This window comes from Xenopus laevis, chromosome 7L, assembly GCF_017654675.1.
Source record: "Xenopus laevis strain J_2021 chromosome 7L, Xenopus_laevis_v10.1, whole genome shotgun sequence".
In the NCBI taxonomy this organism is placed as follows: Eukaryota; Metazoa; Chordata; class Amphibia; order Anura; family Pipidae; genus Xenopus; species Xenopus laevis.
This window is the reverse complement of record NC_054383.1, coordinates 7,014,861-7,086,949: the sequence shown is the minus strand read 5'-3', so window position 1 is coordinate 7,086,949 and position 72,089 is coordinate 7,014,861. Positions and strand designations below refer to the sequence as shown.

The 72,089-nt window shown below is 40.5% G+C and overlaps 3 protein-coding genes and 1 long non-coding RNA gene across 4 annotated transcripts; 3 read left to right on the top strand and 1 right to left on the bottom strand.

The window, feature by feature from the left end:
* Nucleotides 1-26,753: 26,753 nt before the first annotated feature.
* On the top strand, nt 26,754-31,216 carry LOC108695718 (olfactory receptor 1F1). Its single transcript, XM_018224690.1, has 2 exons — nt 26,754-27,684; nt 31,179-31,216. Exons 1-2 carry the CDS (start codon nt 26,754-26,756, stop codon nt 31,214-31,216), a joined length of 969 nt encoding a protein of 322 aa, XP_018080179.1.
* A 5,411-nt stretch (nt 31,217-36,627) lies between these two features.
* Nucleotides 36,628-37,575, top strand: LOC108695717 (olfactory receptor 6F1; the record flags this gene model as incomplete). Its single annotated transcript, XM_018224689.1, has 1 exon — nt 36,628-37,575. A coding segment is annotated over one exon (948 nt), but the record flags the coding sequence as incomplete, so codon positions are not given.
* A 14,776-nt stretch (nt 37,576-52,351) lies between these two features.
* ch25h.L (cholesterol 25-hydroxylase L homeolog) lies at nt 52,352-54,454 on the top strand. Its single transcript, XM_018225040.2, has one exon. The coding sequence runs from the start codon at nt 52,379-52,381 to the stop codon at nt 53,198-53,200; it is 822 nt and encodes a 273-aa protein (XP_018080529.1). The 5' UTR covers nt 52,352-52,378; the 3' UTR covers nt 53,201-54,454.
* Nucleotides 54,455-65,151: 10,697 nt separating this feature from the next.
* On the bottom strand, nt 65,152-70,888 carry LOC121395714. The gene is made up of 3 exons (XR_005962637.1): nt 70,191-70,888; nt 67,920-68,089; nt 65,152-65,691 (listed from the first exon to the last, which is right to left on the bottom strand). It is a non-coding gene; the product is annotated as an uncharacterized LOC121395714 (long non-coding RNA).
* Between the last annotated feature and the right edge of the window lie 1,201 nt (nt 70,889-72,089).

Genomic DNA, 72,089 nt, shown 5'->3' with positions numbered 1-72,089 from the left:
CTAAGTTACCCTTTTAGAAAATTTTCATGGATCTTTACCATCCAACATTAATTTGTATAAAACAAAATAAAACACTTATTCCTCATTACTACATGATAGATCAAACATGCATAATATATAAATCATGTATACATAAAATAATAGAAGGTTTATATTATATAAAATAGAAACAATTATATGTTATTATTGAACCTAAATATTCTTATGATTAATTATTCATTTATTTGAAAATCCGACTATATATTTATATATAAATATATATATATATATATATAGACAAATACAAGATTCATCTGCACTTAACCCATTATCAATATATTTAAGACAGCGACATTTTGTGCATACTGCTACTAAAAAATGCCTTACCCTTTAAACAAAACAGGGATTGTTTGTCCATATATTGCAATATATTTAAGCTAAATATATTGCAATATATGGACAAACAATCCCTGTTTTGTTTAAAGGGTAAGGCATTTTTTAGTAGCAGTATGCACAAAATGTCGCTGTCTTAAATATATTGATAATGGGTTGAGTGCAGAGGACTCTTGTATTTGACTATATGTATTTTGTGGTCACAGCCTCATTGCACCCCCGCCTAATGGTTTTAAAAAATAGTGGTGAGCACAACTTTCCCTTGTTTGTTATATATATATTTGTGTGTGTGTGTAGGTATATCTGTGTATATATTTATGTATGCATATATATTAGATATGGGTATATATGTATATGGAATCTGGATATTATTGTGAATGTATATATGGATATGGATTCAGCAAGGATTCCAATACTGCCACATCTTGAGTCTTGGGCAGATAACTTATTACTCCTTGTGAGCGGTAAAGGCTCTGTATGTTCTGATGATAAACCAAGGTCTATTCACATAACTGGTATGATATTCATCAGGATCTCCTACTTTGGCTATGGGGGTTAAACTCATTATCTGACCTCAGTCCAGAAGACAGTGGGCACAGCAGTCAGTGCAAAGTGAGTTACTTTGTATGCACTGGGTTCACTACGGTCTGTGTTTTAGAGCCTTGCTAGGCGATATACCATAGCACAGACCTATCCATCTTGGCCCAGGCATAATAGGGGACCAATCAGCTCACTGAGGGTATACTCATGGGCCATATTATATTAATGGTTGCCATATAGAGCTGGCTGTAAAATTTGGTACACACCATCAATGTGGCTGTAAAAAAGAAAAAAAAAACAAACACCTCGGTTTTCATCCAGGTTCTTATTCACGGGTCATTATAACAAATTATTCTTTTGGTCATGATAACCCTTATTGATGACAGGAGGCATGCAATCATGGCATGTAGGATTTTTTCTTTTTAAGAGTCTATGCTACTTTGTGACTTGCCTTTCAGACTGCCATAGACTGGCCTGGCTAGTTAGGGTTGGTATCCTATAGGTTACCATCAGGACAGGATGTTTACAAAAGTTGTCCTATTGAAATTATACTTTCTGGACCAAGTCTACAGAGTTTGCCTCTAGGAATGGCCCTGGTTATGGCATGTCTAATTATAGTCTTGGACATTCTAGTATAGGTAGTAGGGGTGTTCCATTCCAGAATAATAGGTGGATAATTCTATCCCCACATACATATCCCCATACCTAGATTAATTCTGATCTTGGATACTTAAGAATAGTCTCATTAGTAATAAATCGTTAGCAGTATTGGTTAGTTATACTTCCTGGAATCAGTCAATTCCTTCCTATTTAGTAGACTCATTGGAGCATGCCAAACAGATTTTGGTTCTAGGCCAAATTTATGGGATATTATAACTTCAATTATGTCCAGGTCACATCCTTGAAGGCTCAAGAGGACTGTATCCTGGCAAAGTTATGCATACCTGCATGTATTTCTGTTACAATGTCTACTCCATAGGGCATGCAAATCTTTACTATGCAGACTTGTTTGGCAGAGGATCATGAGCTAATGATAATAACAATTTCAACCAGCACAGGAAGATTCCCTAGGCTGCTGTATGCTCCTAGATACCTCACATGACAGGTAAGGTATGCCCGCAGTGGCGGCAGTCCGTCTCCAAGAGTCACTCTATGGACCTTTCATTGATAGGGTGCATGGGTTATGGTCCAGGACAAATACAGGTTCCTTATGTGCCCTGTAGACTTAATATCGAAGAGACGGGGAGCTACACTAGTCGATGCTATTTATCTGTAGTGTTCAACATATCTGAGACATGTAGAATACTAGTGATGGAATGTTTCTTTCCCCTACTAAGTCATCTTTTGCAGGTACCATGCTTTTGAGCTGTTTGAGCTTCTGAGCACTCTTGTGTTTGGTACACGGTTGGCCCAGCTGCGCTGGTAAGTAGTGGGAGTGTGACCCTAGAGAAGTGTTATTCTGGGTATCTATCCACTTCTTTTTCAACTTCTCTTTCAGTGGAGGTAGTTGTCTCCTTTCAGGTGGAAGTGTCATGCTGGCTTCACACTCCATACCATTACTTTGGTGTGGGTTCTGCCTCTAAAGAGTCCTGTTTCTTCTTTTTCTCTGGCAGTCCATTTCCTCTGAAGAAAGAGTTTACAGGTTTTCTACAAGGTGTTTCTCTGTTCATCTGTAGAGGTTTCGTTCTTCTGAGTTTTATCTGGAACAGATTACACTTGGCCAGGTTTCTTTTGTGGAACAATTACCCTCCCATTGGGGATATTCGCTTGCTACGTCCCATTACGTATGACATGGAGTTGTCCAGTGAAAAGGGAAAATTGTATCATACTTACCATAATTTTCCTTTCATGGACAACTCCATGTCATAGTTCCCATCCCTTTTTCGGTAGTTTCTAGAAGCTTATTATGAGACACCGGATTGGGGGGTGGGGTTGGGCTTTTAAAGCTTTGGGGAGGGTCCTTTTGACGGGAGCATTGGGGAGGGTGTTATCCCATTACGTATGACATGGAGTTGTCCATGAAAGGAAAATTACGATAAGTATGATACAATTTTCCCTTATCCAAGTGAATGGGGAGATGAAAGACAGAGGTAATAGATTGAAAGGTAGAAGAGAGGATAAGATCTATGGCATATTAGTGAAGAGGGACAAATTTGTGACTATTGGACGATGCATATGTAATGGTCAGTCTGTTTAAATGAAAGACTTTGGTGCCAAACTACTTAAGTAGTGTCATTTCTTCAAATCAATGTAATTTGTCAATATTTGTATACCAGTCCTGTAGAGTTGGAACTGATTCCATCTTTGTGGGAATCAATAGTTTGGGTGCAACTCAGGCTCAACCATGCTTAAGAATAGAGTGATCATGGAACAACAAGATATAGGAGATCATAGCCAAGTACTAGTTGGGCTTTTCTCCTGGCCGCCATGGCCTATGATCGATATGTTGCCATATGTGATCCCCTGCATTATATTGACCGTATGAGCCTAACACGGCGTGCTTTGCTTATAACTGCAACTTGGATGGTTGGTTTCTTGACCCCTGTTTTACATTTTGTCTTTGTATCTAAACTTTCATTCTGTTCCTCCAAAGTTATTAACCATTTTTACTGTGATGCCACTCCATTGCTACAACTATCCTGCAGTGCCACCTTCAATGTGGAGCTTTCAACTTATGTTGAAGGAATATTACTGACCTTCAACTCATTGCTGCTTATTTTGACCTCTTATTTATATTATCTCTGCCATTCTCAAAGTGCCATCTTCAGAGGGGCGTCAAAAAGCATTTTCCACCTGTGCTTCCCAAATTAATAATTTTAGAATATAAATATAGTAAAACAACCTAACACATATCAGCCAAAGAAATGATAAAATTCCTTGCCTGGGACACTTACAGTCTACCTTCAGCTCTTCATGCTCTTCCATTATTTAGCATTCAACTGACTCATCTGATGCTCCTACACTATAGTAAATCCACTTGTTTAAAGGACATGTAAAGGCAGAAAATAAAATCCCATTTTTACTTTCTTTAATGAAAAAGAAACCTATCTCCAATATACTTTAATTAAAAAATGTGTACCGTTTTTATAAGAAACCTGACTGTAGTAAAAAAAATTGCAAGAAAAATGTAAAAAATTTAAAAAGTAAAAAAATATAAAGGAAAATTCCAAAAATTGAAAAAAAGAAAAAAATGTGAAATTAGATCGCTTTTTTCTAATTTTTTTTCTTTTTTTAAATTTTTGTAATTTTCATTTTTTTTTTTTTTTTTTGCAATTCACTTACTAAAATCACTATATGTTTATTGGATACTATTTTTTCACTTATGGAGGATATTTTTTAGCTGATTAAGCACAAATTAAATATATAAGAAGCACCAAGGGTGTCACAATTTTTTTTTTTATAAAATATTACACTATATTATTTGAATTTTCTGTTTTTTCCCCTCAATAATCTGTGATTTTTTAAGTTAATTAGCCCCCCAAACAACACAAAATGAAAATATATTGCCCCTGGCAGAAATGGGTCACTCTGCTCCTCACCCAACCAGAGTAGGACTGGGCTAACACTGGGGAAAAGCCTGGTGTGCAAGGTACATGTCTAGTAATATTTGGGGGGGATCTATTTCCCACAATTTGAACCTCTGAGAAATAGGCTACAAGTATCTCGTCTATGGTAATTGACAGTTTCTATATGTGACTGCAGCAAGGATGAGCAGCGCAGAATGCCAAAATGAATGAAAACGAATGCACATCAAGTAAATGCAAGTAAAGCCCTATAATTAGTAAACAAAAGTAGGAAAGAGTCTCAAGGGTGGATGATACAAGCTCAAAGAAGTGGTATGAAAAAGAAAAAGTGGTTAAAATACAAAATCATTTATTGGCACATGGGGAAAAAATGGCCTAATGTGATATGTGCTGAATGGGGCACTGACTCATAGGCTCATGGTTTCTATATGAGCGCAAGGAGGAGACATAGAGAGAAAAACAGAGACCGTATGTAAAGAGATGAAGCAGAATATAGAGTGGATCTGTGGTCTAAGGTTTCCTTGTAGGATCCGTTATCTGGAAACCCATTATCCAGAAAGCTTTGAATTATGGAAAGGCCGTTTCCCATACTCCATTTTTATCCAAATAAAAAATGATTTCCTTTTTCTGTGTAATAATAAAACAGTAGCTTGTACTTGATCCCAACTAAGATACAATTAATCCTTATTGGAGCCAAAACCAGCCTATTGAGTTTATTTAATGTTTATATGATTTTCTAGTAGACTTAAGGTATGAAGATCCAAATTACAGAAAGTTCAGTTATCCAGAAAACCCCAGGTACCGAGCGTTCTGGATAACAGGTCTCATACCTGTATAAGGAGTAAATACGGCAAAATGTAAACTTTCATTGATTATTTATGATTGATTTGCTCCCCAATACATTTGTATTGCCCCTCTCTGTAGTGCTAATGGGAGTAACATTATATGTACATACTATATGCACCAAGTACATTCCACTTGCCGGGAAAGAGAAAGTGGAAAATGCCTTATAGTTGAAAAAGTAAGTTGAAAAGGTAGTTGGATAAAAGGCAAATCTCTGCTGAAACCTTGGGGGTTGTTCACTTTTGCATTAACTTTTTGTATGATGTAGAGAGTGATATTATGAGACAATTTGCTATTGGCATTCATTTTTTTATAATTTGTGGTTTTTGAGTTATTTGGCTTTTTATTCAGCAGCTCTCCAGTTTGCAGTTTCAGCAGTCTGGTTGCTAGGATCCAAATTCCCCTAGCAACCATGCATTGATTTGAATAAGAGACTGGATTATGAATAGGAGAGGCCTGAATAGAAAGATGAGTAATAAAAAGTAGAAATAACAATATATTTGTAGCCTTACAGAGCATTTATTTTTAAATGGGGTCAGTGACCCCTATTTGAAAGCTGGAAAGAGGCAGAAAAAGAGCAAATCATTCAAAAACTATAAAAAAGAAAATATAAAGGCCAATTGAAAAATTCCTTAGAATGAGCCATTCTATAACCTATTGTAGGGACCCATAAGTATAATGGCCCTTATGGCTTCATTCCCTGCCACTGCCTCATTTCCCTGTTGCTGGGTTATTTCATTTCATTGGTCCATAGGACTGAAACAAAGTGCTATGCATGGGGAGGTCCTTCCTCTTTGGCTGCAGCAGTTGATCTGGGTGGAAGTTCCATTGAGCCTGGAGTCAACAAGGCCCCAGAAGTGTTAGGCCCTAAAGAGACAACCCCTTTAGAGAAGTCGGGGTACAGGGACCCCGTGAACGAGGTGAAGCTAGTGTGCAGAATAGCTACTGTAATAGCACTCTCTAGAGAGAATGAGTTAGTTAGCTTTAGTTAGTAAGAGCAGCTTTGAGCTCCACCAAGGAGAATAGAAGGGAGTATCTCTCCCCAGGTCCTGCTGCCTGTAGTGAAGGGACCACAGTACTGTATGGTTGCCACATTCTCGCCCGGTGGAGACTGGGCAGGGGGTAGGTCCATGACACCGTGGGGGTGGGCAGTGACATCGGGGGCAGGGCTATGGTGTGACGATCGGTGATCGCCATGTCAGTCAAGGGGAATCCTGTCCGGTTTTCCTAATTTGGAAAACCGGGCAGGAAGTTTTGACCCGGGCAGCCCTTCAAAATACCGGCTGTCCGGGTCAAAACCTGAAAGGTGGTAACCCTACAGTACTGACAAAGGAATCCGGTTACTGCTCTATCCTTCAGTGGTGCCTTTCTACGCTGCGTCTGCTACATCTTTGATTGTACCTGGCATATAGGGATGGGCAGGGCCTTGTCATTAAAATATTGAATTTGTCTCCATTCATTCCCTTTCTACACAAGTTAACATTGGCATCTCCAGTAGGGTTGCCACCTGTCTGGTTTTGACCCGGACAGCCCGGTATTTTGAGGGGCTGCCCGGGTCTATACTTCCCGGGATTCCCTTGATTGACACGGCGATCGGCCAATCGCTGATCGCCGCATCATTGCCCCGTCCACTGATGTCACGGGTCCGCCCACTTACGTCATAACCCCACCCACTGACGTCACGGGTCCGCCCACTGACGTCACAGCCAGACATAAAGGTGGCAACCCTAATCTCCAGTCTCATGTATGTACTGACGAGTATTCATTGGGTTTTACTGAGTGGGAGTTGATAAATGGAGAAAGCGATAAGGCGACTGCTTTATAGCCTGTAATTATAGAGCATGCCCTGAAACCTATGCAGTGTCGGACTGGTACACCAGGAGCCCACCAAAAAACCTTAGACCAGGGGCCCACCAAAAGTTTTTAGACCAGGGCCCACCCTCAGTACTATTTTCTTCCTCTCCTCACTCAACCTCTATTCTCCTAGTCTCTTTTATTTACATTCCATCTATTTCACCTCTGTGTTCTCATAGAAATAGGGAATGGCCATGAAATATGCCAAAAGTTTAGCAGCATGAGGGGCCACTGACACCTGGGCCCATCGGGACTTTTCCTGGTTTCCCTGTGGGCCAGTCCGACACTGAACCTATGAGTGTAATAATCTGTATTTGTGCAACATTTCTTCATATAAATATATTATGTAACATATGTTCTCATCACACATTTCAATGATGTAAACCTGGGAAGCCTCCCTGTTATCAGGAAATGCTAGATTATATAGTTGATTTTGTTTCTCAGTTTCTATCACTTTGTCGCTCACAGTTTATACATATTTTGAGTAGTGATGGGCGAATAAATTTGGCAGGAGCAAATTTGCGGCAAATCTCGGTGTTTCGCCATCGGCGAATAAATTTGTGAAACTGCCGCAAAAAATCGACACGCGTATAGAAATTGTCGCTGGTGTCAAAATTGATGTGCGTCAAAATAATTTTGACGCCATTGACTTTAATGCGTTTTTCGCCGTTTTGCAAATTCCGCAGTAAATTCACAAATTTTTCGGCGAAGCAATATGGGACAAATTCGCGCATCACTAATTTTGAGTGAATATGGCGTACAGCCATCTTGCACAAGTAAGGTATATCCAAAAAGGGAACACTGAAGGAAAATTGTACCAGGAGATGGTGTGGACCCCTAAATAACATACATAGCCATCATGCAAGGAGACTTGCCAGATGTACAAGCCAGGATAGGCTATGGAATAAGGCATATCATTTCTGATGTATGCTAGAAAAAGCTAAGCAAGGGGTTTCTGGTGCCCACCAGAGAACCTCACACCAGGGGTCCAAACACATAAGTGCATCCATCAAATATGGGGCCTGAGGTGAAAGTAAAGCCTGGGACCTCAAAAAATGCACCATGCATAGCATGGTGCTAAAAATTGTAGTCCATTTTCTTTTGGCAAAACTTCCCAGATATTAGTATGATCACTACAGAAAATGGACAATGAACACTCCTTGAACCCCAGGCATGCAGTAAAATTACTAAAATAATGAGCATGTTAACCCCAGACATGTCAGTAAGATCAACTGCAGAAAACAGACTATGAGCACATTAACCCCAGACCTGCTAGCGAAATCACTGCAGAAAATGGATACGTAGAATGAAAGCATTACCTCAGCCACACTTGCACTAGAAGAATATTACTGGTGCCAGTTGCTGTTTGACTTACTCAGAATCCCTCTGCTTAAAAAAAAAAAATTAAAGATGGTTGTGTATTTCAAGCATTGGGCAGCAGGGCCCACCAGAATTTTTCCCGGTGTCCTGGTAGGCCAATCCAACCATTCATAAGTGTTGTTACTATTATTAAAATGTATTTATAAAACATCAACATATTTCACAGCATTGTACTTGCACAATAAATGGGTTTATACATTAAATCTACAAGGAAACATACAAACAGCCAATAACCAATACAAGAGATGAAGAGTGCCATAAATGTGGTTATTTAACCATCATTTGTCAGTGGAAATAGTAACTACCTCCCCGTGGACTTGGTAAACAGTGGGGGGAAAAAATAGAGATTTTTTTCAAACCCACAAGAGCTTCTCCTAAGTGAAAACACAACCATCTTACCACATGTTGGAAGCCAGGAAGGATAAGCCTATAAAAGCCTTTCAGATAAACATCTGGAAGAAATTCCGGCTGCATGAATTCTTTGGTCCATCCTTTCCAACTGTAACTACTCTTTCCCCTCTGCTTCCAGATTTTCCTGTTTTCATATCCATATGTTCTGATACACTTCAGTCACTCTTTACTGCTAAGCTGCACTGATATCACACCCCTCCCTTTCCCCCTAGCAACTTAACAATAGAAAAATTGGAAGGTAACTGATAACAGCTCTCTGACACCTACATTGTTAGGTGTAGATATAAGAATTGCACGCAATAGAAGCCCAAGTCCCACTGTGACTCCTCCACTTACATTGAGTAGGAGAAACAGTAGCTTATCTGAAAGCAGTTCCATTGTGAAGTGTTGGCTCTTTCTGAAAGCACATGACAAGATGGCTGCCTACACACCAATATTACAGCTAAAAAAAACTCTTATTGGTTCAGGAATAATTATGTGGTAGAGTAAATTATTTGTAATTTAAACAGTGTAATTTAGACATAAAGACTACATCATAAAAATCAAGACAGAATCCCTTTAATGATTTTTCAAGGTACACTGTACTCTCCCTGCTGCGTAGTTATGATGAAGTTCTAGAGGAGCTTGAAGAGTCCTCATGTCAGCAATACATTTAGCAAAATGCCACATTCCTTCTCCTCTCTGTCATGGCCTTGAACCGATATGTGGCATTTTGTCACTTCATTACACTTTACCGATGAGCCTAAAACACTGTGTAAAGCTGATATTGTAGTATGGGCAGCTGGCTTTTTAGATACTGAGTCTTTTGCTCTATTAACCCTTTAAGTGCCAGCAGAATTTCACATTTTGGTTACGCGAAATGCCAGCCGTTTTTAAGCATTTTGTACTTGTTCAGATTAACACGGTTTTATTGTAGGAAAACCTCGACGAAACTAGGAAAATTATATATTGTTTTTTTCGTTACAAATTGGGCTTCGACATGCAAGTGGAATTTTGTGACTTTTCAGGAGATTTAATGTATATTTTGGGTGAAATATGTAAAAAAAAAAAAAAATTGTTAAAAAATTGTGTATATCTTGAGTTTTTTTTCCACAGAAAAGTTAATTTTACATGAATTTTTTTCCTGTTTCTAAAAGCCCAGATCCTGCCAAGTCCAACGATACCAAATATGTATCAGTAACCCACTTTCTTTGTCCAGGAGTAACCCCCAAACTAAAACAGCAGTTTGTATAATTTTACACCAGAACAAACTAGATAAACACACGTGACAGTTGATGCTGCATAACTTATATGTAAATCTAACTTATCCCTTCATGTTTGGTATTTATAAAAACTAAAGACCTTCAGGTTTCTAGGGGTGCTGTAGTTTTCACTCAAAATTCAAACACGTTTTACCAGTGCATCATGATATTTAGAGCTTTTTTGTTGCATTTTTAGTTTTTTTCTAAAATGCAAACTAAGACGCAGGCACAAATGTAAATTTGACAAAATAACACCGTTCTAAATGCTATAACTACAGACCATTTGAAAGACAAACTTCTCTTGAATAAAACGATACCCCATATGTATGGATACACATAGAGACGCAGCCCCCAAACACCCCAAAACAGGAGCAATGCATAAGGGCAATTGCAGTTGAAAATCTGGGGGCTGCTTTCTATGTGTACTACTTGCAGTTCTTCAGTCTAAACACCCCCAAACTGTGAAATAACCCCCACAAACCATATATTTCCGAAAAGTGCACTTCTTCAGCTATTCAAAGATGCTATTCTTGCTTTTCTACATGGAAAACTGTGGGCGCAGTCATTCATAGAAGTCAGCGATTTGGTCTGAAATAAATGAAAAAAGAGTTACAAAGTTCAATTTCTCCCTAAGTTTCCATGGCAACTAAAAAAAACCTGCTCAATGACAATCTGCAAGTTCTCCTGAATAGAACAATACCCCATATGTATGGATAAACATAGAGACGCAGCCCCCAAACACCCCAAAACAGGAGCAACGCATAAGGGCAAATGCAGTTGAAAATCTGGGGGCTGCGCTCTGTGTACTACTTGTAGTTTTTCAGTCTAAACACCCCCCAAACTGTAAAATAACCCCCACAAACCATATATGTCCGAAAAGTACACTTCTTCACCTATTCAAAGATGCCATTCTTGCTTTTCTACATGGAGGATTGTGTCCGCAGTCGTTCGTAGAAGTCAGCGATTTGGTCTGAAATAAAGGAAAAAAGAGTTACAAAGTTCAATCTCCCTAAGTTTCCATGGCAACTAAAAAAAACCTGCTCAATGACAATCTGCAAGTTCTCCTGAATAGAACAATACCCCATATGTATGGATAAACATAGAGACGCAGCCCCCAAACACCCCAAAACAGGAGCAACGCATAAGGGCAAATGCAGTTGAAAATCTGGGGGCTGCGCTCTATGTGTACTACTTGTAGTTTTTCAGTCTAAACACCCCCCAAACTGTAAAATAACCCCCACAAACCATATATGTCCGAAAAGTACACTTCTTCACCTATTCAAAGATGCCATTCTTGCTTTTCTACATGGAGGATTGTGTTCGCAGTCGTTCGTAGAAGTCAGCGATTTGGTCTGAAATAAAGGAAAAAAGAGTTACAAAGTTCAATTTCTCCCTAAGTTTCCATGGCAACTAAAAAAACCTGCTCAATGACAATCTGCAAGTTCTCCTGAATAGAACAATACCCCATATGTATGGATAAACATAGAGACGCAGCCCCCAAACACCCCAAAACAGGAGCAACGCATAAGGGCAAATGCAGTTGAAAATCTGGGGGCTGCGCTCTATGTGTACTACTTGTAGTTTTTCAGTCTAAACACCCCCCAAACTGTAAAATAACCCCCACAAACCATATATGTCCGAAAAGTACACTTCTTCACCTATTCAAAGATGCCATTCTTGCTTTTCTACATGGAGGATTGTGTCCGAAGTCGTTCGTAGAAGTCAGCGATTTGGTCTGAAATAAAGGAAAAAAGAGTTACAAAGTTCGATTTCTCCCTAAGTTTCCATGGCAACTAAAAAAAACCTGCTCAATGACAATCTGCAGGTTCCCCTGAATAGAACGATACTCCATATGTATGGATACACATAGAGACGCAGCCACCGAACACCTCAAAACAGTCACAATGCATAATATTGGGGCTGCGAATTTATGTGCAGTTCTCAACTCTTTTCATTCTAAACTGCCCCTTACCTGTGAAATAACCCCCACAAGCCATCTATTTCCTAAAAGTACACTTCTTCAGCTTTTCAAAGATGCCATTCTTTCTTTTCTACACAGAGAATTGTGGCCGCAGTTCTTTGTAGAAGACAGCGATTTGGTCTGAAATAAAGGAAAAAAGAGTTACAAAGTTCGATTTCTCCCTAAGTTTCCATGGCAACTAAAAAAAACCTGCTCAATGACAAGCTGCAGGTTCCCCTGAATAGAACGATACTCCATATGTATGGATAAACATAGAGACACAGCCACCCAACACCCCAACACAGGCACAATGCATAATATTGGGGCTGTGAAGTTATGTGCATGCATCCATATTTTATCCTAAACTGTCCCTTACCAATAAAATAACCCCCACAAACTATAGATTTCTTGAAAATAAACACCTTCAACTATTCAGAGATGCCATTCCTGCTTTACTACGCGGATAATTGTGGCCACAATCCTTTGTAGAACTCAGTGCTTTGGTCTGAAATAAAGGAAAAGACAATTTACAAAGTTAGATTTATACCCAATAATTTTGGGACCAGGCCCGGACTGGCAATCTGTGGGTTCTGGCAAATGCCAGAGGGGCTGCTGTATGGTTCCATAGAAAGTTACCATATAGTGGGCTGGTAGGAGGCTGTGTGGGCTGGTAGGGGGCTGTTTGGGCCTCTGTGTACTTGGAATGGCAGGGCCTATTTTGACTCCCAGTCCAGGCCTGTTTGGGACTACTCTTATGGATCTGCATCTGGGCCCCACTACCCCAAAAATATATTTCACTCACCCTTTTCGATTTAGTGGAGCGTCCGAGTTTCATCTGTCCTGTTGTGCAACGATACCAATTTATTTGCTTCTTCCTACACTTTCACCAATGACAAAATCTGTACCACATTTGCAAATATATTTACCAACAGAATCCATAGTACATTTGACCCATAAATTATGCAAGTGTCCTAAGAAGTGCACACCAGAAGTTTGTAAAAAAGCTGGTGCCCTACTGGTGGCAGACATGGCACGTGATAAAAGTACTATTCCTATTCAGAGAGCCACTGCAACTTGTCTAACCTAAATACTTCATAAATAGTCAATGTGCGCTACAAGTACAAAAAACATGAATTGTTCCAACCACAACTTTCCGGGAAAAAAATTCTGAATGCCTACACTATAAACAATTCTAAATGGAAGACCATAGTGTTCCGCCACCCTTTGCTCAAAAACCTTTACTATACAAGAAAACTGAAGACATTCTACCCACAAATCCAGAGATGCCTAAATCTACAAAAACAAATGCAAATGTTGCCCAGAAATAGAAATAGACAAAACTATAGATAAATGCGCTGATAGAGGAGCTTTTGAGGTGCCAGTAAAAAAAAAAGACTTGTGGCATCAGCATTAGAGATGCACATCATCCCATGTATTCATCACGCACCACAAGTTCTATCGTGCGCCCTCTCGACCAACCAGCACCTCAGTTTGCTATAGCACCAGCGCAATACAAATGCTATCCATAAAACTACAACTGGCCTAAAGCACCGTAGCTCAACACAAAAGCGGAATGCATAGACTAAGAACAAACCTACATACAATTATCTATAACCTAGTTATAAGCCAAGTAGGTACTTGCCAAAATGTTAAATCTCAATGGGGGGCTTGAATCTGAAAAACCACTGCACAAAACAAAAGAAAGGCACATCATTTTGCCAGCACATATAACCAGTTATTGCTAGCTCATGCATAAAAACCTAGAGTGTGAAATGTTAGATCTCAATGGGGGGCTTGAATCCAAAAAAACACTGCACAAAACACAAAAAAGCGCATCATTCTGCCAGCACACCTAACCAGTTATCGCTAGCGTGTGCATAAAAACCTAGAGCGTAAAATGTTAGATCTCAATAAGGGGCTTGAACCTGAAAATAAAGAACAAAGAAGGACCGCTACTGCTCACCGCTCTTGCCTATATCCAGGTGCTCAGTCAAACAGTGTCCCCATTGTGGACGCTACAAAACTCGACAGACAGACGGCACTTCTGGAATAGGTTTATTGGGGTTGGCTGTAAAAACCTAACGCGTTTCGGGAGTAGATCCCTTAGTCATAGGACCTATGACTAAGGGATCTACTCCCGAAACACGTTAGGTTTTTACAGCAGCAACCCCAATAAACCTATTCCAGAAGTGCCGTCTGTCTGCCGAGTCTTGAACCTGAAAAACCACTGCACAAAATACAAAAGAAAAAGCACATTGTTTTGCCAGCACACCTAACCAGTTATTGCTAGCGTGTGAATAGACACCTAGTGTGTGAAATGTTATCTCAAAAGGGGCTTGAACCTGAAAAACCACTGAAAAACCACTGCACAATCACAACTTCAAAAAAAAAACACGAAATAAAAAGCATCACTTTGCCAGCATGTGCATAAAAACAGAGCATGCCAAGTTTACTACATCCTTTTACCACCAACAAACCCAGAGAGCCCTAACCTACCAACACAACTCAAGTCCTCTCGTAGTGTACCACAGTGTGGTACACCTCAAAACAGGGTTGGAAACACAAAGCAGGCTTGCTAGGACACTTGGGACAAAAATATCGCACATCTTTTCGAACACCCCTGGAACGGCAAACCTTACAAGTTCTCTGGGCATATCTTTTATTAGGAGTTGGTGGAATTTGTGCAATGAAATGCTTACCCACCATTCGGGCAACATTGTCATTGCCAGGCACATCTGGAACCTCCTGTACATCTCCAAACAAAAGGGCAGGGAGCAGTTGCAGCAGATAATTGTATAAAGACAATTTTGGGCCTGGTACTGCCGCCTTGTAAACGACATAGGAATTATAAAGGGCCATTTGAATCATGTAAATTGCTGCTTTTTTGTACCAGGCCCTGGTTTTTCTGGTGGCGTCATAGTAAGTTTGAATTTGGTCTGTTTTATCAACGCCACCCATATGCTTACTATATTCTTTACAACAGAGTGGCTTTGATTTGGCGGGCCTGCCACGTCTGTGTTGGACAACTACACTCTCATTGTGGATAGTAGTAAGCATACAAACATTTTTTGTGTCTGCAAATTTTAGTGCCAGGAGCTCATCACTTCTAAGAGCATATACTTCTCCACGTTTTAATTTCTTTTGCACCAGTTCCTTAGGCAGTCCTTTGCGGTTTTGCCTAACGGTGCCACAGGCTGGGGTGTCCAACCAGTAAAGCGTTCTAAATAAGGGGATGCTAGTGTAGAAGTTATCCACGTATAAGTGGTAACCTCGGCCCAACAGTGGAGATATGAGCTCCCAGACAATTTTACCACTGGCAGTCAAATCAAGGGGACAACCGGGGGGGTCCAAATTAGTGTCCTTTCCCTCATAGAACATGAAAGAATTAGTATAGCCCGTGCTGCTTTCACAGAGTTTGTAAAATTTCATCCCATAGCGAGAACGCTTACTAGGGATGTATTGGCGGAATCTTAGGCGCCCTTTGAAGAGCAAAAGGGACTCGTCCACACATATATTTTGGGAGGGGGTGTAGACCTCTGTGAAGCGCTGAGACAGGCTATCTATAAGGGGCCTCAATTTGTAAAGCCTGTCGTGACCGGGCTCATTAGGGGGAACAGCCGCTGCGTTGTTGCTAAAGTGAAGAAACTGCAGTAAAATTTGGTAGCGGTTTCTTGGCATAACGGCTGAAAAAAGAGGGATGGAAAGGACTGTAGTGGTATCCCAGTATGAAGCTAAGGTATTGCGTTCTACGAGTCCCATTGCCAATGTGAGCGCCAGGAATCTTTTGATTTCATTTACAGTAGTGGGATACCACGCCTGGGCTCTTGAATACCCTGGTATAGGGTGGCTGGCAAGATACTGCTCAGCGTATAAATTTGTGTACTGGACCATGTCCTGTAGGATGGCCTCTGTGATAAAAAGATTGAAGAAATCTATAATTTCAAAGTTAGTGGTGTCCACCTTGACGCCCGCGACTGCAGTGAATGGGGGAATTTCGGGGGCATAATTACAGGGAGGCCCCCACATAGGCGCTCCAACTGCTGCATCATCACTACCCTCACCCTCTTCTACCTCCATGGGTGCATCTGGCACACTGCCACCAGCCTCTGCCTCTGCCTCTTCCTCTGCTTCTTCAGCAGTAAGCGTGCCGCCACTACTAGCCTCTGCGCTAATAGTGCTGCTATCACCAATCTCTGATTCCTCACTAGAGTCATCAGATGGGACATACTCAGAATCGGAATTGCTAAATTCCTCTGAGCTGGAGTCCTCGCAATACCTAGCCGCTTCCTCAGCGGTATAAAACCGTTTGGCCATTGTGCCAGAAATTTACAGACAACTACAAAGCTAAGAATCAATAGGCAAGTCAAAAAAATAAAAAAAAAAGCTAATACAATCAACCACAAGAAAAAAAAAAAAAGCAAGCCAGCAAAGATGACTGAGACCCCTGCTAATATAAACAACCAGAATAAAAAAAAAAGCAAGGCAGCAAGATATGACCAACAGTTAACCTCTGCTAACAGAAACAACCAGAAGAAGAAAAAAAAGCAAGGCAGCAAGATATGACCAACAGAAAAAACCTTGAGCTTGAACAAATGAACCCTTATGGAATGCTATGGAATAAAGATATGGCACAGTTTACAATCCACTGACTTTCTGGAACAATCACCTAAAATCAGAATAAGACCACTAAATGGTGTCACAGCAAAGGGAACTTTCTTTTGGGGCACTAAACAAGCAATAAAGTGTGCAATAAACAGTGCAAAGAAAACTCCTGAAAAAATCACTAAAATGCAACACTACTCAAAGCAATAAAAGAACAGCGAATACACTAAAATCAGCGGTCAAGGGTCCTAGATTCACTAGTGTCCTACAAAGGGAACTTTTTCGGGGGAACTAAGCAAGCAGTAAAAACAGCTAAAGCAATAAAAAAAACTGTTATTGGAGTGAAATTGGTGGTCAGAACTATAGATCCACCAGCGTCACTGCAAATGGAAAGTTTTTTTGGGAACTAAACTAGCAGCAAAGAACAATGCAAAGGGTAAATGTAATAAAACTACCAAAAGCAATACAATGAACAGTTATTTGGGTAGGGGAAACTTTTCTAGAAAACTAAACCAGCAGTAAAGAAAAATGTAAAGAATAAACGTAATAAAATCACTAAAAGCAATAAAATGAAGTTATTGGAGTGAAATCGGTGGTCAGAAATCTAGATCCACCAGCGTCACTGCAAACAGAAACGGATGAGAACAAAACAAGTAATAGCGCAATAAAAGTGCAATAAAATCACAAACCAATGATGAAAATGGCCAAAAAACAGTAAAATGCAATCAAATCAGAGCAGAAATAAAGTTTGAGCAACAAATAAAGACAAATGACTAAAGAAAGCAAAGTAAAAAATAAGTAGAGATAAAAAGTAAGAAAGTAAGTGTGTAAGTGTGAGTGTGTGTGTATGAGTGTGTGTGTGTGAGTGTGGGAGTGTGGGAGTGTGAGTGTGAGCTTGGCAAAGTTGCCTGTAAGTGTGCTAAGGCCAAAGACAGAAGAAAAAAAAAGAAAAAAAAAAGATTTTTTTTTTTTAAAGAGAATATGTAAAATAAAGGGTGTAGAGAGGTGCAGTTCAGCTCACAATGTTGAATCCAGGCGACCAATCCAGCGATCAAAGCTCAGACAGGCAGCAGGGGGTACTCCAGCAACCAAAAGTGCGCAGCAGGAGGGAAGGTGTGTCAGTTGGGGGGAGTTATTCATAGGGGGAGCAGTGGAGACGTCATCAGTGTGCTCCTCGTGGTCTCCACTGCTCCCATTGGCTGCCTGCGACGATCGACGGAGGGATCCGGTAAGTGGACCGCCTCTGCTCGTTGCCTAAGGGGATCTGAGCCTCTTAGAAGCGATGCGCCGGCTTTTTGCGCGCATCGCTTACTGCGCTGGGGGAAATGCTGCAGAACGTAGAATCTACGTTCTGTGGCATTTCAAGTTACTTTGCCTCAGAACGTAGATTCTACGTTCTGTGGCACTTAAAGGGTTAATAAAAAAATGAGTGAAATAAATACTCTACATCCCACATTAAAATTTACATTAGAATATCATCCTTACACTACACATTTTCTGGACGTTACAATAATTAAAAAAAAAAGGACACTCTGAAGTCTGACTTCACGGATAAAGTCTGGACCCACGGATAAAAACAATTTATTATTATTATACAGCAGTTTTCATCCAGATAACACTAGGAAGAGCTTGCCCTACAGTCAATTACTGAGGGTAAAGAGAATTGTGTCTGATGATGATTTATGCAGTATAAGAATGAATGAAATGGCTCAGAATTTTATAGAGCGGGGTTATAGCCGGTCCCTAGTGGAGGCACAGAAAAAAAGTGTAATTAGGCTTAAAAGGGAGGATCTGCTTAAGAACAAAATTTCTAAGAATAAAGACAATAAGGTTCCTTTTGTAACTACGTATAATGCTAATTCTAAAAGAATTGGGTCTATTATCCATAAACATTGGGCGAAGATTAGTGATGGGCGAATTTATTCGCCAGACGCAAATTCACGGCAAATTTACGCGATTCGCCGGCAGCGAATAAATTCGCGAAACGCCCGCGAAAATTCGCTGCAAAAATTCGCCGGCGTCAAAAAAATTTTTTTCCGAAAAACCGGGCGCCGGCGTCGGAAAAACGGGCGCCGGCGTCAAAAACGAGACGCCGGCACGATTTCGCAAATTTTTTTCGCCATTTCGCGTGAAATTCGCGAACTTTTCGGCGAAGCGAAACGGCGCAAATTCGCCCATCACTAGAGAAGATGTAGGTTTTGGCAAATTTTTTAAGGAAACACCCCTCTTGTCGTACAGGAGATCCAGGAATATAGGCGATACATTAATGAAAGTAGATTTATTACAACCTAAAACCAGGCAACCGACTTTCTTTAGGAATCCCAGAATAGGGACATTGCTATGCCTATCATGTGGATGTTGTAATAGTATTATCAAAGGGGAGAATGTTATCCATCCATCTAAAGGCTACAATATAAAATTACAACATTTTGCTACATGTACCACCACAGGGGTTATTTACATGTTGAAATGCCCTTGTGGTAAGGCATATGTGGGTAAAACAAAACGAGATGTAAGGACAAGAATTGGGGAACACAAAAGGTCTATTACCAATTGTGATTTAGAAAAGCAGAAAAATGTCACCCCAGTAAGCAGCCATTTTCGTTTGCAAGGCCATAATAGCAATCAATTGAGATGGTTGGTATTACAGATAGTCAAGGCACCCCCTAGAGGAGGGGATTTTAATCGGTTATTATTACAAAAGGAAATTATGTGGATTGACAGGCTGAATACCATGGCCCCTATGGGATTAAATGAGTAGTTGAATTACTCATGCTTTTTTTTAGAAAAGTGATACTTTTTCTTTTAGTAATTTGGAAGTAAAGTGACAAGTTATGACCCCTAGTGGTGATTTTATAATTATATATTTTCTATTTTTTCACAGTTATTAAAAGGAAATTACATAACACGCACTGGGTGTTTACTATCGTGTAATAAAGTAATAAGCACTTCCCGTCACTTCACAGGTAGTATAAAATATATATTGTGTCACCAGAACAAATGTTTTAACATTTTGTATAAAATTGTTTTAAGTGATGTCACTTGTTGAAAGGGAGGAGTCTTTCCTCCAGTGCACCTATATATACCTGTGTACCAATTCATTTGTTTGAGAACACTTGAGAAAGGAGGCTGTGCCTCCGAAACGTTGTGGGGATCTCAATAAATCTACAATTTATTTAGCACATTTGCTTTTGTGTGTGCCATCTGATTTTCTATGAATATATGGACTAAGGATACCAAGGATTGCAGTGAGGATCCCAGATAGAGCACCACCCAACAAAGTGAGCAGATTCTGCAATATTATATATATATAATAAAAAAGTGTACCTTTTGTGCGTCTCATCACATTGAGCATTTCTTTTGTGATTTAACTGCAGTGCTTAAAATCATCTGCAGTGACACCTCCACCATTGAGATATTGACTTATATTGATGGAGTCGCTATGGCGTTTAGTGCATTCGCACTGACTTGTGCATCTTATGTTATCATCATCTGTACGGCAGTAAAGATCGAGTCATCTGAAGGGAGGAAAAAGGCCTTTTCTACTTGTGCTTCCCACTTGACCTGTGTTACCATCTTTTATGGGACCAAAATCTGCTCATACATCAGACCAGTTCAGTCCTACATCCCAAAGCAGGACACACATGTCTTGCATAAAAAAGGGCATTAACTCAAGGGATGAAAACATAATTCTGTCTCTTTATAGGTCCCTGGTGAGGCCTCATCTGGAGTATGGGGGGCAGATTTGGACTCCAGTCCTTAAGAGGGATATAAATGAGCTGGAGAGAGTGCAGAGACTAAGTGCAACTAAACTGGTTAGAGGGAGGGAAGAGTTAAATTATGAGGGGAGACTGACAAGGTTGGGGTTGTTTTCTCTGGAAAAAAGACACTTGAGAGGGGACATGATTACACTTTACAAGTACATTAGAGGACATTATAGACAAATAGCAGGGGACCTTTTTACCCATAAAGTGGATCACCGTACCAGAGGCCCCCCCCTTCAGACTAGAAGAAAGGAACTTTCATTTGAAGCAACGTAGGGGGTTCTTCACAGTCAGGACAGTGAGGTTGGGGAATGCACTGCCGGGTGATGTTGTGATGCTGATTCAGTTAATGACTATAAGAGGGACTTGGATGATTTTTTGGACAGACATAATATCAAAGGCTATTGTGATACTAAACTCTATAGTTAGTATAGGTATGGGTATATAGAATTTTAATTAAAAGTAGGGAGGGGTGTGTGTATGGATGCTGGGTTTTCATTTGGAGGGGTTGAACTTGATGGACTTTGTCTTTTTTCAACCCAATTTAACTAACTAACTAACTAACACATTTTGCTCTTCTCTACATTGTAGAAGAATAAAGAATTTAAAGATAGTTCAAAGACAGTGTCTGGAGTTTTAAAAACTATAAATATTAGATTGTAGATGGATTGAAGTTGCAGCACAAACTTAACTCTGATGGACAAAATCATTAGACTATCATTTCAAAACTTTGGAAATCAAAAACTACAAATTTAAAACAAGTGTAATAAAATGAAATTAGCAGCTGTATGGTACAAGGCGAACCCATGCTCAAGCAATCTTGCAATGATTAGGGATGCACCGAATCCAGGATTCAGCCAAATACAAGTGCATGGCCAAACAGAATCCAAAAAAAAAATCACGTGACTTTTCATCACACAAAGAAGAATTACAATTTTTTATTAACCACACGCTGTGCACATGGTTCTCTTTCACTCATGTGAAAAGTCATATGGGGCAAATTTACTAAAGGGCGAAGTGACTAACGCTGAAGAAAATATGCCAGAGTGATGTAATTTCGGTACTTCGTTGATTTACTAATGGGCGCAGGCATAACTTCGCTAGCGAAAGAGGCTGGCGCACATTCACACTCAATCACCAGGTGACGTTGCGCTCTGGCGAAGGGACGTAACTGCGCAAATTCACTAAGATGCGGATTTTGATGAACGTTACCTCTTGTGCCAGACTTGCCTTCGCCATCTCAGACCAGGCGAAGTGCAATAGAGTAGATAAAAGTTCCTCAAAAAATAGTTGAAAAATTTTCTAAGTTCCAAAAAATGCTGGCGTCTTCCTTTTTTCATGGTGATAGGCTGCAAAAGTTCGCAAAATTTTTGTTTGGGTACACGGGCTCCCCCCTATATTTCATAACATATGGCACATAAACTATACACTGGGCTTATGTGTAGGGCATTATAACAACTCTAATTTATTTTTTTTAAGGTTCCCTGGACTTGTGTAGTGTACCGTATATACTCGAGTATAAGCCGAGTTTTTCAGCACTGAAAATGTGCTGAAAAAGTCTACCTCGGCTTATACTCGAGTCTCAGTACTTTAATAACTTAAATAACTCCATTTCACTAAAAGCTGCTCTCCTTCTGCAGCTCCCCCCCTCCCTCCCAGACAAGCAAGTGGAAACGAAGCTCCGAAAAAAGTCCCCCCCCTGCAAGCAGGTAGTTTCAGGTCTCCCATGCACGTTTCTTCATACATTCCTTTCCCTCTGTAACACCGCCTCCCACACAGACAGGCACGGAAATAAAGGGAGACTGGCTGAGTATTTGCTCCTTGCCGAACATTCCTTTCTATGCGCTGAGCACTGACACATGCGCAAATGTCACATAAGCAGCATAATTCACCTGAAACAGCCAGGGTCGGACTGGCGCAGTCGGGGCCCACCGGGTCCTGAACCTCGGGGGCCCCTGCGCGCATGCGAAAAAAGCCAGTGCGACGTGCACATGTGCGAGTGGCTGACTCACCGCACGCATGCACAAACTACAGGCCCACATCGCGCATGCGCGAACGAACGGCCAACCACGCGCCTGCACTAATGGCAAGGAAAATGTGACCCTGCAGGCAAAAGTGTAGTATAGGCTTATACTCGAGTCAATACAGGTTCCCAGTTTTCCTAGGTAAAATTAGGTACCTCGGCTTATACTCGAGTATATACGGTAATGTATTTGCTGCAACGTATACGTCCATTCAACTTTCACTCCCTGCCGCATGCAAATTAGCCAACGATATTGCAACTTCGCTTTGATTGCTGACGTAACTCTACCGAAAATTTGTCAGCAGCGAATTTTCATCTGGCGAATTGTACCGATGGGTGCGAAGCCGTTGATGAAGAATTTTCACTGGTTAGTAAATATGCCCCATAGACTAGATTCAATTCGAGGAGCAAAAACTTTTCTCCAAATCAAGGTCCAGTTATTTCCCATAGAATCCAAAAAAATCCAGTATTACTCTCTCTGCAGAATTCCCGAAATCTTTTAAGTAGGGTATTTCCTACCACTTCAATATTACCTTGCACCAGCCTTAAGTTTCAGCTTGTCAATAGCAGCAATGATCCAGGACTTCAAACTTGTCACAGGGGGTCACCATCTTGGAAAGTGTCTGTGACACTCACATGCTCAGTGGGCTCTGATTGGCTGTTGAGAAGCTAAGCTTAGGGCTCGTCACTAATTATCCAGCAGAAAATGAGCTTCCCCTGTAATATAAGAGATACATGATGCACTGTAATATATTGTAGAGGATTATCTGAAAGTGTGTGCCTGTATGGACTGTGGGAAAGAGAATCTAGTTGTAACAGTACGTGTTTATTGGATCGATTTTAAATAAGTCCATCCCCTTGAGAATGTATTAGAGTCAGATTTAGCCATCAAATTCAGATTATAAAAAAAGTCAGAATATGTTCCTCGGGGGAGGAGACAATTCAATATATTTGCCGTAGACTGAAGGTGTCCAAGGTAAAGAAAGCAAAGAACTTCTCAACCATCCTTGCCATGATATGATTATACATTTTACAGGACCTTCTTGATGGACACTTTACAGGAAGACTTAATCATTGGATTCAAATTTGGGATAAAAAAGACAGACAATGTTCCTTGGGGGTGTAACCAATTCAGTTCCATAGATTGAATGTGTCCAAGTCTACTCCAAAGAAAGAAAATCATTTAATATACAAATGTATCTATTTTTGCCATTATCTGATAATACATGACCTTTTGAAAAATGCACTGCAGCTTATTGGGTTAGCAAGGCCCTATTGCAGTGCGGGGGTCCTGAGTTCAATTCCAACCTGTGTTCTATCTGCAGGGAGTTTGCATTTTTCCCCTTTTGTCTGTGTGGGTTTTCTCTGGGTACTCCCATACTCCAAAAACATACAGGCAGGTTAATTGGATCCTGATAATATTGTACATTGGGAATGTGATAGGGACCTTAGATTGTAAGCTCCTCTGGGACAGAGACTGATGTGAATAATAAACAATCTTTAACATGCTGTATAAATGTGTCTGGAGGGAGGGTGATGATGATAATCAAAATGACTAACAGATTGTTTTAACCTGTACATATTTCAATAAACAAGTCGGGCATTGCTATTTTAAAAAAAAAAAGCTGATGCTACAGGTTTGCTGATTATTAAATTCTGATGCTAATTGCACTGGTTTCTGTGCTGCCATGTAGTAATTATGTGTATTAATTACTGATCAGCCTTATATTGTGACATTTCTATTCTATGTGTACTGTATATTGTGAGTGGCTCCCTAAGCTCAGTAAGTGACAGCAGCACAGAGCATGTGCAGTGAATCAGCAGAAAAGAAGATGGGGAGCTACTGGGGCATCTTTGGAGACACAGATCTTTACTGCTAAAGGGCTGCGGTTGCCTTGGGCTGGTACAGATGCACAAAACATTACATACAACATTTTTAGCCTATTTTTTAATCTTTAGTTCTTCTTTATGCACACAACAATTGAGACCACAAGTGCCTAATCCCCCTTTTTTGGTGCTGTGATAAATCACTGAGGATCATAAAGGTTTAATGATTTTAACATAATCCCACTGCTCCATTCGACATCATCATTCAACATCATGAAAAAAAAAAACCTTTTCTGATTATTGTTAAGTGCATTTATTGTTCCATAAATTTGCAACTCTCAGAAATGTTCGAAATTCTAAAAACCCTATAAAATGCTATAAAAAACAACTCAACGCTTAGCCAACAAGTTTCTAATGGTAGATTTCAGCCATTGCCATTTTTTTTTAAAATACAAGTGAAATACTCTACAAACTAACTAACATTTGTCAAGAGATGTCCCTCCCGCTGGAATTAATTAGGAAACCAGCGATTTTGATTTAGATCATATCAACAAACCTCATAATCCCTGGAGGAGATGCAGCAATTGGAAGAGCACAGAGATTTAGGCTTTATAAAGTCTAGTAGAAATCCAGACAGGTAGCACAGCTCTGGAAGGTATGGACTTTTTCTTTTTGAAGACGTGTACAGTGTTCATATTCAAATTCTAGATCTCAAGCATTCTGGATAATAGATTCCACACCTGCATTGTAACACCTGTGAGTAAGGACCTTTAGTTTTACAAACAGAATTTATTTTCCTGCATTCAGGGCAATATACTTGAAAAAATATTAGCCTTTGCTCGAACCACAAAAAAGAGATATTGTCAAATCATAGTCATATTGACTGAGAGAATTCAACAACAGAAGTATTGTGTGACCTTCTTGAAATAAATGTGTCAATGAATTCTACTATTTTATAATAACATTCCTAAAGAACATATGTATTAGCAGAAGAGAATGGCTAACAAATATCAAGTTTTGGGGTTTTAGGAATATGTTTACATGGACAGACAGACGGACAGCTATATTCATTTTTTTCTCATGCAAACAGATACCATTTGCATTTCACATTTGTATTAACACATATTTGTTAAACCTCGATTTTTTTCTGGTCCACTTTTTAAAGGGGAAAACTCAAATTTTTAGATGAAGTTAAAAACTCGAATTTTTAAAGATTAATAATACAGGTATGGGACCTATTATCAAGAATGCTCGGGACCTGGGGCTTTCTGGATAAGGGATATTTCCATAATTTGGATCTTCATTTATTATTCATATCATTTTTTATTAAACCTCGCTTTTTTCTGGTCCAGTTTTTAAAGGGGAAAACTCCAATTTTTAGATGAAGTTAAAAACTCGACTTTTTAAAGATTGATAATACAGGTATGGGACCTATTATCAAGAATGCTCGAGACCTGGGGCTTTCTGTATAAGGGATATTTCCGTAATTTGGATCTTCATACCTTAAGCCTACTAGAAAATCATGAAAACATTGGATAAACACAATTGGTTGGTTCTGCTTCCAATAAAGACTAATTATATCTTAGTTTGGATCATGAACAAGGTACTTTTTATTATTATAGAGCAAAAGGAAAAGGATTATAGAGTCTATGGGAGACGGCCATTCCGAAATTCGGAGCTTTCTGGATAACGGTTTCCGCATAACGGATCCCATACCTGTACCCCAAAGCTGCTAAAAATCCAAAAATACTCCAGCTAAAACCTGTCTAGGTCCTGGAAAAGTCAATGACAGATGTCCCTGTAGATGTTTCTTGACATTGTGATCTGAGCTGGTTTTTGCTCCATAATTCGATAAATTTGAGTTGTCACTGTGACAGTCCGATAAAGTCGAGCTTTCGGAGCGTCAGTTAGAAAAAGACACACAATATGAATTGACGCAAGATTTGGTCGCAACCTATTTTGGTCACTGAATTTTTCAAGAACAATTACTGGTAAATTAAGGGGATTCTGGTTTGGGAGTTTGGTCAAATTTTTTTTAATTAGAGTGATAAAAAGTCAAGTTTTAGTAAAATACTCCCCATACTGCATTTAAAGCAAAGAAAGTCCAGTCCCTGATAAAATGGGCTTGTGGAAACAACAACTTATTCTTTGGTCTGAGTCAACTGGAGGCTTCTGGGACCCACAAGGTGGTGGCAATCGATTGCCCATTTTAACTTGCTCACCTGGCCCGTTGTGTTGACGACATGACAGGCAACCCTTAGGTGGTCTGCATTGGGTATTCCTTTTGGAGGTTTATTTTGATCCCATTTATGTTATATGTGTAACCAATGCTGTAAACTGATTTATGTTTATACATTCATTCCCAGATATCTGAATTGGTGCTTAATTTTATATATTTCCAAAGGGGAGACAATGTTTAAGGAACCATCAGGTAATAACTCCACAGAAATTATATTTACAGTCCAATGCTTTACAGACATAAAAGAACTGCAGATTCACATTTTCAGCGTCTTCCTAATTATCTTGCTCATAATTCTAACCGGCAATATAACAATTATTGCAACAATAACGATATGGCCACTGCTGCACACTCCCATGTACATGTTCTTGGTCAGTCTTTCATTCCTGGATATTTTCTATACGTTGACTACTTTGCCGAAACTATTGCGCATGGTCGCCACTCAAGACAAGACCATATCATTTGCAGGGTGCATGATTCAGTTATATGTTTTTATGGCCTTGACTTGCATTGAGTTTATTCTACTTGCTGTAATGGCCTATGACCGTTATGTGGCAATTTGTCATCCGCTTCACTATGGTTTATTAATGAGCCATAAACTCTGCCTGAAACTTATAATTTCTGTATGGATCGCTGGCTTTTTGGACACTGCCACTCATGCTTTCCTCATATCAAACTTGTCTTTCTGTTTATCGCGTCATATTGACCATTTCTTTTGTGATGTTACTCCAGTTCTAAAGATCACTTGCAGTGACACCTCCACCTTCGAGACTCTGACCTACATAAATGGGGCAATTGTGGCTGTTCCACCGTTCACTGTTACGGCTTTGTCTTACATATTCATCATCTGCACAATACTGAAGATCCAGTCATCCAAAGGGCGGAAAAAAGCCTTTTCTACCTGCGCCTCCCACCTCACTTGTGTTGTCATCTTATATGGGACCCTCTCCTGTTCATACATGAGACCAACAAAAACCTACAATCCAAAGCAAGAAACATTTTTTGCACTTCTCTATATTGTTTTAGTTCCTATGCTAAACCCTGTTATATATACACTAAGAAATAAAGAATTTAAAGGTGTTCTTAGTAAAATAATTAAAAAAGGTATGTTATTTAGAGAAGCACCAAACAGATGATGGGAAATACTTTTTCTGTCGCAGATGGCCATCATTAAAGCATTGCCTGAGTTTTAACAAAAAACATACTTTTTTTAAAGTAGGATATCATTAGATATCATTTTAACAGATATTATGGAGGAAATACGTGTTGTCCTAAAGAACATTTCTTCTGAGCCTTGTGACAACCACAAACCCTGTCGTCTTTATCTGAGCTTGTTGCTCTTAAAGGAATTGTTCGGTATAAAAATAAAAACTGGGTAAAAAAGTCTAGGCAAAATAAAAGATGTTGTCAATGAATTTAGCTTAAAATGTAACCTATAAAGGCTGAAATGAACAAATGTTTAACATAACCGAACAGAACCCAACTTCCAACTGTATTCCTTTAAAATACAAACAGCCCCACCCAAAAAAACCTTTTGCTTTTTGACGATCAGTCAATCTTTATAAAAAATCCAAGTCGAAAACATGATTGATATTTACACCAATTTTCCTGTTAATAATACTTCAACTTTGACAGAAAAGACATTGATACACCTTTTTCAACCATTTTACTCAATGCTCCATATTCATAAACAATTTTGACAACAGTGTTGCCCAAAATATTGAAATGAGTTTGCTGGCTTACAAAACAGATTCCAGAATTTTTTCTACATTAAAAACAATTTGATCCACCGTGGATGTGGATAATAATTGTCCCAATCATATATCCCTGCACGGGGGTTTACAGATGAACAATTTGGTTGGTTGTGGTTACCTGCAGTGGGCGTCAGAGGCTGGAACGTAGAAACACGTCCTCTTGACTAGGAGCCAGGAACTTTGGGCAACCAGGGAAAAGAGCTTAGTTTTGTCAAGGCAAACTTTCCATGGTGAATTTTCCACTGTGAATTTTTGATGCAGTTTCGCTAAAACATTGGCAGGCGGTGAAATGCGGAAATTCACCACAAATCCATGCCTAGTGAATAAATTCACCCATCACTATTATCCAGTTATTAGAAATGATACTCAAAAGGACACTTTTTGGCAATGAGCTTTCTATATATAGTTCATGTTCATCTAGGACTAGTACAATCTACATGTTACTAAAACAGTGAAGGAAGGTTATTACTCTGTAGTAACTACACTAATAAATATTTAACAGTTGCAACTTTTAAACATAATCCCACATGGGGACTGACCAGTGTGGCAACAAATACTTGAATATTGGGTATGAAATTACTTTGGGGATATTATTATTATTTAACACAGGTGTTTGGGCTTTTTTGTTGGATATATATATATATATAATACACAAAAGCCATAAATATCTTGTAAATTATATCCTTATAAACGGTGAGTTCTGATGTCATCAGTTATAAACGGTGAGTTCTGATGTCATTTCTGTCACATGACTCACTAAAACTTGTGTATTATAATAAATAAAGTACCCCCTCTTGTAAAATATGAGGATATTAGAAGTTACCTCGGAGTTCCATGACCTGTATAAAAACACTTCAGCCTCGTACTTTTATATGGTCATGAAACTCCTCAGTAACTTATAATATCCTTATATTTTACAAGAGGGGGGTACTTTATTCACTATATTATATATATTATCTTATATATTGCTGAGGAAATGCGTTATCCTTAGAAATCTCCTCCAGCGCGAGTGTTTCTAAGCGATATTTCTCTAGTGTGGACACGGGGCAAAAACCCGGAAGGCCCCTGGCTCTTGTGGGCCCCGCCGTGGACTGGGTGTGTCCAGAGGGGGGCCCTGGAAAGCAACCCCAGTGGGCCCCGGGCTCCCCAGTCTGACCCTGTATATGTCTTTATTAATGATTGTTGGTGAAATGGCTGGAAGTGGCCACTTATTATAAAAAATGTCCAAGGAAGCAAAATAAATACAAAAGAGATCATCTATTGTTCTAGACATGAGACCAACCGAAAAAAATTTTTGCATGAGCTTCAAATGGTTAAAAAACTGACAGCGTTTTGTCTTTTTTAAAGGAAAAGTATCCCCTAAAAATGAATATTGCTAAAAATGCCATATTTTATATAGTGAACTTATTGCACGAGGCTAAAGTTTGAGCTTGTCAATAGCAGCAATGATCCAGGACTTCAAACTTGTCACAGGGGGTCACCATCTTGGAAAGTGTCTGTGACACTCACATGCTCAGTGGGCTCTGATTGGCTGTTGAGAAGCTAAGCTTAGGGCTCGTCACTAATTATCCAGCAGAAAATGAGCTTCCCTGGCTGTAATATAAGCTGATGCTACAGGTTTGCTGATTATTCAATTCTGATGCTAATTGCACTGGTTTCTGTGCTGCCATGTAGTAATTATCTGTATTAATTACTAATCAGCCTTATATTGTGACATTTCTATTCTATGTGTACTGTATATTGTGAGTGGGTCCCTAAGCTCAGTAAGTGACAGCAGCACAGAGCATGTGCAGTGAATCAGCAGAAAAGAAGATGGGGAGCTACTGGGGCATCTTTGGAGACACAGATCTTTACTGCTAAATGGCTGAGGTTGCCTTGGGCTGGTACAGAAGCACAAAACATCATGTACAACATTTCTAGCTACTTCTTTAGTTAGGCTTTAGTTCTCCTTTAATGACTTTTTTGGCATACAGGATATGATGTCACTGGCATAATAATGTTGAGGATGTAGCTTCATTTTATCAATTCACCAGATAGAAACCTGGCAAAACAGACCTGGCAAAAAGGGTAACATATTGGACAGTTCGCACTTTGATAAATTTGTAGATTAATGATTATTCGTCTGGTGAAATGGCACAAAACTTCTCTAGCATTCGGCTTTTTTGCTAGCGAATTGTCCACTTCGCCTTTTAGTACATTGATGTCCCTGCAAATTGTAATTCTGGTGAATTTTCTCTAAAAAAAGCCAACTTCGCCCTTTAGTAAATCTGCCCCTTAGATTAAAAAAACCCATATATGTAGTTCAACCTTTTATGTCTATTTAAAACCTGTCAAACTGCGAGTCAATGCAATGAAGGAAGGCAAAAAAAACCCCATGGCCTTTCAAATTTGCCTCAGTGGGGTAAAAAGTCCCTCGTTGACCCCAAGATGGGAATTGGACCGTTCCTGGATCAACTCAACTCAGGGAGGGAATTCAACAACTTCACAGCCCTCACTTTAAAAAAACCCTGTCTGAATATTAAGATGGGACCTTCTTTCTTTTAACTGGAATGGGGGCCCTTGTGCCTGCAGTAAAGACCTACAGGTAAATAAATCATTAGGGAGTTTATTATATGGTCACTTTACACATAGTTATCATATTCACTCTTATTTGCCGCTACAGAATAAACAACCCCAATTTGTCCAGTATCTCTTCAGTTTTTTACCAGTTTCATTGCCCTTCTTTGGATTATCTCTAATTCAAAATGACCCTGTTTCAGCCCTGGAGACCAAAACAGCAGTGCATATTTTAGATGGGATCTATGTGAATTTTAATAAAGCTTAAAATCGTGTTTGCCCTTGCAGCTGCTACAGCCAAGTATATTATCTACATTGACCCCTAATACAGTCCCATTAAGACATTGGGGTAAATTTACTAACCTGCGAAAATTCACCAGCGACAGATTCGCGGCCATCGCAACACTTCGCCAGGCGAAAATTCGCTCAGACAACACTAATTTATTAAAATGCAAAGTTGCGTCCAGGGCGCCAAACGATGTTGAATTTCCGCTAGCATTACAGTACTTCAGCAATCAAAGCAAAGATGTTCAATTCTGCCTAGCGCAACTTCGTCAGAGGTCTTCGCTCAGGCTAATTTGCATACGGCAGGAAATTTAAAGTTGAATGGACGTATATGTTGCAGCAAATACATTACATTACACAAGTCCAGGGAACCTTAATAAAGACAATAGAGTTGTTATATTGACCTACACATGAGCCCACTGTATCGTTTATGTTCCATTTGTTAGAAATTTTTCAAGGACTTTCAAGGACTTCTGCAGGCTCTCACTCTGAAAAAATTAGTCTGACATGATCAGTCGTTCATTTAGATATACAGATTACTACTCGTAATGACATTCTCCAGAACATGATCAATTTACAAGCTTTAGAAATACTTGGCCAAAACAGATTTAGAATAACTAAAGTCACATAAAACACAGATGGAGCAAATATATTGCGGCATCTTGAACACTAATAGGTCCCCTGATTAGGGTGGGCGGTGTTTGCTATACAGTGCCAGATTACTGGGGGGTTGAAAAAAATAAATTTAGGGAGCTATATTATTACCCTTTGCCAACAACGGAAGCAAGAATTCTATATATTAGATATTACATGTAATTTGCTGTGCTCACCAGTGGCCACCATTTTTACACATTCAGTTTTTGAATGTTTCTGTTCCACTGGGGCTAGGCAAAATATTTTCTACCAGACACTTGTCTCAACTTTTTATTGGTTTGTCTAATAACGACAGTATCAAAAACAAAATTATGTTGGGCAGTGCCAGGTGCCGGATTAGAGAAGGTTGAGGTGGTAGAAGCAAATCAGCAGTCAAATATCTATGGTGCAACCTGTTTCTAGTTCTGCTAGAATACACCTATTTCAATCATATAAGTCACATCTTTATTATCATAAACAGTTCCGTAGCCTGGTTAAGAAATTGCATTACAAAATCGAAGTCACTGGGTACAATACAGACTGGTCACATTGGTCATATTGTGAATACTCCCCGGCTGCTGCCTGGTAAAAGCAACTAAAGCAAAAAATCAACACAAAAGTACAAGTATTTGTTATTATCTGTTATTTTAAAGTGAGGTTTGTATATTTAAGTACCGTGGTTTCATTTAATATAGTTTCTTTCTGTCTTGGGTGCTAAATAGCAAAGTTTGGTGGGTTATTTTGCCCTCAGCAAGTTTGCCACAACCTGCTTTACTTTGCAGTTAGTTTTCCCTCAGTTTGAGAGGATGGGGTTTGATTAGTTGGACCTGAACAGACTGTATAAATAGAACCCCTGGGACTTGATCTAGTGTTTAGCTGCACTAAGTGTTTGCTCTTTCAGGAGTTTCAAACTAAAGGAGGTTCAAACTAGGACAAAAGTCTCTTTTTTTAAAAAAAAATTTGTTGGTTGGTTCCTGTTTGTTGATATCAGTAACGCAGCCAGTCTTCTCCTGGCGGCGCAGAATCCAAAATGGCGGTGGTTGCAGTGCTGGCGCGGTGACGCAGGCACGATGACATCATCACCCGGAGCCAAATTCAAATAAAATGGCGCCTCAAACACTGTATCCTTGCCCAAGTATAGGTTTTTGTGCTATTTGGACCTGGGTGTTATTCTACGGTTTATTCCTGTTTCCTGACTCCTTCCTGTTCTGGATTTTTGACCCTTCGCTGCCTGCCTTGTGAACTCTTGCCTGAAACTTGACAACGACTCCTGTTTAACCCTTTGGCTACCACGACTTGGACTACTGCTCCTGGGCTTCTTCCTTGGTCCGGACTTCCCCCCTTGGGAGCCGCAAGGCCCCTGACAGTTGATCTGTAACTGGGTTAATGAGGGTTAGCAAAATTGAAGGTCTGAGCCAGTACACAGTCTGCTTATCTATGTGGGGGTTGTGAGCAAACTGCCACTTTAGGGAGGAACTCCATGATGTGTTTGGTGCTGCGTTTTCATCCGACAGTCGGATAAATTTAGTTCTTACATGCGATTCTCCTTCACTTCCTGTTTCTGCACAACATCCGACACGTCGCATGGGTTTTGTTGCATGGCGACGTGTCGCCATTGTGGAGTTCCTCCCTTAGAGGCTCGAGTTTGAGCACTAGAGAGACAAATTACAACACTTCGGTTGACTGACATTCTTGAAAGGAGTCTCTTGCTCACTGAGCAGGACTGAGCTGGGTCAGATAATTTGGGGCGAACAGAAAAGCAGCGGAATGATGAGGCAGTTATGTGGGTGAGAAAATCTAGTGTGGGCAAAAGGAAAAGGGGTGAAAAGACATGCTTCAAGTTAACTGGGACAGCCAAAACAATTATAAGACAAGGTTCAGCTTGGAGAGTGTAGAATAGTCAGACAGGCAATTGTTAGATTGGTGAGCTCAGAATAAACAGGCAGGCAAGGGTCAGAATACAGAATTCAGAATAGTCAAGTAACAGGCAAGGGTCAAACCAGAAGAACAAGCAGGATTCAAATAGAGTTAAGCATTGTAAATCTTGTTCAGCCAATTCCTTGTGTGTACCTCCATCACAGGCACGAACTCTAGTGGAAACAATGATTATGGGTAACAAGGAATAACCTGTGAGGCAGATTAACTGCTCAGAGTGATTTTATGGTTTTCACAATTATGTTTTGCAAACAATAAAATCACTTTGAGCAGTTACTCAGCCTAAATGAATCCCTATCTTGTCAACCTGTTTCTTCAAACAAACTCTAGAATGTAGTGCTGTGTACCAACAAGGCAACATAGAAAATCCCCTCCAACACACACATCCAAATACTCACACTATACTTTATCTGCATATATATTACAGTGCTCATTACTTCCCACCAATTATTATGAGGTTCAATGTTGATAAATGCAGGTTATGCACTTTGGCACAAATAATATAAATGCAAGTTATACACTAAATGGCAGTGTGTTGGGAGTTTCCTTAAATGAGAAGGATCTGGGGGTCTTTGTAGATAACAAGTTGTCTAATTCTGGGCAGTGTCATTCTGTGGCTACTAAAGCAAATAAAGTTCTGTCTTGTATATGTAGCCTACCCAAGGGTATGCCTTGATATAGTAGTGATATGATTGTGGTGACACTACAATATTCCCAGTAAATACCAACACAAGCCGAAAGTGAACACAGATTTATTATACAGGAACTGGGCTGAAATGAATTGGTAATTAAATGCAGATATAGAGATAGTCAAAAAAATAACATGCAATGCAATTCAATTTATATCAGTTAAATCCACACTAGTATTTGATTATAGCAATAAAGGTAACTAAGTATTTGACATGTAATATATGGATATTTGGCAGCTCCCCATAGTTCCTAAAAGCGGACACGGTGGGGCCCTTAAAGAAAAGTTCACTCCCAGGATCACTGGACTTTGTATATTAGCTTTAAATGTGTACTGTCACTTTAAATATAGTTATCCTTGACTCTGTACTCCACTTTATATTGGTCAGCAATAATAATCCCACAGTGACTTGGTGCAATGAGTGTCCTGTAGCAAATGGCACAGAATGTTCCTTCTGCAGAGTCTGTCTGAGCAGAACTATACTGTACAGTCAATCCCTGTGTTGCTTTTGCTCAAATGAGCTATTGGTTACCTGTATCTCAGCACTGCTGCACACTTACTACTGAGATGTGAGGCAGGAAAGTCAGATACTAATAAACTTGCTTGCAGGTCTCACTTCCAAAATATCATTACTGTACTGGAGGCTTGGAATGGCTCTGGCTGGATTTCAGTCTGCTTCTTATGATCCTCTGAACTCCCATGTGAGGAAGAGGCAGGGGAGTATGCAGCAGGGGACTGTGATGAGGAGGAGTGAGGGGACGTTGGAGAATGGACCCGAGAACCTCGTCTGTGGGCAGTAGCCCTAGGCGTTCGTACAACATGTCTGTCCCGACCACCGATGGAGCACAGGCTATGATGCCTGTCGACCCCCCGAGATGTATGGCCTCGCTCATCCGCATAAGCTCTTCTGTGAGCAGGGGGTGGAATTGGGGATATGTCCTCACTGTCAGGGGAATGGGACATGTGCTCACGTGAACACCCCCTACTCGCCTGTTCTGAGGTATTATATAACTGTGGGGGGTCGCTATCCCCTTCAGACGCTACAGAGGGGGCATTTACAGTGGCTGGGGCTAAAGTAAGAAGTGGCCCCGCGTGTTGAGTCTCACACGCTATGTGATTGGGAGGAAGTGTAGGGGGAGGCTGACTTGCGGCTTGCGCAGTCACAGGGGCAGGTGGATGGATGCGAGCAGAAGGGCGCTTCCCTGTCTGGCGGTTGCGCAGGAGCCATAGCCACCTGAGGGGCTCCTGGTTCCTTTGTAGGCGCCTTTGTGCTCACTGATGCGCTGCGAGCGGTCGCTCGCTTCCTTGCGCCGCGGGTATTGGGCCTAGGAGGGGTAGGAGTGAGACGGGAGGGGGGGCGGGAACAGCGCGCAGGCCCTTCTGCGGTGCACCTAGTAGCAGGCCTGCTGCGCCCTGTACCGGACGTAGATGCAGTGGGGACAAGCTCCGCTAGGAGCTCTTCCACCCAACCTGTCCCTTGCTGCAGGACTCTGTCCCTCACCTGCTCGGCTAGCATGTCTGCCATGATGGGGAGCTGGACACGCTTCTGGCAGCAGCTCCACCAGCGCTCCAGGATCCAGGGGGAAGAGGAAGCAGGTAAGTAATTGGCAGTATATATACACACCCTCCCCTTCTACCCCAACCTATCCTGCTCTAACCACCTCCCTGGTAACCAATCCCCTGCTCTGCCATCCCTCCTCCCAGTCATTGGCACCCTCGCTACACCCTTTGGTGCCCTCCAAACTGTGCAGGAGGATCTCTGCTCCCTCCCTTACAGCCTGGACACACACTGGCCTTTCACAGAAATCTCCAGCAGCTCTCAGCCACCTTTCTCCTCTCCAGAGCACGGCCTTCTGGGATTTGTAATTTCCTGATTCACATTATTATTTACACTGCTGCAGCTCTCTGAATAACAGTGACTATTAATCCACCAAACAAGGTAATAATATATTTGCATAGAAACCTGCAGGGCTACACATAAAAAAGGGCATTAACTCAAGGGATGAAAACATATTTATGTCTCTTTATAGGTCCCTGGTGAGGCCTCATCTGGAGTATGTGGGCAGTTTTGGACTCCAGTCCTTAAGAGGGATATAAATGAGCTGGAGAGAGTGCAGAGACTAAGTGCAACTAAACTGGTTAGAGGGAGGGAAGAGTTAAATTATGAGGGGAGACTGTCAAGGTTGGGGTTGATTTACTGTGCAGTGCTTTTCTGACAAACAAGCTCTCCAGACCCCTCTATTTATGGTCTTTCTTCTTGCCTTCCTCATAATTCTCATTGGAAATGTCAGTGTTTTTGCAGTTATTACACTTAGTGTCCAACTTCACAAACCCATGTACATATTGCTGGGCAGTCTCTCCTTCCTGGATATCTCCTCCACCTCAATGACTCTCCCAAATCTATTAGCCATGCTGCACACACAAGACAAGACCATATCAATCACAGGCTGCATGGTTCAGTTATATTTCTTCATGGCATTCGCTTGCATTGAATTTATTCTCCTTTCTGCAATGGCCTATGACCGCTATGTGGCAATTTGTTACCCACTTCACTATGCTTTACGTATGAGCCTGAAACATTGTGCAAAGATTATAGTTGGTGTGTGGGTCGCTGGCTTTCTGGTCCCAGTTATACACACGGTTCTAATGACAAACTTGTCTTTTTGTTCATCCAATCACATTAATCATTTCTTTTGTGATCTCACCCCAGTGCTAAAGATTTCCTGCAGTGACACCTCCCTTATAGAGATGATCACTTACATTTATGGGGTAATCGTGGCTTTTAGTACATTCACAATCACCTCAGTCTCTTATGTTTTTATATTGTTTAAAATACTAAAGATTCATTCATCCCAGGGTAAGAAAAAAGCCCTTTCCACCTGTACCTCCCACCTCACTTGTGTTATCATCTTTTATGGAAGCATCATCTGTTTGTACATGAGACCAACAAAATCCATCAGTCCCAATCAGGATGTATTTGCTCTGCTTTATGTTGTATTGGTCCCTATGCTAAACCCTTTCATTTATACTCTGAAAAATAAAGAATTTAAAGCTAATTTAAGGAAAATTGGTAGTAGAATGTCTTCCATTTTTACAAGATTTAATGGCATAAATAAATCACAAAACAGTCTTTTCATTAACTGAGTTTGCAAAGTAATGTTGGAAATGAACTGAAATCTATGTAGTGAATAAATGAACCCACTGAGTAGCAAGGTACATACTGTAAGTAATATTAAACAGCCAGAATAATGGAATCTAGTGAATGATTTACAAGTATAGGTTCAGAGGCCTGATGGATTGTTACTGGTACTTGTACTTGTGAAATTTGACACCTATTTTTATAAATAAACCCTATAATTAAATGATATGACCATACATTCCAGTGGCCCACTGTTGTTAGAAGAATCTTACAGAGGCCTGCCCTTGGCCCTTTGCTTTTGTTATGAATAAATTGCAAGTACTGTCTCTGCTTTTGCTGATGATAGTGGGGCAAATTTATGGACTTTTGCAGCCTATCACCTTGAAAAAGGGAAAAGACGCCATGTGTTTTTCAACACATAATTGAGGAAGCCCTATATACACTCCATTGTACTTCGCCTGGTCTGAGCTGGCGACGGCAAGTCTGGTGGAACAGGTAACGTTCAGTAATATGCGCATTTTGGTGAATTAGTGGAATTACGTCCATTCGCCAGAGCGAAAATTTGCCTGGTGATAGAGTGCGAATGAGCACTATTGTATGTCTCTTTCGCTAGTAAATTTTCGTCTGCGCCATTAGTAAATTGGCAAAGTTCCGAAATGACTTCACGCTGGTGAATTTTCGCCAGCGTTGGTCACTCCGCACTTTAGTAAATTTGCCCCAAGCTTTTTCAGCTTGCCTCATTGATGCAGAGCCCCTGACTGGGCAGCACATTGGCACATTCCTAAACACAAGGTTATGCAATTTGCTAGAAATAATATAAACACAAGTTAAAAATGTAAAAATCTTGACATGTCCTTTAAAAGACCTGCAGAAATAAAAAGTGAAACACTCTTTAAGAAATATAAAACCGATGACTAACTCACTCGTATTGATTCATCTAGTGTGGACAATGAGAGTCGTTTTTCCAGCCAAAAGGGGAATCCCACGGTTCTGTCTTGTATTTTGACATATATAGGGGTATATTTATCAAAGAGTGAAGTTATAGATCGCCACAGCTATCTAGAGTAAAATCCTGCCACTCTCCATTAATTTCTTTGGGATTTTTAAAAGAGTATTTATCAATGGATAAAAGTGAAAGTTCATCCTTTGAGTAACACTCCTTTCAAAATCCCATAGAAATGAATGGAGAGTGGTGGAATTTCACTCTAGTGGGCTGTAGCCATCTCTAAAGTTAAACATACCCCATAGGGGCAGATTTAGTCAAGGGCAAAAATTCGCCAGCGACCACTTCGCAGCCATCGCTACACTTGGCCAGGCAAAAATTTGCTCACACAACGCTAATTCACTGGAATGTGGAGTTTCATTGTGGGCGTCGAATGCTGTAGACGTTTCGCTAGCGTTACTTCGGAAATGCAAGCAATTGAAAATAAAGATGCGCTAGCGTTCATTTCTGCCTAGCGCAAATTTGCTAGAGGTCTTGCGATCAGGTTAATTTGCATACGGCAGGAAACTTAAAGTTGAATGGACGTATATGTTTCAGCAAATACAGTGTACATGTAGAGACCCTGAGATTTCGGTTAAATTACTCAGGCAGTTCCCCTTTAGTATTTGGACACCTAATGGTCCTTTAGTTAACTCAGGCAGCTATGTCCCTTGCTGGGTCCACATTAGTTCATGGAGACTGTCCACTAGATGGCACTGTTTGTCAAGGGGTTTAGCACCATGAGGTCTGGGTCTGTCCTGGGACTTCGCCTCACTGGGAGGTACTACAGGTCCAGGTCTGCCGGTAAAGCTAGTTAAACATGAGATAGGGATAGTGAATACAGTAATAGTCACTCTAGGAGTGAAAGGCAGCACAGGGTAGCTAGAGAGCAGATGTGGCTCCACCGAGGAGAAATAGTGGGGTTAGGACCCCGAGGTATGTGAACCACTAGAGCAGGGACTTCAGTGGGTGAGTTGAGGACCAGATAGGATACCAAGACCCAAGACCCCAGGCTGAATACAGTGGGTGAGGTGAGGACCCAGTCCGGTGCCAAGATACAAGACCTCAGGCTGAGAAACCCATGCCTTAGTGCTCAACCAAAGGGATAGTGCCCAGTGAGAGTGGTAACTATTTCCCAAGTCCATTGTTGCTGATATATATTGAATTCTACTCCGCCTGCTGTATCTTGTACCCCCTGGAGGGAATATTGCTGTTGGAAGCTATTCTATGATTACTGTGAATATTTAAGTGCTTGTGAACTACGACATTGCCACTGTTCTCCATTAATAAACAAGTTATAGTTTACTGCAAAGAAACTGTCTGGCTGAATATCCTGCTGCATTGATCTACTCCAGGTACCGGTAGAGCACAGGTACACTGGGGGCCCAGGGCACACTACAAGCAGTTTTAGCCTGGTCACACACAGCTTTAATACACAGCAAAAGCTACACCTACAGGTGCGCTACATACATTACATTACACAAGTAAAGGGAACCTTAATAAAGAGAATAGAGTTGTTATAATGCCCTACACATGAGCCCACTGTATAGTTTATGTGCCATGTTAGAAAATTTATGGGGGAACCCGGTTACCCAAAAAAAATTTTAGGGGCTTTTGCAGCCTATCACTTTGAAAAAAGGAAAAGACGCCAGCGTTTTTTGGACTTAGAAGCTTTTTCCACTAAAAAATATGATGTAAGTAACAGAAGATTGAGGAAGATCTTTGAACTCCATTGTACTTCGCCTGGTCTGAGCTGGTGAAGGCAAGTCTGGCGAAAGACAGGGGTGTAACTATAGAGGAAGCAGACCCTGCGGTTGCAGGGGGCCCAGGAGTGTAGGGGGCCCAGTGAGACCCTAATTAATTAGCAATTTTAATATATCTTGGTAAAATAGGCCAACTTATAAATATTTTGGGGCCCTAAATTTAATTTGCTATGGGGCCCAGTAACAACTAGTTACGCCACTGGTGAAAGAGGTAACGTTCAGTAAAATCTGCATTTCATTTAATTTTCAGAGTAATGTCCATTCGCCAGAGCGAATTGTCGCCTGGCGAGAGTGCGCGAATGACCAATAGTGTCTGTCTCTTTTACTAGCGAATGACGCCTGCGCCCGTTAGTAAATTGGCTATGTCCCTGCGGGCGGTAACACTAGCGAATTGACGCCAGCGTTAGCCACTTCGCCCTCGAGTAAATCTGCCACAAATTCTTGCATTTTGACATATAGGGGTATTTATCAAAGAGTGAAGTTAGAGATCACCTCAGTCGGCTAGAGTGAAATACCGCCACTCTCCATTCATTGTAATGGGGTTTTTAAAGGCAAATTTATTAAAAGGGGAAAGTGAAATTTCACCATTTGATAAATACGCCTTTAAAAACCCATAGAAATGAATGGAAAGAGGTGGTATTTCACGCTATCAAACTGTGGTGATCTCTAACTTCAATCTTTGATAAATATACCCCATAGTCTACAATTCAATATAATACGTAAAATCATTAATATAAATGTTGCTGATCCTACAAACAGACCCTGTATTAAATGAGATCCTTGAAGGTGGCTGCAGGTTTGTAACTAGAAGGACAAAGACTCTTGAGTGGTAGTTTATTCCCCAGTCTTGTAGTAACCAAAAAAGAAATTAGCACTTGGCTGAGTTCCATAGGAATGTATAAATGTGGATCAAATTGCTGCATTACTTGCAAATATGTAAATATAACAAAATATTTTGTTCAGCTACTACTAATAAGGTTTACTATATAAAGCAATTCATCAACTGCAATTCAAGGTTGAAGGTAATATATCTCATACCTGTACTAAATGTAATATACAATACATGGGTCAACTTCTCAAGATAGAATAGGTGAACGTATTACCAACATTACTAATGAGAAATGCACAACAGGAGTAGCTAAACATTTTCTTGATTTCTCTAACAGGTCACTTGTTTATTTTTCAACCCCAAGACCTAGAGGGGGTAATATGGTGGCCGAATTATTAAGAAAAGAAACAAAGTGGATCTTCTATCTTAACATTAGACAACCTACTAGAATTAGATAATGTCACTATTATAGCTATACTCATCATTTTATACTGGAGTCTACTTAACAGAATCTACATTTAATATTTTGTGTTTACGTATTTTTGTTGTAAAAGTCTGTATATAATAATTTTTTTTTAATGTTGTTGGTGCCAAATTATTGTCATCCATCCATGTGATTGGAATCGCTGTAAGAATCATTGTGATTGGCTAATTTTCTCTTAAATAGTGTGTACCATGCAATGTCTCATTAGCCTATGAATAAGTGCCTAGGAATGGCACAAAATGCGCTAGGCTTTCTGTAACACAAGATGTAAAACTTTTTTTGTTAATAAAATAACTGTTAGGGGCAGATTTATCAAGGGGCAGATTTATCATAGGTCAAGGTGAATTTCGAATGAAAATTTAGAATTTTGAGTTATTTTTGTTTACCTCAACTAGGGAATAGTCCAAATTTGATTCAAATTTGCAAAAGATTAAAAAATGGGAATTTTGAAATTCATCATGTACTGTCTTGACCATTCACCATCTGACGAATTGCTGTTTTAGCCTATGGGGGACCTTATACGTCAATTAGTGAACTTTGAAAAATCTAAGTTTTTTTGGGGAAAAACTTTGAATCGAATGCGATCGAATGCGATATTAATTCGATTCGAATTCGATGCGATTCGAATTCGGCCAAATATGGACCTATTCGATCAAAAACGGACCTATTCAACCAAAAAAAAACAACTTAGACTTAATTTCGGTTGGTCTTTTTGAATTCGAATTTTGAAGTTTTTTTAATTCGCAATTCGACCCTTGATAAATATGCCCCCAAGAGTCAAATTTTGAAGTAATGGGAAAATGCGAATAAAAATAGACAAACCGATCCAGGTGAATAGGCTGTTTTAGTTCGAATTAGAATCCTATAACAGCGCATTCGATCGAATTCGGTTCAAAGGTTTTCCAAAAAAAAAAAGTCCAGCAATTGGCCCCAGGTTCTAGAAGGTCCCCCATAGGCTAAAATGGCAATTTGGCAGATTTTAGATGACAAATGGTCGAAGTCAAATTTTTAAAGAGACAGTACATGATAAAGTTCAATATTAGAATTTTCTAATTTTTTTTCAAATTCAATTTGGACTATTCCCTAGTCGAAGTACGCAAAAATTAGCTCAAAATTCAAAGTTTTTTAATACAAATTTTCACTTAGACCCTGGTTAAATCTGCCCATTAAAGCGACATTTCTACGACTGCGGTCCGGTTTGTGCCATCCTATTCTCTACACGGTCGTGTATCTTCATACCCATGCATGGGTTTCCTCTGGGTGCTGAAGTTTTCTCTTAAATTCCAAATACGTACATGGCTGGTTAATGGGCTCTTGATTAATTTGACTATAGTGTCTGTGTAAATGAGATATTAACCTTAGATTGTAAGCTCCAAAGGGGCAGGGACTGATTGAAATGATGTATAATCTCTGTGCAACCCGGAAGAAATTTTTATTTAGTAACTTAGTTTGAAAAAAATAAGTCTATTGAATTCAACCTTTTATATCTATTTAAACCCAGCCAAAAGTCAATGGGAGTTTTTCTTGTGGCGACAATTTTGTCTTTGCGACTATCTGGTCTGAGTTGCATGCTGTGCCCCTGCAATAAAAGGCTTTCTAGTAAACTGTGACTTATCTGGGCAATAAAGGCCATAACATAACATCTAGTAACAGGTGAAGCACTAGCCACTAGTGGCCTTTTTACATGCCTACTGTATATAGTAATATGTAACATAAAATATGTTTGTGGCAGAATGTATTTTTTTTTTTGGTTTTGCATCATATACAGGTAAGGATCTGTTATCCGGAATCCCGTTATCCAGAAAGCTCCAAATTTTGGAAAGGCCATCTCCCGTAGACTCCATTTTATCCAAATATTTTGAAAATTATTTTCTTTTTCTCTGTAATAATAAAACAGCAGCTTGTACTTGATCCCAACTAAGATATAATTAATCCTTATTGGAAGCAAAACCAGCCTATTGGGTTTATTTAGGGGGTTATTTATTAAAGTCCAAATGCCAAAAACTTGAAAAATTCGAGTTTTCTTGACTATAAAATCTGAATTTCTTGTGAAAAAAACCTACATTTTTTTGGGATGTATTATACCCCGAGGATGGAAAAAGTCTGAATCCAAAAATCCGGCATCTCAGACCTGCCAAGGTTGTATATAAGTCAATGGCAGAAGTCCTGAAGGTATCCTGATCTGTGATGGGCTTCATGCAATAATGCGAAGATTTTGTGGATTTCTGGCAAAAATCCAAAAACATACGTTTTTGTACAGAAAATACAGAAAATACAGGAAATAACCCATACGGATTTGGTCCTAGTACATTTCAGAAAATAGTGAGATATTATCGGATTTTGATAAATAAGTCCCTTAATGTTAACATGATTTTCTAGGAGACTACGGGGCAAATTCACTAAAGGGAGAGTTTTCACCAGCGGACACTCCACCACACGTTGCTCCATTTTGCCAGGCGTAATTAGTTACCACTACGCTAATTCACTAAAATTCAGAGTTGCCCCTCAGCAGCCGAAAGTTTTTCTAGCGTTAATTCGTCAGAGCGAGCATTTCTTAGCGATCTTTCACTAGCATTCAGTTCTGCATAGAGACACTTTGTTAGTACCCTTACACTTTTTATTTAATTATTGCACATTTCCAAGGAAGCTAAATAAAGACTAAAGAGATCCTTTAATGTCCTAGACATGAGTCCACCCTAAAATAAATGTGGCAGGCCCCTCAAATGGTTGAAAAAAAAATTGTAACACAAACATCTTTAATAGTTAGGGCTTTTGAAGGCAATCCCGCTTTTAAAAAAAATTAAAAAACGCCGGCGTTTTTTTTTTACAACTTTTATGAGTTTCCGGCATACAGGATATGATGTCACTGACATAGGATTGAGGAGGATGAAGCTTCATCTTATCAGTTTACCTGGCCTAAGGTGGTGAACGAAACTCTGGCGAAAAAGGTAACGTTCTGTAAAATTCGCACTTTAGTGAATTTGCAGAGTAACGATTATTCGCCTGAGCAAAAATTCACCTGGAGATAGGTTGCGGAACTGCATTGTCGATGGTCTCTTTTGCTAGCGAATTGTCGTCGATGCCTGTTACTACATTGGCGATGTCCCTGCAGATGGGATTTCTGGTGAGTAAATCTGATGGTTATTTATCAAAGGTCGAGTTGTGTTTTTCCGAAAAATTCTAGTTTTTCTAGGGTAGTTTTCACTCAAAACCTCAAATTTTCAGGTTAAAAAAAACTCACATTTTTGGGAGTTTTATTAAAAAACATAAATTTTTGTGTTTTTGTTTATAAAAACCCTCAAATTTCAAGATTTGTTATACCCTGAAGCCGGAATTCGCTTGAATCCAAAATCCTCCAGCTAAAACCTGCTGAGGTCATGTAGAAGTCAATGGCAGAGGCCCCTTGAATCATTTGAAGATGTTAATAGCCTTCATGATGATGATGTTTTTTTTTCAGGTGGGTTCCCCTTGAAATCTCGATTAAATCGAGTTTTCAGGTTGTTAACCCCGAATTCCCTGATTCAAATTTTTTTCCTTTCGAGTTTTTTCTTAAATCAGAAAACATTCAAGTTGGGAGTTCATTCGAAGTATAAAAAACTTCACAAACCTCTAGAACCTCGACCTTTGATAAATAAAATGTAAATGTATGAAGATCCAGATTATGGAAAGATCTGTTATCTGGAAAACCCCAGGTCCCGAGCATTCTGGATAACAGGTTCCATACCTGTACAATGATAGGATCGTCATTATCAAAGACTGAATTAGTCTTCACATTAAATTTTTGTATTTTTTACAAATTCATATTTTTTCACAATAATAAAGCCAGTGTTTTACCAAATTTGAGTATATTTGAATAGTTACATAATTATATAGTGAATAAACAATCCCCTCTTGTAAAATAAAAGGATATTATAAGTCACATGACCATATAAAAGCACAAGGCCGAAGGCGAGGTAACTTCTAATATCCTCATATTTTTCAACAGGGGGTACTTTATTTATTATAATACACAAGTTTTAGTGAGGTTTTCCCAACCTTTGATATGTCTACCTCATAGTGTTCCTCAAATGCATCTTCATTAGGGGGCAGATTTATCAAGGGTCGAATTTCGAAGTGCAAAAAACTTCGAAAATTCGACCATCGAATAGGCTAGTCCGACATTTCAACGTTGAATTCGGATTCTTAAGAAAAACTTAGCCAAGTACTGGCTATAGGTTCTAGTAGGTCCCCGTAGGCTAACATAGCAATTCGGCAGGTTTAAGGTGGCGAAGTCAACGTTTTTTAAAGAGACAGGACTTTGATTATCGAATGATCGAATAGTCTAAGCATTTTTAGTTCGAATCAAAGTCGAAGTCGAATTTGGCGTATTCGATGCTCGAAGTACCCAAAAATTACTTCGAAATTCAAAGTTTTTGATTTCGAATATTCACTTCGACCCTTAGTAAATGTGCCCCTAGATGTCAATATCAGTTAGACTTCAATGTATTTTCTTGGCCTTTAATAGTTACAATGACTAGTGATGGGCGAATAAATTTGCGTGGCGAATGTCCACGTTTCACCACCGGCGAATTAATTTGCGAAACTCCCGCGAAAATTCACCAATGAAAATTTGGCAGCATCAAACTAATTTGGACGCGCGGATGAAAAGTTGATTGTGTCAAAATTGGCGTGCGTCAACACTATTTGGACACCCATTGACTTTAACGCGGGTGTCAAAATTCGAGTTTCGCTAATTTTTCGCAGCTTTGCGAATTTCGCAAATCTTTTGCCGAAGCAAAGCGTGAGAAATTTGCCCCTCAATTAACAGTCACTGAATCATTTTAACAATTCATTCTGCATTATCCTGGAATCATTCCTTCAGAACTTGTTGTCCTTATCCCTGAATCCGCATGTAAAGGCAAAAAAATTAAATCCCATTTTTACTTTCTTTAATAAAAAATAAATCTATCTCCAATATACTTTAATTAAAAAATGTGTACTGTTTTTATAAGAAACCTGACTGTATGCAGTGAAATTCTCTCTTCATTTACTGCTGTGGATAGGAATTGTCAGACGGTCCCTAACTGCTCTGCAGGGAAACAATCATACTTATGAACAGCAGGGGGAGCCCCCGCCTTACTTCCCAGCCATGCAGAACTCAAGCTTGTCCTGTTTTGATCATTTATGACGATCCCTAAGCAGCCCAGACCACATTGAGCATGTGCACAGTCTTGGTCTTGCAAAGATGTATAACAAAGTTACAAGATGGGGACCCCCTGTAGCCAACTTTGAAAGCATAAATCATTTATTTGATTAGGCTTGTGGTGCAGTCAGTTCATGTTTATGTTTAGTATACAAAATACAGCATTTCTAGCCTTATTCTATTTTCCACTTTCCTTGTCCTTTAAATGTACAGGTGAACATTTTGTTGTCACTCACTAGGTGGCAGTGTTGTGATGAAGTTTAGCATTAGTATATCAGGGTTATCCCATGAGTTTAGACAATGTATATCTAGTATAGGTCAATCTAAAAACAACTAGACTTGCTGAGTAATCAATGAAGACATTTCACTACTCATCCGAGGAGCTTCTTCAGTACAACTGACTGGTGTGGGAAGTTCTCGGCATATAAACTCTTCCACCAATCCAATCACAACGACACATTGTAACTCTTCAAAGAGGTGTTGATTCTGTGTAGTTGTGATAGGATTATCCAAAGTGTCATGCAACTCCTAGATACAGGTGTTACGTGTGAGAGTTGCATGAATGGATGTGTGAAGTGTTCTGAAACCGCCGGGGTACAGATGTTAGAACAGAATTGTATGTAGCAGACAGGTGGTGTCGAAGGCCCCCGCCTCTGTTCAGGGATGGTTTCTCCACCTTGACATGATTCGCCTCTTTCACGCCTCGTTCAAACCAGCGTCTTCTTTATCCAAGATTTGGACCTTGCTGTCGTCAAAGGAGTGTCCCTTGTCTTTTAAGTGTAGAAAGTTTTGCCCTGTAGAGTTCGCCCTCCTATGCTGAGCCATTCGCTTGGAGAGCAGTTGTTTTGTCTCCCCAATGTATAGATCTGAGCATTCCTCACTACACTGGACTCCGTATACCACATTGCTTTGTTTTTCTTTTAGGGGCAGATTCACTAAGGGTCGAATTTCGAAGTAAAAAATACTTCTAAATTCGACCCTCGAATTGAAATCCTTCGACTTCGAATATCGAAGTCGAAGGATTTTGCGCAAATCCTGCGATCGAACGATCGAAGGATTTTTCGTTCGATCGAACGATTAAATCATTCGAATCGAATGATTCGAACGATTTTAATCCAACGATCGAAGGAAAATCCTTCGATCAAAAAAAGGTTAGCAAGCCTATGGGGTCCTTCCCCATAGGCTAACATTGACTTCGGTAGCTTTTAGCTGCCGAAGTAGGGGGTCGAAGTTTTTTTTAAAGGGACAGTACTTCGACTATCGAATGGTCGAATAGTCGAACGATTTTTACTTCGAATCGTTTGAATCGTTCGATTTCGATCGAATTCGATCGAATTTAACCAATTCGATGGTCGAAGTACCCAAAAAATACTTTGAAATTCGAAGTATTTTTCATTCGAATCCTTCACTCGAGCTTAGTGAATCGGCCCCTTGGTGTTGGATACTTTGGGTGTACCAGTTTTTGTCTCAGTGTGTTGCTAGGTTTGAAAATGTATAGAATGAGCAGCAGATGGCGCCCCAGCAGTACCTGAGCGGTGCGATTGTGACATCATAAGGCACATTTACAACCTGCAAGTGCAAAGTTTGCCCCAGTGTTTACTTGTGTTTAGAGCCACTTTTTGCACTTCTGCAGAGTTGCACTGATGCAGCTTTTGTTCTTTACAGTCCGCACACTGTCATCCTTAGTCAAATTCAGGGGGAAATGGAAATGTTATTTTTAGTAAATCTGCCCCATATTGTTATAATTATTAGCAGGGTATGTATGTGTTTGTATATGTGGGGTTTACATTCTACTGTCCCTTAAAGGGTGGTTCACCTTTAAAGAAACTTTTAGTATGTTATAGAATAGCGAATTCTATTCATTATTTATTTGTTATAGTTTATTAATTATTTGCTTTTTCTTCTGACCCTTTCCAGCTTTCAAATAGGGGTCACTGACCCCATCTAAAAACAAATACTCTGTAAGGCTACACATTTATTGTTATTGCCACTTTTTATTGCTCGTTTTTCTATTTAGACCTCTCCTATTCATAATCCAGTCTCTTATTCAAATCAGTGCATGGTTGCTAGGGGAATTTGGACTCTAGCGACCAGATGGCTGAAATTACAAACTGGAGAGCTGCTGAATAAAAAGCTAAATAAGTCAAAAACCACAAATAATAAAAAATGAAAACCAATTGCAAATTGTCTCAGAATATCCCTCTGTACATCATACTAACAGTTAACTCAAAGGTGAACAACCCCTTTATGTACAACCCCAGCCAACACATAACACCCAAGAAGATGGTAGGTTTGTAGTTCAACAACAACTGAACCTTCACAGGGTGGGGGTCACTGCTTTCTCTTCCAATCTTCTCTAACCTCAATGTCACTCTATTACCACCCATATCTCCTTTTGTATTTATTATTTTCATTAACATTAGCATTCTGCATCTCTCCATGCTGGTGATTCATTGCTTTCTGGTCGCTAGGCTCCCACTCGCTAGCAACCAAGAATTTGTTTTGAATATGGAAAAAATGCATAAACGAGTGCCTGAATTAAAACTGAAGCAAATGAAAAAAATAAGCAGTTAACAATTATGGTTTTCAGGGGATGATCCCTTTTTTTGATAGTTTACTACATATAAAAGGGTTTACTTGCCCTTTAAATTTTTCTTGGCTGATAAAACGCTGCCTAAACATTGTGGGTTAAGTGTGAAAGTCCTGGCTGAGCGGAGCAGATATTTTGATGGCAGTCGGCCAGTGGATTCCTGTTTCTGTGATGCAGGCGGAAACCCAGGGGCAGATCTTACACATTCGAAAACAATTCAGAGTGGGAAAAGCTTATTGGCTCTGCAGTTTAACCCCTTCTCCACCAAATACATAAAATTTATGTGCCAATCCCCTCGGGCCCCTGTGAGACGCTGTCTATAACCAGTAGTGATGGGTGAATTTATTCGCCAGACATGGATTTGCGTCGAATTTCTGCATTTCACGGCCCATGAATGTTTTGGCGAAACTGTGGCGAAAATTGGCAACAAAAACCTCAACAAAAAACAATTGGCGTACAAATTGTTGCACGTCAAAATTATTTGGACGGTGATTTTGCACCCCCCAGGAGTCATCAAATAAATAGATTGTTGCCTATAACATCCACTAAATCTCACATAGGGTCATATACTTCATTTGGAGCTGAAAACGTTAAAATGTTACTAGATATTGCTGAAAAAACGTTAAGAACCCATATTCATTATTCTCATTCGGTACGAAACTGTATAACGGAAACAAACTTTATTATGTGATGAAAAATAAATAAAAACATTTAAAAAAAAAATTATTCGGGCGCCCATTGACTTTAACGCATTTGGACAAAAGAGTCGCGCGTATAGAAATTGTCGCTCGTGTCAAAATTGTCGCACATCAAAATTATTATGACGCCTATTGACTTAAATGCGTTTTGCGAATTTTTGCCATTTTGCTAATGTTTTCGGAGTTTCATTCATTTTTCCGGAGAAGCGAAACGGGACAGATTCGCCCATCACTACTAACCAGATATGGCATTGTTTCCTAGTAATGCTGCGCCGGCGTCCTGTTGCATGCCTATTTACATTAATGCTACACAGAGAGGATGGGGGTACAAAGATCTAATGTTCTTCCTGGCACTCATATCTGGCCATTTGGAGCCAATATACAGAAGCAGATATCCCAGTGCTCCCCAGTTTCCCAGAATGGGGGTACGTCTATTGACACTGAAATTCCCCAAATCCTTGCGCAGAATTGATCAGAACAGGGTGAGTTGGCGCCGCTGCAATTGCAAAGGGGCATTTATGGGTGCAACTACACTTGTGAGTGGCATTCGGGACTCCCCAGTATTTATTATGCTTAATTCTAAACAACTTTTCAATTGTTCTTCCTTTCTTCTTTTTTACAGTTTGTGAATTATTTGCCTTCTTCTTTTCCAGCTTTCAAATGGGGGTCACTGACCCCATCTTAAAAAAACAAATACTCTGTAAGGCTACAAATGTATTGTTATTGCTAATTTTTAATTCTCCTCTTTCTATTCAGGCCTCTCCTATTCATATTCCAGTCTCTTATTCAAATCAGCGCATGGTTGCTAGGGGAATTTGGACCCTAGCAACCAGATTGCTGAAACTGCAAATGAACTGCTGAATAAAAAGCGAAATAACTCAAAAATCACAAATAATAAAAAAAAATGAAAACCAGTTGCAAATTGTCTCCGAATATCAATCTCTACATCACACTAAGGGGCCGATTCATCAAGCTCGAGTGAAGGATTCGAAGTAAAAAAACTTTGAATTTCGAAGTGTTTTTTGGGCTACTTCGACCATCGAATGGGCTACTTCGACCTTCGACTACGACTACGAATCGAACGATTCGAACTAAAAATCGTTCGACTATTCGACCATTCGATAGTCGAAGTACTGCCTCTTTAAAAAAAACTTAGACTCCCTACTTCGGCAGCTAAAAGCTACCGAAGTTAATGTTAGCCTATAGGGAAGGTCCCCATAGGCTTGCCTAAGTTTTTTTGATCGAAGGATATTCCTTCGATCGTTGGATTAAAATCCTTCGAATCGTTCGATTCGAAGGATTTAATCGTTCGATCGAAGGAATACTCCTTCGATCGTTCGATCGCAGCATTTGCGCTAAATCCTTCGACTTCGATATTCGAAGTCGAAGGATTTTAGTTCCTAGTCGAATATCGAGGGTTAATTAACCCTCGATAATCGACCCTTGATGAATCGGCCCCTAAAAGTTAATTTAAAGGTATAAAAAAAAACCTTTAACATTTGGTGCATTGATTTACACTTTCCTTTCATATTCCAGTCTCTTATTCAAATCACTGCATGGTTGCTAGGGGAATTTGGACCCTAGTAACCAGACTGCTGAAACTGCAAACGGGAGAACTGCTGAATAAAAAGCTAAATAACGCAAAAACCACAAATAATAAAAAAAAATGAAACACAATTGCAAATTGTCTCAGAATATCCCTCTCTACATCATACTAACAGTTAATTTAAAGGTAAAAAAAAAACCTTTAACATTTGGTGCATTGATTTACACTTTCCTTCCTCTTTAAATAAGCGATTTTATTCACCTATTTACTAAAATCTGGTTCTGGACGCTGTGCTTTGCACCTAGTGCTGGATTTCCAGTCCAATGACAACTCCGTGCAGTTAATATTTATTTATTTTTTTCAAGAAAACAATGTGATTTTAATTAGAATTGCATCCAAATGTAACTTTTCATAAATATAAGCTTTTTTAAAAGAGCATTTTTTAACATGAGTATAAAAACCATGATTTTCATTCTTAGAATATTTAAAGATTGGCCCCTGAATGTGACATTGGTTTCCATTGGTTGGTGGGAATGATGTCAGGGCTGAGTTTCCCTTCCCATACGTAGTAAGCTCCGTGTGTCACTACCTGGAGAAGGAAACTCGTTTTGCTATGAATGGAAAGCAAGTGGAATTTCCCGGGTCCATACAATACATGGAGTGTGGGAGGAGTGGAGGGTGGAGCTGCGCTACTATAACAGAAGAGCTGAGAGCAATGTCAGAATCAGATCAATATGAACGACACACAAGGAGGCACAAGTGCAATGCTCCCCGGTAGCCACCAGCCGGGCTCCCTCCTCCTGCAGCCCATATGGGACCTGATCCTGAGTCAGGAGCAATGGATCCGCTCTCCCTTCTACCCAGTTCTCTTCTCCTTCTCAGTCTATGTGGCTTTCTGTGTCCCTTATCTCATGCTGGACTGTCTGGCACCCTGGGTACCGGTGCTTAAACGCTGTCAGATCCAGCAGCGCACTAACACCAGCCTGGCAATGATGGCCCACTGCTTGGCATATACAGTCTATAGCCACCTGGTGTTCATCTTCCCGGCTACAGTCGCCTACTGGTACTGGAGACCCGTGACGTTGCCCACTGGGGCCCCTCAGCTCCACCGGCTCCTGCTGGACGTTATCTCCTGCCTGTTGCTCTTTGACTTCCAGAGCTTCATCTGGCACCTGGTGCACCACAAGATCCCCTGGTTGTACAAGAACTTCCACAAGATGCACCACAAATACACCTCCACCTTTGCACTGGCCACTCAGTATTCTGGCGCCTGGGAGACGCTCTCCCTTGGAATCTTCGCTGGGGTGGCCCCTATAGTGTTGGGGTGTCATCCAATGACTGAGATGGTTTTCTTCATCGTCAACATCTACCTGTCAGTTGAGGATCACTCGGGCTACGACTTGCCCTGGTCCTCCCACAAGCTGGTACCATTTGGACTTTGCGGGGGACCCGGTCACCACGATCTCCATCACCAGAAGTTCAACTACAACTATGCACCTTACTTTACCCACTGGGATAAGCTCTTCAACACTCTAGCCAAGCAGCCAAGCAAATAACGGAGCTATTTCATTGGTCCAGAACATTTCCAAAATATGAACTGTGAACCTGAGACTGACGTGCACGTCAGAGACTGCCGGGACTTTAAATGGGTTGTAGCAACTACATGAGAAGCACTTACCCACTGTGATTTAATTTATTATGGGATGTCTGTATATTTGTATGTATAATAATCTATTTATTTCGCTATTTACTAATATATATATCTGTATGACTGGCGCCTAGAGCAACAGGTCTTGCCCTTTGCCAGGTTTCACCCTCTCCAATGTTATACAGTTTGCTGGCAAATCTGTGACTCCCAATTATCCCTGGTTTACAGAGGATGCTGGGACATGTACTATTTATTCCACTGCTGAGCAGTTTATTAGCTTTGCCTTTTAAGCAAGATAATGATCAAAGGATCAGATGAAGGAAAAGAGGAAGTGAAGGTTTAATTCAGTGGAGACTACAACTCCCAGCATGCATGGCAGCCTTCATATATAATGAGGTGGTTGGATGAAAATGTTGGCACAATGCCTGTTCCACCACTGAAATGAGAGGTCCAGTAAGTGAATAACAGACGGTTATTGGTTAAGTAGGGAACTGATGGTTTAATTGGAAGAAAGTGAATAACAGAAGGTTATTGGTAGGTGAGAAGCCAATGGGTGAACAGAATGTAAATTGATGAGGAACAGAAGTGAATAACAGAAGGTTATTGGTAGGTGAGAAGCCAATGGGTTAATAGGATGGAAGTGAATAACAGAAGGTTATTGGTAGGTGAGAAGCCAATGGGTTAATAGGATGGAAGTGAATAATAGAAGGTTATTGGTAGGTGAGAAGCCAATGGGTTATTAGGATGGAAGTGAATAACAGTAGGTTATTGGTAGGTGAGTAGCCAATAGGGAATGGTAAAAGCAAGTTATAGTTCTGCCTGTAGAGGACTAAGGAAGGTGATGTGCTGTTAATAATAATGCAATTACAAACAGATCTGCCATTAGAACAAACAAATTCCTAAAACTGAAGTCTGCAAACGTATCTTGATACTGAGGATGCTGGGAGATGTAGTGTCTTTAAATTGTGTTCATGCAATGACTGACTGCGCTGAGCCATTGAACTTTATGTACAAGCCGTGTCCCTCCAGTTGTTGTGAGTTGCAGTTCAGCATCAGCTGGAGAAGTTGAAGATTCTAGTAATTTGTGCTGTTATTGTGAATTACTGATGCATTCCACTATTCTGTGAAACAATAAACAAATGTTATTTGAATTTTTAAAAAATGTGTTGTATTTTCTTCCGTTCATTTGAGTTTCCCAAACTCCCTGCAGCTCTGCCGACCCTTCCTGCCGACCCCTCCTGCTGGGGCTGCTTCACCTTGTATCTGCATCTGCTTATAAACTACAGTTCCCAGCATGCCCTAACAACCCTGAGACAAGGTAGTTAAAGGGGTGGTTCACATTTTTGTTAACTTTTCGTGCATTATAGATAGACCAAATCTCAGCAACCTTTCAATTGGTCTTCAATATTTATAGTTTTTAAAATGATTTGCCCTCTTCTAACTCTTTCCAGCTTTTAAAAGGGGAGTCACTAATCCCATCTATAAACAAATATTAATGTTCCAGTCGTATTCAAACAATGCATGGTTGCTAGGGGAATTTGGACCCTAGCAACCGTTTGGCTGAAATTACAAACTGGAGAGCTGCTGAATAAAAAGCTAAATAAGTCAAAAACCACAAGTAATAAAAAATGAAAACCAATTTCAAATTGTCTCAGAATATCCCTCTCTACATCATACTAACATTTCAATTAAAAGTGAACAACTTCTTTAAGTAAAAGCTTTCATAGGCTATAAATGAACAGGGGTACACCGTTTAAAGCGTATTCGAGAAAGCAAACAGCTTCTTAAAGGGGTTGTGCACCTTTAAATTAACTGTTAGTAGGATGTAGAGAGTGATATTCTGAGACAATTTACAATTGGTTTTCATTTTTTTATTATTTGTGGTTTTTTAGTTATTTAGCTTTTTATTCAGCAGCTCTCTAGTTTGTGATTTCAGCAATCTGGTTGCTAGGGTCCAAATTACCCCAGCAAATGCTGCCTCCTATTTCTGGGGCTGCCTATAACCACACAGGAGCAAATTAGTAATTAGTAATGATGGTGCAAGCACTAAGTCTACACACTTGCACCTGTGCAAGATGGAGAGGTCATAGTTTTTTAAATTAAGCCCTATATGTAACATTATTATTTTCGCCCCTTAATTCTCTTGTTCTTAAGTCCGGAGTCTTAGTAAATGACCCCCAAAGCTTCCAAAGACACGGATCAGGATCAGTCTGAAAGGATCATTTATGATAAGATAGAATGATAGGATAAGATTTATGATAAGATAGAATGATAGGATAGGATTTATGATTAGATAGAATTGTAGGATATGATTTATGATAAGATAGAATGATACGATAGGATTTATGATAAGATAGAATGATAGGATATGATTTATGATAAGATAGAATGATAGGATAGGATTTATGATAAGATAGAATGATAGGATAGGATTTATGATAAGATAGAATGATAGGATAGGATTTATGATAAGATAGAATGATAGGATAGGATTTATGATAAGATAGAATGATAGGATAGGATTTATGATAAGATAGAATGATAGGATAGGATTTATGATAAGATAGAATGATAGGATAGGATTTATGATAAGATAGAATGATAGGATAGGATTTATGATAAGATAGAATGATAGGATAGGCTTTATGATAAAATAGAATGATAGGATAGGAATTATGATAAGATAGAATGGTTTAAGGTGGGAGATGGTGGTGGATGTGGTTGCTATGAAAAGGTGGCTATGATTGGAACAAGGGAGGTGACCAGGAGCACAATTAAAAGATATTTATTAAGGTGCAGAGAAGTGAAGGGCTTTGGAGGTTGAAAAAGCTTCTGGAAGGTATCTTTGCTAAATGAGGATTTATGATTAGACAGACAGACTAAAGGGGGAGATGTTAGTAGCAGTTTGTAATAGTCTAGACAGGATAGTATAATAGGTTATATCAATGGTGGTGTGACTAGTCCTCGCCAGGCTCCTGCAAATAGATCTTCAGAGGGGCACAGCAACTCCTAACCACCCCCTAGCCACCCAGCCCTGCCCATTCCCCCTGCCTGCATCCCCCACTCCCCACCCATAGTTTCTTTACAACTATAGAGGAAACAGAACCCATAGTCTGGGCCCTCCTGTCCCCCCGGGTCTCTCTGCAATTGTGGAGTCTGTTTCCTATAAAAAGAATAGTATAAGGCAGTGAACTCCAGGCTCCAGGTGTATTGCCAAACAAACCCTCCTGTAGGCTGTCGGTCCACATAGGGGTCACCAAATGTCCAATCACATCTCTTACTTGGCACCCTAGAGGCTTTATTCATGTTTGTGTCGCTCCCAAACTCTTTTTACATCTAAATGTGGCACACGGGTAAAAAAGTTGGGGACATATGCACTTTATAGTAGTTAAAAGGGAAAAGTAACCATGTTGATTCAACTAGTTAGTAATATACCAAATAAATTCCAAAGAAGAAGAATGTTGAAATTGAGTTTAACCTTTGGACAATTGAACCCCGCCTCTAATTTAAACCCCCATTCACTTTAGTTTGATCAATTAGACCCCTTCCTCGGAGGCATTATATAAATTCCCTCATTCCCTGACTAATTAGTGGTTCCGCTTTGTTTAGATGACTTCAAGGGACAGATAGCAGCTGATTCACTCATCAGTAGAGATTAATGATTAATTAGTCTTAATTATGTGTTATTGTGGCTGCAGAATGATCAGCGATGATGATGATGATGATGAATATGTGTGCAAAGGTAGTGGTCCTCATTATGTTGGTTTGTTCAGCCCAAGGCAGATGAACATGAGCACCAAGAACAATCCCTATATTTGCTCATTGACTATAAAGGGAAGAACCATAACATGATATCTAGCATATGTTTTCTTCCAGCTTAGTGTTCCATGATTGGATGGCTATGAAGTAAAGCCCAGTTGGGTTTCTTATGTGTAACCCATGTTTCACATTGAAATGCCTTAACTCTTGTCATTTTCCCCTATCTTCCTGCCTTTGTAGCCTCTGTCACAGTCTTCCTCCATTTATTTCCTTGAATGGCTGATTATTTTCAGAAATTGTTGCAACCAACAAGCAGAATAAGTTCACAATGGCATCTTCAGAAGCTGCTGAGATAGGACCATATGTGGAACATACCATCCTGGAAGGACACCTAATCATCTTCAGGCTTGTGTCCATACAAGGAAACAAATGGAAGATGGTGTTAATCTGTCAGTCGTATAAAAATTCAGATCATTGACAACACAGCCTGGCCATTGTGAACTTATTCTGCTTAAAGTCTTTTACTTGACCAATACTAAGGCGAAGGGGGGGCTTTTCAAGAGACCGGAGACCCATGCCAACAGCCAGGAGTGGTGAGAATGCATGCAGAATCTCTATTATATAGGGAAGATGTAGCTATGCATTAGGGGACATCCCTATGAGATAGGTGGCCTTGTTATTAGAAGAAACAGTCATAAAAGTCAAGTAGGAACTCAATGAACTATGAGATGTGTTTCTATTTCACATTATCTGGGAAACCCCTCTGGCACCTTCTTTATCTGCATATAACTCATGCTTAGACCTTACACGCAGTAATCACATGAATTGTTATGCTCAGGAATGCATCAATAAGACCTAGAAATGCAGAAATTCCAGTTCTTGCCCCATCATTTTCACGTCAGTCTCTGTTGGCTCTGTATGGCCTCTGCTTTCCTTGCTATCTCTGACATTTCATACTCTTAACCAGATGTTGAATCTGTTACAAGCTTTAGGTATAATTTAATTTAGTATATGTCACTATTATTATTAATAATACATATTTATAAAGAGGCAGCAGAGGTGAAGTCCTTTGTATACAGCCCAGTGGCCTGGTTTGGCCTCCCCCTTCCAGCCCTGATAGGTTGCTTCTCTTGATGATTTTCTTTGGCTTCCGATTGGCTGATCTATTTGTTAAGCTGACTTCAAAGGTTTAAGTCTCTGTTTTTAATGTCACCAGGGATTAATAATGATAACTGATTCTGTATAAAGTAGGGGCACCCACAGCATGGGATTTTATAGGTGATGTGTTCCAGCAAAAGAGGACTGGGTGGTTTCAGTAGAACCCATGAGCCACTTGCAGGTTCAGACTGAGCCAGTGGGACACTGAGAAAAAACCCAGCCCAGACCCATTCCCCATAGCCAACAGCTCCTGACCTCCTTCCTGAGCTCCCCAACCAATCGCAAGAAGAAATAACGCCCTGGCGGAGGGGGGTGTTAAGGATGATAGAAGGTGGATTTATGGCTCGGGTGGGGGGTCATGGGGAGGGCAGGCCCGGACTGGCAATCTGTGAGTTCTGGCAAATGCCAGAGGGGCTTCTGTATAGTACCATAGACAGACACTATTTAGTGGGCTGGTGGAGGACTACTTGGGCCTCTGTGTTCTTAGAATGCCAGGGCCTATTTTGACTTCCAGTCCAGACCTGGGGGAGGGGGTCAGGGGGCACTGATGTGGAAGCCCCGGTGGGCCCAGACCCCCCCCCCCCCCCGTCCAATGCTGGCCACTTGGAGCTCAATAGGACCACTCTTTGGTTCAGAACATCTATTGGGTCCATGTATTTGTCTATTCTTTTCATTACTGGTTACAACTGAGACTTCTAAACTGCTAAAGTCCTTCTATTTCACAGGATTCCTGGGCCAGCAACCTTAGCAACAAGGGAACACTCCATCAGAGTGGCTGCCATATTGACCTGTATTTAAATACTAAATACGCTGTGCATATGTACAAAGATGAGCCCCCTGCAAATGTGATCTTCTAATTCACTCACCTTATATTTGTCTGATATTGGCTGAAGATGTTTATGATCATAGAACCTTGTCTAGAGAGGATACTATTGTAGTGTATATATACAATGGGGTAACCAATCAGCGTTGGGACCCCTACACAAAAAAAATTATTTGGGGCCTGTCACACAAAAACTACATCTGACCACCCACTCCTCACCCCCCACCTGCGTTGTTAATCCTCATGGAACCTGGCCTTGTGGGTGTCATTTCTGAGAACATTTTATTTAAGGTGAAGGCAGGGTGCCATTTGCTGACTTATCAATAACATTAATGGTTGGTTATCTTCAGAAATTGTTGCAACCAATCACAGACAGTAAAAAAAAAATCCCAAAGGCATAAATGGAAAAATATTAGCCCTGGTAGACGGTGACCTTGCAAAAAAAACCTAGTTCTGATCTTGTGAAGGGGATGTAGAAAATGGGAAGTGTCTGTTCAAATAGGAAGTTTGGCTTTAAAAATATAAGTTCCACGGGTCCGCTGGTCACTTTCCCTACGGGTGGCTTTTTAGTGACATGTTCTCACCCCTATGCTTCAGTTAATTGTGCTGCTCCAGCAGAATTCTGCACTGAAATCCATTTCTCAAAAGAGCAAACAGATTTTTTTATATTCAATTTCGAAATCTGACATGGGGCTAGACATATTGTCAGTTTCCCAGCTGCCCCCTGTCATGTGACTTGTACTCTGATAAATTTCAGTCATTCTTTACTGCTGTACTGCAAGTTGGAGGAATATCCCCCCCCCAGCAGCCTAACAACAGAACAATGGGAAGGTAACCAGATAGCAGCTCCCTAACACTAAGAACAACACTCAATAGTAAAATCCAGGTCCCACTGAGACACATTCAGTTACATTGATTAGGAGAAACAACAGCCTGCCAGAAAGCAGTTCCATCCTAAAGTGCTGGCTCTTTCTGAAATCACATGACCAGGCAAAATGACCTGAGATGCACCTACACACCAATATTACAACTAAATACACTTGTTGGTTCAGGAATGACATTTTATATTGTTGAGTGAATTATTTGCAGTGTAAACAGTGTCATTTAGAAATAAAAACAATTTTAGACATAAAAATAATCCCTTTAAGACCAAAATAGTCTTCACACTGCTCATTGCTCTAGTGAAACAAACTTTTATCCAAGAATTTTAGAATGCCCCCCCTCCCCCACCCCAGTTCAAGGTCTGATCACACAATTTATTTTGGCTGGAGGAACAGGGGGTATAGAGACCTATATGGAGGATTCCAACTGCAGATCAATTGTTATACTATAGATAAAAGGGCATCGGTTCACTGTTTATTTCCTTTCTTTTTTTGGTAATTAATTTAATCGAGAGAAAAATTGATTTCATTGGAGGGCTGGGAAGAAAATTCTGCACACAGTACAATACAATGGTGTTTTTTGGGGAAAAAGTACTTTTTGTCTACTGGGCTTGGAATATGCCTGTGTGATTATTTGATTCTTTTAATGCTATGACAACCCTCTATAATAAATATTGATATACATTTGGTTTTAAAATAATAAACTCAATGTGGCTAAAGGATGAAGGTCTGTAACCCTGGAGGTGTAGCATATAGGGCTGCATCTGTGGAACCACAAGAAGGGGCGCAGCAGCCCTATACTTTAATACAAAGACATGGAGATTTTGTTTTCTTTGGGCTTTAGTTGACCTTTTATACCAGTAAGGACAGATCCTCTGCATGAGACCTATGAACCCAGCAGTTCAAATTTCCCCCCTGTGAGGTGCACAGACTTTGGCTTCCAATTATCTGGGGCAACATTTTCCATAAAATGAGGTCAAACAGCAAACGGCAAGTGCAAAAAATCTGAAATAATGGGATCCATAGACAGAATATTCCATGAGCCTAAAGAAATGGAAGGAGGGATTTTTTTTTTCTTAAAGGAGAACTAAACCCTAAAAATTAATAGGGCTAAAATGCCATATTTTATATAGTGAACTTATTGCACGAGGCTAAAGTTTGAGCTTGTCAATAGCAGCAATGATCCAGGACTTCAAACTTGTCACAGGGGGTCACCATCTTGGAAAGTGTCTGTGACACTCACATGCTCAGTGGGCTCTGATTGGCTGTTGAGAAGCTAAGCTTAGGGCTCGTCACTAATTATCCAGCAGAAAATGAGCTTCCCTGGCTGTAATATAAGCTGATGCTACAGGTTTGCTGATTATTAAATTCTGATGCTAATTGCACTGGTTTCTGTGCTGCCATGTAGTAATTATGTGTATTAATTACTAATCAGCCTTATATTGTGACATTTCTATTCTATGTGTACTGTATATTGTGAGTGGCTCCCTAAGCTCAGTAAGTGACAGCAGCACAGAGCATGTGCAGTGAATCAGCAGAAAAGAAGATGGGGAGCTACTGGGGCATCTTTGGAGACACAGATCTTTACTGCTAAATGGCTGTGGTTGCCTTGGGCTGGTACAGAAGCACAAAACATCATGTACAACATTTCTAGCTACTTTTTTAGCTAGGCTATACTTCTCCTTTAAGGGCTCATTTACATGAGCTTCATTGACGCTGACCAGTTTGCAGCTCCAGGTTTTCTTCGCACCCAGAGTCTAAGGCACAGACGTCACGTATCAGAAATAACATCAGATGGACAGTGCAGTTGTGTATGATTTTGCAACAAAATGCGCATGCAGTTGCATTAATCAGGTGCAGGTGCATTAGGCGCAGCGCCATCATGTCAAACACATTAACCCCTTGTGACTGCAATGACGCTGGAATTGTGGGGGAAAAAACACCGCGATTGTGCTCAAAATTGCACTTATGGATCACATGTTAGTAGGAAACTTTACAAATGTGTCTGTTCTTCACTTCCCTTTTCCCTATTATTTACGTTTTTGTGAATGTACATTTCTCCCCGGATTCGTTTTGTCAGATTCCAGTTTCTCTTCTCTGACTTTCTGGTCTGTATTAGACTTGACAGGCGGTTTCTATTTCTCCGTGGCGTCGCTCCCTTTCGTGTTGGCGCTGCGCCACTGATATCGCGTAACGGTCAGAGGGACATTTCACATGACTAATGGGAGAACCTTGTACATCTTGCCAAAAGCAGGTGCAAATACTACTGAGATTACTTTGTTATTCATCTGCTTTGGTGTAAATCAGGGGTGCAAGGTGCAGAGCAAAGCAAAGCAGCCCTGTATGTAGCGCCTCCTATAGGCAATTGCTCAGCTTAGCGCTCTGCTCCCTTACCTGCACTAAATGCCATACAAGCTAGGGGACAGAATGGGGACCACCTAAGTGCCAGCCCCTCATAAATACAGCACCTGCCAACATGTGGATAATATAAAGAGGGACAAAAAAAATCCCAGTGGAATTTTGACCACACCCATTTTATAGCCACGCCCCCTAAATATCAATTCACAAAAATTTGGCAGGTTTAAACACAGTTCTGTGGGTTTTCAGTTCATGTTTTATGTGTTGTTACAGTTTGGCTAATGAAGGTGAATTGCCCTTTAAGCTACAAGTCACAGTTTCCCCAAAAGACCTGCTTATTTGATTTGCTACAATTGTAGCTTTGCTCATCTTAAATAGTTACAAATGTATCTAAGCACAGGCGCTGAGTATTCTGCCAAAAGCCTTATTTAATTACATTTCAGAAACGTTATCTTTTTCTGGCTGTTCAGTGCCGGAGATCATAGAGAAGCTCAGGGCTAGCGATGGGCAAATCTGTCCAGAAAAACTTTGAAAAAATATGCAAAAAAGGCAAAAAATTCAACTATTTTTACATGAGCGACAATTTTTACATTTGTCCAAATGTAACTAATTTTGACACACAGCAATTTTTACTCAAGCGACTTTTAAGTTGCAGCAATTTTATTAGTGGGCAAATTTTTGCAACAGTGTCGCAAAACTATTTGCAGGTGGCGAAATGCGGAAATTCAATGTGAATCCATGCCTGGCGAATAAATTCACCTATCACTACTCAGGACATTTCACTTACATCCCGGGACTGCGGGTTGAGCTTTTAAAATTGGGACTGTCACATTTAAAAAGGGACAGTTGGAAGGTATGCTGTAGTCATGGGAGCGAAGTGCAGGTCCTAGTGCCTATTAGTGGCAATATCCTGTGTTTTTTGTTTTCAGTTTATGAGTATGAGTTATATAACAGAATGCGCAGAACCAGCAGATAAAAGATCTGATAGCAAATGTCCTGCTATAAAAACCAGGGCTGTTACTTCAAGGGAAACATTTTTCAAAGGTGCAGGATATAAATAACTTCTACGTCAGGTTAATTGAAAATTCTTTTTATTGGTGTTAAATACTGTTAAACAACATGGACACAACTGAGCATGCGATTATGCCATTGGTGTAACCATATTACTGTGACACACATCAGTTGTGGGGTACACACAACCCCCTAAGACATATCAGATACAGGGTAGAAATATAATTGCAATTTTTTTCAAGGCATCAGTACATAGTTACTATACACACGAGAGCTGGTGAATGGCTGCATTGGCACTTGCTGCAAAATGCTATAGAGCATGAATTAATGTCTTTGTACCTTTCTAAATAATACGTGTGTTCAATTTTGCATCTGTTTTAACAGATAGGTACCTAATATATAAGCTCTACTCTTATTTCCCTACAGAAATAGGGATTGGTAGCACTAGACACAAGAGCTTAGATGTTTTCCGCTATTGCCCTGTTCTTACGGAATTCTGGAATTTCCAAGATTCCTTCTCCTCCTGTTCCTCTGCCTGTATAATGAGCTGACATATTCCAGGTCTTTCCTCACATAGTCCAGAGAGCAGTCAGGTGCCTCATACAAACCCCGAACTTTAAAGGAGAACTAAAGCTTAACTAAAGAAGTAGGTAGAAACGTTGTACATTGTCAGTGTCGGACTGGGCCGGCGGGACACTGGGAAAAAACCCGGTGGGTCCCGGGCTCTTGTTGGCCCCGCCTGCCCAGATCCGCTACTTAGTTGGGCAGTGCGACCCCACTTTGTCGGGGTCGCGGGAGATCTGCGCATGAGCACAAAGGTAGTGCTGCGAGCGTGCACACAAGCGCGGCACCGCACGCATGCGCACTAGCCCAATAAAGCACGACGGAGCGGCAGCAGGGGCCGGAGCGGGGCTCTGAGCCGGTAGCCCCGAAGGGCCCAAAGCCCCCCAATCCGACCCTGTACATTGCGTTTTGTACTCTTGTACCAGCCCAAAGCAAGTTTCCTGCTACCATGTGATCCGCAAGTTCAGTGAGTAAATTGCAATTTTGAGCACAATCCCCACATTGCAGCATTTTTTTACCCACAATTCCAGCGCCATTGCGGTCGCAAGTGAATAATTTGTTTGACATGATGGCGCTGCGCCTAATACACTTGCACCTGATTAATGCAACTGCATGCACATTTTGTTGCAAAATCATACACAACTGCACTGTCCATCTGATGTTATTTCTGGTGTGCGGCATGCACGTGACGTCTGTGTCTTATTGATTCTGGGTGCGAAGAAAACCTGGAGGTGCAAACTGGTCAGCGTCAATTATTTTCATGTAAACGAGCCGTAAAGTTTAACTAAAGATTTAGCTAGAAATGTTGTACATGATGTTTTGTGCTTCTGTACCAGCCCAAGGCAACCACAGCCCTTTAGCAGTAAAGATCTATGTCTCCAAAGATGCCCCAGTAGCTCCCCATCTTCTTTTCTGCTGATTCACTGCACATGCTCTGTGCTGCTGTCACTTACTGAGCTTAGGGAGCCACTCACAATATACAGTACACATAGAATAGAAATGTCACAATATAAGGCTGATTAGTAATTAATACACATAATTACTACATGGCAGCACAGAAACCAGTGCAATTAGCATCAGAATTTAATAATCAGCAAACCTGTAGCATCAGCTTATATTACAGCCAGGGAAGCTCATTTTCTGCTGGATAATTAGTGACGAGCCCTAAGCTTAGCTTCTCAACAGCCAATCAGAGCCCACTGAGCATGTGAGTGTCACAGACACTTTCCAAGATGGTGGCCCCCTGTGACAAGTTTGAAGTCCTGGATTATTGCTGCTATTGACAAGCTAAAATTTTAGGCTAGTGCAATACGTTTAGTATGTAAAATATGCCATTTTTAGCCATATTAATTTATAGGATTTAGTTCTACTTTAATATCACCCTCTCTCATGCTTGTCTATATGAGTTCAAACAATTGTAAAATAATTTTAAAAAATAGGCCTAGATGCTTTTTGCAGGATTGTAACTAGTTATAAATTCATAATGTGAAACAGGAATAAATTAAAGGGGAAATACAGCCCCCTGGATGTTGCACAGGTCCCCATGGCCCACCCTAAAAGCAACATTACCACTTGACCCATGCCATTAGGGAGTGGGGGCTGTGCAATAAGGCAACAACTACAATTTCCTGGGATGGGAGCTTTTTACTTCTCCTTTAAAGAGCAAAGTCTGGTGTTGTTAGAATCCAGGAAACAAGGTTGGAAAAATGGGTGGTATTACAGCTTTCCCCCATCAGATCTGAAGAGCAGCACAGAGAGGTTGATGGCGGTTGTCTTTGGCCACATCACTTTTGTCCTCGGCCTCTGTCTCAGTGATCGGCAAGCATAAATAGTCCCGACCCAGGACTAAAGGCAAAAAAAATGTACAGAGGGTTTACTTCCCCTTTAATGTAATAGCGGCATAAGCAGATCATGTGAGCACTGAAGGTCACATGATTTCAATACCAAAATGAAATAAATCAAGATGGGTGGGGGTGGCATTTATATAAGGGATGCACCGATGATCCACTATTTTGGATTCGGCCGAACCCCCGAATCCTTCACAAAAGATTCGGCCGAATACTGAACCAAATCTGAACCCTAATTTGCATATGCAAATTAGGGGTGGAAAGGGGAACACTTTTTTTACTTCCTTGTTTTCTGACAAAAAGTCACGCATTTCCATCCCCAACCCCTAATTCGGGGTTGCATATGCAAATTAGGATTTGGATTCGGTTCTGCTGGGCAGAAGGATTCAACCGAATCCGAATCCTGCTGAAATAGGCCGAATCCTGGCTGAATCCCGAACCGAATCCTGGATTCGGTGCGTCCCTAATTTATAGGAGCTGGATCTCATGACTACGGTAGGGGGCCCCGGACACCCCAAACTGACACTTCCAATAAATATTGGCGCAAGTGCATTGCTTGTAGTAACACAGTGCACTGTGGGAACCCTGGAGCGAGCTCTACTGACTGTAGGAGGCGGGAAAGATGCACTAATCGCAGCCTTCAAATAGGGAAGTGCAAGGAGAGTCTCTGGATGCAAGTACTGTACCTTTAAGGAATGGCATCAATTTGCAGTTGCAATAGTAAATGAGTCCCAATATGAGCAAACCCATATCAACTTTTATACAATGTCATATTTTTTTCCCTTATGGTAAATCTGCTCCCCAGGGACCCCCTTATAATATTGATTTAATGCTCAGCCGAAACCTACCCCCCTTTACTCTCACGGTCCCAATGTAGAAGAACTGTAATATTATTTATAATATGTGAGTCAGACATTCTGCAGAATTCCTTATCTGGGAGGTTTGGCAGCGACATAAAGAGACCAACGCCATCCTAAAATATTTACTCACCATGTTACAGGGACAGCAACCTCCTTGTTCAACCTCACTTCATTAAACAATCTTTTTTCCTTTGGGTTTTAATTAAGAAATCTGGTACAGAGGGTGGTTGTTAATGGGACATTCTCTACTTGGAGTAAGGTTCTTAGTGGGGTCCCTCAGGGCTCAGTATTGGGGCCACTTTTATTTAACTTGTTCATTAATGATTTAGGGGAGGGTGTTGTAAGTAATGTATCAGTGTTTGCAGATGACACAAAACTATCAGCCCAATTAATTCCATCCAGGATGTGACACTTGCAACAGGATCTTGACTAACTGGCAATCTGGGCAGCTAAGTGGCAAATGAGATTCAATGTTGATAAATGTAAAGTCCTGCACCTGGGATGTAACAATATCCACTTATACCCTTAATGGGACTGCACTAGGCAAATCCATTATGGAAAAGGACCTTGGAGTCCTTGTAGATAATAAACTTGTCTGTAGCAAGCAATGCCAGTCAGCAGCATCAAGGGCAAATAAGGTCTTGAGTTGTATTAAATGGGGCAGAGATTCACGGGAGGAGGGGGTCCCACTGTATAGAGCACTGGTAAGGCCCCATCTAGAATATGCCGTACAGTTTTGGTCTCCATCACTCAAACAGGGCATTATTGTATTAGAGAGGGTACAGAGAAGGGCAACTAAGCTGGTAAAGGGAAAATCTTAGCTATGAGGAAAGACTGGCCAAATTGGGGATGTTCACACTGGAGAAGAGGCGCTTAAGGGGAGATATGATAACTATGTATAAATATATAAGGGGATCATATAATAATCTCTCTAATGATTTATTTACCAGTAGGTCTTTCCAGCTGACACGAGGTCACCCATTCCCATTAGAAGAAAAGAGGTTCCAGCTAAATATTGGGAAGGGGTTTGTTACAGTGAGAGCTGTGAAGATGTGGAATTGTCTCCCTGAATCAGTGGTAAAGGCTGATACATTAGATAGGTATAAGAAGGGGTTGGATGGTGTTTAGCAAGTGAGGGAATACAGGGATATGGGAGATAGCTCATAGTACAAGTTGATCCAGGGACTGGTCCCATTGTCATTTTGGAGTCAGGAATGAATTTTTTCCCCCTCTTGAGTCAAATTGGAGAGGCTTCAGATGGGTTTTTTTTTTGCCTTCCTCTGGATCAACTGGCAGTTAGGCTGATTAAAAAAAAAACTAAAAGGTTGTGCTTGATGGATGTGTGTCTTTTTTCAACCTTACTTACTATGTATTGTAAATGTCACCCTATAAAAGGGAATCAATGGAATATGATTTTGGGTTCCAGGCTGGTTTACCTCCAGACTGTCAGTAGAGGAATATGTTTTCGGTAGAAATGAGAGAACCGGTCATGATTCTGAGTCGTTTCTCAGGGAAGTGAGACTTTAGGGAACAAACCTGGAAAGAGAAAGCAGAAGCCAATCTGGAGTTTATCTCTGCAAGTGGTAATTGTGCAACAGAGAGATAGAAGCAGTCGGCTCACAGACAGTTCCTAGGAACATTACACATGGACCGCAAGGCTGTGTAGTCACAGTTGCCTCACGAGGAAACTTCAGGCAACTTCGGAAAATGAATCGATCCTAGTGCCATCCTGGCGGCGATTTACATTTTAGCCGGCGTGACGGCAGCGGATGACTGTGACATAGTTGTTCATCTTAAATATATTGCAATATATGGACAAACAATCCCTGTTTTGTTTAAAGGGTAAGGCATTTTTCAGTAGCAGTAGCACAAAATGTCTCTGTCTTAAATATATTGATAATGGGTTGAGTGCAGAAGACTCTTGCAGTGTCGGACTGGCCCACAGGGAAACCAGGAAAACTCCCGGTGGGCCCAGGTGTCAGTGGCCCTCATGCTGCTAAACACTTGGCCTATTTCATGACCATTCCCTATTTCTATGAGAACAAAGAGGCTAAATAGATGGAATAAAAGAGTATAGTATGTAAAGAAAACAAACTAGGAGAATACAGGTTGATTGAGGAGATGAAGAATATTAGTACTGAGAGTGGGCCCCTGGTCTAAGATTTTATGGTGGGCCCCTGGTGTCCCAGTCCGACACTGGACTCTTGTAGTTGACTATATGTATTTTGTGGTCACAGCCTCATTGCACCCCCGCCTAATGGTTTTAAAATTAGTAGTGAGCACAACTTTCCCTTGTCTGTTATAGTTTATACAGTAGCAGTTTCCTTCTAATACACAGTTTGATGCCCAGTATGTATAGATTTATTATGTGACCTGTAGGGACCCCAAAACTAAAATTGTGCCTATGACTTTTCTTGGCTGCCAATTCAGCTTCTGTAAACACAGCTCCTTACCTGTATATTGTGTCATATATTCTGCATTACCCAAGATTATTTCATATAAATCATTCTCTCACTATTCCTTAATCTGCTGCTGTTTAATACCTTCCTTTTCTCTTTTTGTTTCCCCGTTTTCTTCTTCTCTCCTTTTCTCTACAACCCTCTCTGATGCCTCCACCTTCTTTATCTCTTTAACACTTCTCTATCTCTTCTCTATGTCTCTCCCAGCAATCTTTTCTCTCCTTTATATTCGATATATATTTAACTATATTTGATTTTACGTCTGCATTTTATTTGCATGCAGAAGTGGAGAGGAGCAAAAGAAAGTTCCGGGATTCAAAACCCCTTGCTTCCCCCCTGAGGGGATGTTATTTCACAAAAGTAAAGAAGTCAAGTGTTGGCATCTCTGTGTATCCCTCCCCAATTCCAGCCCTGATTGTTGGGGGGGGGGTAAAGCACGAGGAATGTGCTTACAATTCCACTTTGTGTCAGGGATTAATGACTAGGGATGCGCTGAATCCACTATTTTGGATTTGGCCGAACCCCAGAATCCTTGCGAAAGATTTGGCTGAATCCTTCTGCCTGGCCGATCCGAATCCTAATTTGCATATGCATATGTTTTGTGACAAAAAGTCATGTGATTTTCCGCCCCTTATTAACATATGCAAATAAGGATTCAGATTCGGGTTTGTCCGAATCTGAATCCTGCTGAAAAAGGCCGAATCCTGGATTCTGTGCCTCCCTATTAATGACCCCTTACAAGTTGAACTGGACATAATGGGCCAACTAGTGGTTCAATTACAGTTCTTGTTAACCACACATATAACTATTCAGAATACAATACCCTCAGCTTCCCGGTGGATTCTTATTTAAAACCACAAAGATCGAGAGCAGGGAATAGTGAGGAGTTCCCTCTGCACAATAACATAAATATTCATGGCACCATAGAGTTGCACAATATCCACATCTCCATTATAATTAAGAATAGACAGGAAGCGGACCTTCCCTGATGTTCAGATGTTTATATACTCTAAAGAAATAAACTGAGGTTCGTCACTGTGTTTCAAAATGCTCAGAGTTCAGAGAAATGTACAAAGGTGCTTTACGATGGGGGGAATTTGTTAGTCGTCCTCCCAGCAAGCTGCACATTGTCTTGGCTTTCTGTTGAATTTACTGACTTACTGAAGTGCTGCCCTTACCTTGGCCTTGTATTGTTCTTAGTTGCAATCAGCTCAGATGTGTCAGACTTCTGCACATTACTACTGTTTCTCGTGTGAGTCATGTGTTTTCCCATCTTTTTATAACTTGTTCTTAAGCCAAAATAATTCTGATGAAGGGTCCTTCAGCCCTGACGCCTACATAGCTGAGAGTTACAGGGCAGGTGTTATTGAGATCGTATTGAGCATTTCTCTCTTGGGGTTTGTAGAGGGGAGGCAGAAGTAATGCCCAACCAGGAGGAAAGTCCCAGCTACAAACTTGATAACAGTCAGGCCTGTCAATCAGTTTATTCCGGCAAATGCCACTGGGCTGCTGTAAGATGCCATAGATAGTCACTATTTATTGGACTGAGGTGAGTGTTGAAATGCCAGCGCCTATTTCGGATTCCAGTTCCGACTTGATTCCAACCTAAGCAATAAGGACACAAGATAACATCATTTTGGGAGGTTTTTGCTGAAAGGGTGGCGCCTCTAACCAGGAAAGGATTCAGACTAAGGAGGATCATGGGAAGGGTATCTGACTCTGTGTCTCCAGTAAATTGTGCCAGGAAAGAAAAGACAGGAGGCACATTCCCTATCGACAGCCTAGAGAGTGTTGGCCAAAGTTCAGTATTATTACTGCTCCAAATGTGAGACATCTCTATCCAGCTGTTGGGTGTATCTTAATGGCTGAGATTGCAGCTCCAACTCCCATCCTCCATAAGGGCTCTTACTGACGAGCGGTTGAAGCTGGGCTCCCCTGCGTTCCATTTTTCAGCGTTCAGCCGCAGGGGAGCGCAGGAATAGACGCATTACATTTTTTCCAATGGGGCTGTACTCACACAGGCGCATGTAGGCGCTGAACGCAGGAAAAATGCAGCATGTTGCGTCTCAACCTGCGCTCGTCGCCTACACGCGCCTGTGTGAGTACAGCCCCATTGAAAAAAGTTAAATGCGTCTATTCCTGCGCAGCTACAACCGCTTGTCAGTAAGAGCCCTAATAAGTGTGCCCCATGCTTCGAAACAAATACAATTGCACATCAGTGTTTTTGCAAATTGGGTGCAAGCTGCAAGGATCGCATGACTTTCTGCACACGGCATTAGCGAAGCATTTTCTTATGATTCTTTTGGAGCAAGTCTGTTGCAGCTATTGACGCAAACCACCGTGGGTAACCTGGAGTCGTAGCCACATTCAGGGAGGGGGTAATTCAAGGTTTCTGGCACATTGGCTTTTTATATGCAGACACTTTGGGTGCATTTCTTTTTATATTTTCCAGTAGGGGGGAGATTCTTACTTATATAAATATATTTCTTTGAACTCTTTTTTTAAAAATACTGCAGCGCCCTCTCTCTCTCCATACAGAAACCATATTTTATAAAAGAAAAAAAAACATATTAAGTTATGTTGAAAAAAGACAAATGTCCATCAAGTTTAACCTTTTAAGTCTATATATAACCTGCCTAACTGCCAGTTGATCCAGAGGAAGGCAAAACATCCCATCTGAAGCCTCTCCAATTTGCCTCAGAGGGAAAAAATTCCTTCTTTACTCCAAGATGCAATGGGACCAGTCCCTGGATGAACTTGTACTATGAGCTATCTCCCATATCCCTGTATTCCCTCACTTGCTAAACACCATCCAACCCCTTCTTATACCTATCTAATGTATCAGCCTGTACCACTGATTCACTTCCCAGCTCTCCCTGTAACACCCCTTTCCCTCCTCCAATCTCATTGGCTCCCTCCTGTCTGCTGGGAGGAGCTACTGGTGAATAAAGCATCCGACCCTTCCTTATACCTATCTAATGTATCAGCCTGTACCCCTGATTCAGGGAGACAATTCCACATCTTCACAGCTCTCCCTGTAACAAACCCCTTCCCAATATTTAGCTGGAACGTCTTTT

Bases quoted from the DNA above. Each gene is read 5' to 3' on its own strand.
- ch25h.L (XM_018225040.2), top strand. From the start codon at position 52,379: ATGAACGACACACAAGGAGGCACAAGTGCAATGCTCCCCGGTAGCCAC.
- LOC108695718 (XM_018224690.1), top strand. From the start codon at position 26,754: ATGTTTAAGGAACCATCAGGTAATAACTCCACAGAAATTATATTTACA. The intron at 27,685-31,178 runs GTATGTTATTTA...TTGCCCTTGCAG, and splicing joins TAGTAAAATAATTAAAAAAG to CTGCTACAGCCAAGTATATT.